At 44.4% G+C, this 72,089-nt stretch overlaps 2 protein-coding genes across 2 annotated transcripts; one reads left to right on the forward strand and one right to left on the reverse strand.

Moving 5' to 3' along the window:
- Positions 1-4,692: 4,692 nt before the first annotated feature.
- LOC122923788 (zinc finger protein 335-like) lies at positions 4,693-45,015 on the forward strand (the record flags this gene model as incomplete). Its single annotated transcript, XM_044274628.1, is given in 24 exon segments — positions 4,693-4,831; positions 4,960-5,088; positions 7,003-7,201; positions 9,643-9,820; positions 13,658-13,770; positions 18,931-18,949; positions 23,773-23,889; positions 23,978-24,054; positions 33,422-33,582; positions 33,667-33,911; positions 35,921-36,023; positions 36,128-36,219; positions 36,336-36,595; positions 36,684-36,783; positions 37,887-37,950; positions 37,953-38,062; positions 38,174-38,316; positions 38,519-38,598; positions 39,298-39,368; positions 39,458-39,535; positions 40,604-40,687; positions 43,447-43,512; positions 43,722-43,803; positions 43,878-45,015. Coding segments are annotated over 24 exon segments (2,811 nt in total), but the record flags the coding sequence as incomplete, so codon positions are not given.
- A 19,948-nt stretch (positions 45,016-64,963) lies between these two features.
- On the reverse strand, positions 64,964-65,869 carry LOC122923789 (E3 ubiquitin-protein ligase RNF182-like). Its single transcript, XM_044274629.1, has one exon. It carries the CDS (start codon positions 65,828-65,830, stop codon positions 65,129-65,131), a length of 702 nt encoding a protein of 233 aa, XP_044130564.1. The 5' UTR covers positions 65,831-65,869; the 3' UTR covers positions 64,964-65,128.
- Positions 65,870-72,089: the final 6,220 nt, after the last annotated feature.

Raw genomic sequence — 72,089 nt, forward strand, 5'->3', positions numbered from 1 at the left:
TTTCCTTTTAAAACAGTTTAAAATTATTTTAGGTGTAAAACTATTCTATCAGAACTTGTGTAGATGCCCCCATAAAAATGACTGTATTGTTGGCCAATGGTCTATATGTATGGGGAGCTCTCAACATAATGTCGGAGTAGAGAAGGATGAACATTTTTTTTTTTTTTTTTTTGCCCAATCCTTTCATCCTGCCAGGTAATTGGCAACGACTTTCTCCTCTCTCCCCATTGAAAACACATACATGCTTAGGGTATGGCTATGGGGAAGTTGAGAGAAAGCTGTCATTGGGCTGACATCTATTGAATATGTGCGGCCACTTTGACTTTCTGATGTGTACATAGTAAAAATGAGGCTTTCAGGTGCGGATCTAGCAGCTGCATGTCCACACGAACAGGCTGTTCTCAGATGTCATATATACAATACATGAAAACATCACTCACTAGAACAGACGAAGCAGAAATATTTATATGAAGGAGCGCCCTAACAAATCAGAGCAAAGTTTTTGTGTTTTGATATTAATGACTTATAATCAGGATAGGTTATCAGTATTAGATCAGCAGGGGTCTGACACCCCTCACCCCGCCGATCAGCTGTTTGAAGCGGCCACAGCACTCCGGTGTGCGCTACTGCCTCCTCACAGCACAGCACGCCCATGGCATAGTGGCTGTGCTTGGTATTGCAGCCCAGCCCTACACTTGAATGGGACCGAGTTGAACCTAGGTTATGAGACCAATGAGCGTGACGTCACTGGCCTGCGAAGTGGCCGCAGTCTCTACAAACCGCTGATCGGTGGGGGGAAGTGCCCAGAGAAGAAGCCCCACCAATTAGATATTGATGACCTATCCTGAGGATAGGTCATCCGTTTTAAACAACTGAAAAACTCCTTTAATTTGTGTAACCAAGCCTTAAGACGGTCATGTCATGTCACCGAAGACCATATGAACAGACACCAGACTTGATACGGTGATGACAAATTGTGTGATTATCAATTTGCCTATTTGTCAAATATGTGTACAGTAAACCAGATGAATTCTACGTTCTAGGCTGCATTGTTACCAGCACCGAAGGCAGAAATTCTGAGATTACCCAGTACCTGATCCTGCAGGAACCCCAGGGTGGTAAGAAAAATATGCTCTTTGTGGTACATTAAGGTGAAGCTCTACATTTCATAACTTTGGATATATAGGTAACACATGTAAAGTCTTTCACCTGGGACTCACGGAGACAGCCAAGTGCTCAGCTATGTCAGTCAGTCCCATCGGCATTGAATGGATCAGCAGGGCACGTGCATGACGCCTGCTCAATCCAATGTGTCCAGTTATAGTTTCATAGGGGGTCCCGTGATCGTACTATTTTCACTGTCATTGGGGTGGTAAGTGTTTGTTGGGGGATAGCCCCTTTAATTGGGCTGTATGAGTACTCTTGTCTGTAGTTGCTAATCAGCTTGTTGATGGTTTCCAGATAGCAGCAGGAGGTCATGGGGTCTCCTATGAGACTGGAGAGGAGGTTCCCACATGACCACCACTTAATTCATTTCTATGGGACTGCTGAGCACAGAATCAACGCTACCTCCAGTAGTCCAATAGAAGTGAATGGAGCGATGATGTCCTGTTAGTGCGAAAAACCCTGTTGATGTTAGGTGGCACAGTGTTTGAACGTGTGAATGGTATCTTCTTCTGTGCGCAACATCTTGATTTATTATTTTTTACAGCCCCTACTAGTTATCCCATTGACGATGAGTCCTGTTGCTGTTGGAGAGATCCCCATCACGCTCATCTGGTGCTCCTGAATTAGTGTCTGACTTGGAAGCTCTAGAAGGGATGATGGAAGTAGTGGTGGTTCAGCAGTACAAGTGCAAGATGTGCCAATACAAGAGTAGGTCCAAGTCAACTCTCCTCCGCCATGTGAAAGAACGCCATAATCCCTTCAGGTAAGGCATTCTGAGGAACATTAAAGGGTAACTGTCTTGTTTTCATCAAAAAATCTATTTTAGGCATATGTTACTGCTACAGCAGCATTATGCATAAAGCAATCTTTAGTTTCCTTCACATACCACTGTTTTCCTTGAGTTTTTTTAATCTCCTACAATATGAGGACCTTCTCAAGATGGCTCCTCTTCGGTTCTCTGAAGCCAAAACTGCTCTCCCGCACTTCCCATACACTTTTAATGTAGCCAGCAGCTCCTTGCCAGCCAATCAGATTGGATTACTGAGAGACACCCTCCTCACTTTGAAGCCTACTGCAGGCATGCAGTGTGAAGGACCGCCCCTTTGTCTTCTGTTTACATTAAGTTGGGAGACAGACAATCCTTAGTAACGGTGTTTTAAGGGAGAAGTGGAAAGGGACAGGAGACATTAATCAAAGCTGTTATTATAAATTAATTGCAGATCTTTTCACAATCATTGACAGACTAACTCAGGTATACATGCCTAGCTCTAATAAACTGCAAATAAAAAAATGGGACAGTTACCCTTTAAGAACTTCTAGAAGCTCACACTTGATGGCATCTTCAGGTTTACAAATTGCTCCCATGCACTTCTTATGTAATCTGTTGCTGGACAGAGCTGAACGGCTTTCACAGTGAACTTTAGGCCATTACAGCAGCACGTATGCTTCCCGTACAAGGTATAGACACATAGTAAAGTAAAGGTGCCCATACACATTCAGTAGTTGTCAGCTGAACTGTTCAGCTATCTTTCCCAAGTCCCCCATACAGTTCTGTCAAGCTTGTATATGTTGTCATTGGTAAGAACGGAGAGAAAAACAACAAATTGGGTAAACATTCAGTTCTTCCCAACATAATCTGTGGGGAAGAGTTGGGAGCACCCCATACACATTAGATTGTTGGCAGAACCCCTCGTTCTTGCCAGGTTCAGACGACAATACATTGTGTATGGAGGTCTTAAAGTGTACCTTACTTTTAAACAACTTTCGATAGGTCATAGCGACTTTTGAAAGGTTTTGATTGGTAGATGTCCAAATGCTGAGTCCCCTATTTGTTGCTAAAATGAGGAGATGGAGGCACTCGCACAAAGCATTGTCTCTCATCACTGCTGAGGACAAGTCTGTGAGCCCATCTCCAGCAACGAGGTGACCCTGTGCTCTGTCTTCTCATTGTAGAGATCTAGGAGGGTCTCTGCACCTGGACCCTGATCGGTCAAAACCTTTGATATGTCATTATGACATCAAAAGTTGTTTTTTAAAAGTACAGCTATGCTTTAAAGGCTCTTATTCACATTTTTTGTTAGGAGCCTCCATCATATATGACAGAAAGAATAGGGAAGCACGTGGCGCTATCCTTCCTGGCAAATTAACAGACATATAATGGTGTCTGTCACGTTCCACCTCTAAGTCAGTGGGGTCTATTGGTATAGATATCGCTAGATTGTGAGGTCTTGTTGTCCTAGGGGAGGAATTGATTTGTAAATGTAACTAGAGGAGCAATCTGCCCTCCTTATGGGACAGCCTCCCTCTGATAGGCTACTAAAACATAACTTTTATTTACTCATATTAAAAACATATAGTTGGGTCTAAAATGGTGAATTGAGAGCAGTATTAAAGGGGTTGTCCCATATTCTAACGTTTTCAAGCCAGCACCTGAGCCTGAATTATTTTGTAATTTGCATGTAATTTAAAATTTAGCATAGCCACTCAGTTATTAAATAACATGTATTTGTGTAGCGCCACCTGCTATTTCTTTTTCTTATTTCTTTGTCCGGCTCACTGAGATGGCCGCACATGCTCAGTTTCATCCTTCAGCTGCCTCCTGAGCTGTGATAGGGAGAGCATGGACACGCCCCCTGAGCTGTGATAGGGAGAGCATGGACACGCCCCCTGAGCTGTGATAGGGAGAGCATGGACACGCCCCCTGAGCTGTGATAGGGAGAGCATGGACACGCCCCCTGAGCTGTGATAGGGAGAGCATGGACACGCTTCCTGAGCTGTGATAGGGAGAGCATGGACACGCTTCCTGAGCTGTTATAGGGAGAACATGGACAAGTCCCCTGAACTGCAGCAGAAAAGACACTCCCCTTGAGCGGTCAGCTGGATATAAATCTAGCAGAGCAATGAATGGGGAGATCTCTGGATCCATGTGAGGTACAGGGCTGGTTCTAGCTTTATTAGGATGAGGTTGTCATGTACTATATGGTGTTGGCATTGTGTACATATATCTTTTAAATCGGTGTCTGAGGACAGTTTTGGATTCCAGCACTATGATGCCATTCCCTACATAATTAAGAGACAAATGTATCCATTCGTGCTCCCCCCTATATGTTTCACTGCGTAAGCAGGATCATCAGATGTCAGGAGCAATGATGTAAGCAGCCAGGAAAAAACTTGACAGAAGTGTGAACAGAGCCTGATACAGGGAAGTGTTACATTAAGAGTCATGTTGCATTTAGATGAGTCTGCCCATCTCCTCCAGAACACTGCATGCAGGCAGGTACAGGGCAGTGTGTCCTGGAGACCTATTACTAGATAAGCTCTTCTGCATTTTGTGTTAAAAATGCAGAAGAAAGCAGATCTCCACTTTCTGCCGTTTGAACATTCTTGTCTCGGTTCTTTAAACCTTACGTTGCACTGCTACATAACCTGGTAGCACTTTATTCTTGGCTGTCATCCGAGAGCATTAATCATCTCTCGGTGATGAATGTGGTGCTCCGCTGATGATCCTCCACCACTTAATTTTAGTCTAGGTACGTTCCATCACTCTTTTGTCTTTTAGTCAATAAAGATGAAAAAGCGTTCCGCAAAGTGGTACGCCCTAGAGAAGAGGAGGAAGAAGAGGAAGATGATATTATGGATGCTGGAGCCATAGATGATCCTGATGGTAAGAAGTCTGTTCTGCTTTAAGGTTTCCTACATGAAATGATTTCACTGAAACAGTAACCGTTAGGACAATACCTTTTGAGCTTTAACTTTCTCTTTGTGGTAAAGTGTCCTTCCTCCCGTTTATAGATGATAGTGACTATAGTCCAGGAGAGGATGCTACTCACAATCACCAGAATGAATCCACGATGGGTGCTTTGGCAAAAGAAAGGCCGCGCAGACGGCCGGGGCGTCCACGCAAGATTCCTCGCATGCAAGGTACTGTGAATCTAGCCTCCACTATAGTTGAATCTATACTTTGTTAGAGTAATATGTTTCAAGTTAAAGGGGTTGGCCACTTTCTGTTTACTGTTGACCAATGTGTTTGTAATATGATTATATGGCACTTAGGCTATTTTCACGTTTGCGGCAGTGTGATCCGGCGGGCAGTTCCACCGATCTGGATGTGACTGAAAGCATTTGTGAGACGCATCTGGATGTGGATCCGTCTCACAAATGCATTGCAAGAACGGATCCGTCTGTCCACTTGTCATGCAGACAGACGGATCCGTCTTGTATATTTTTTCACATTTTTACCGGTCTGCGCATGCGCAGACTGGAAGGACGGATCCGGCATTCTGGTATTTTGAATGCCGGCACTAATACATTCCTATGGGGAAAATGCTGAATCCGGCATTCAGGCAAGTCTTCAGTTTTTTTCGCCGGAGATAAGGGCTCTTTCACACCTGCGTTCTTGTCTTCCGGCATAGAGTTCCGTCGTCGGGGCTCTATGCCGGAAGAATCCTGATCAGGATTATCCCCATGCATTCTGAATGGAGTGAAATCCGTTCAGGATGCATCAGGATGTCTTCAGTTCCGGAACGGAACGTTTTTTGGCCGGAGAAAATACCACCGCATGCTGCGCTTTTTGCTCCGGCCAAAAATCCTGAACACTTGCCGCAAGGCCGGATCCGGAATGAATGCCCATTGAAAGGCATTGATCTGGATCTGGCCTTAAGCTAAACGTCTTTTCGGCGCATTGCCGGATCCGACGTTTAGCTTTTTCTGAATGGTTACCATGGCTGCCAGGACGCTAAAGTCCTGGCAGCCATGGTAAAGTGTAGCGGGGAAGCAGCATACTTGCCGTCCGTGCGGCTTCCGGGGCGCTCCAGAGTGACGTCAGGGTGCCCCACGCACATGGATGACGTGATCTCATGGCACGTCATCCATGCGTATGGGGCGCTCTGACGTCATTCTGGAGCGCCCCGGGAGCCTCCCCACTACTACTATGGCAACCAGGACTTTAATAGCGTCCTGGCTGCCATAGTAACACTGAAAGCATTTTGAAGACGGATCCGTCTTCAAATGCTTTCAGTACACTTGCGTTTTTCCAGATCCGGCGTGTAATTCTGGCAAGTGGAGTACACGCCGGATCCGGACAACGCAAGTGTGAAAGAGGCCTAAAACCGTAGCATGCTGCGGTTTTATATTTTGCCTGATCAGTCAAAAAGACTGAACTGAAGACATCCTGATGCATCCTGAACGGATAACTCTCCATTCAGAATGCATGGGGATATGCCTGATCAGTTCTTTTCCGGTATAGATCCCCTACGCCGGAACTCTATGCCGGAAAACAAAAACGCTAGTGTGAAAATACCCTTACTAATATACCCTTTGTTGCAATTCTGCACCATTTTATATATTTCATAAGGTATGCCCCCTTGTTTGCCAGGTCCACACAGAGGTCCTGTCCATAAAATGGCTGCTGATGGAGGGTCATGTGATCCAGCAATTGATCTCTCCTCCATTCAAACATTTTATGGACAGGACCTCTGTGTGGACCTAGCAAACAAGGGGGCATACCTTATGAAATATATAAAATGGTGCAGAATTGCAACAAAGGGTATATTAGTGAGTGCCATATAATCAACAGTAACCAGAAAGTGGCCAACCCTCACCGTTTAATCATTTTGGTGCGTTTTTGTCTGTGTTAAAGCAAGAAAATGAAATCTACCCCTGCTACGAGTACTATTTTCAGAGGAGTGCAAATTCTCAAATTAGAACATAAATGCAGCGCTCAACATAATTTTGCACGTTTTTAATGCCACAAAACTGCTGCAAACAAGCAATTCCCCCCCGAAATGTTTTGTATTATAACTTATAACCAGAACCACTATTTTCTTCTATTCCTAGCTCCTGTATTGGACGCTGGTCCTCCACAATTGTCTACAGTGAATGAACCAGTGGAAATTAATGTCATCCTCTCTGACTTTGAAAACAAGGATCCTGCCTCTTGCACTCCCCAAGAGGAGCAGAAACCAACCTGTCGGCCACGCGGTCGTCCCCCAAAACACTTCAGAGGTCGAAAGTATCATCGATATAGAAGCCGAAGGTGAATGCATGATATATATCTATGATAACTGTTATATTTGTATTGTTTTAATTTACAGAGGGATACCGAGCCAACCATATACAATGCAATGTGTCTCCACCTTTCAGTGAGACTTCTGCTCGTCTGTAGGCTTCTGCCCCTTGTGCAATAGGAATTTATTGCTACCTTTCAGTTCCCTCTTAGGAAAGGGGCATCTGCCCAATGGACTTCATTAACCAGGTGGCCTTGGTAAGAGGAGATGCTGCATTTTTTGTTCTGTAAGACGTTTGTGCCCATAAGATGCACCTAGGTTTTAGAAGAGGGAAATAAGAAAAATATATTTTTCATCAGTCCTCAGCTCAGAACCCCAATGTTAATAGGACCCTCAATCAGACCCCACATTAGACCCCCAATGTTAAAGGGGTCGTCTCACGTCTACAAGTAGCATTTATTATGTAGAGAAAGTTAATACAAGACACTTACTAATGTATTGTTATCTATATTGCTTCCTTTACTGGCTGGATTTATTTTTCCATCACATTATACACTGCTCGTTTCCATGGTTATGACTAGGGATGAACGACGCGACTTCGGATGAAACATCCGAAGTCGATTCGCATAAAACTTTGTTCGTTCTAATACTGTACGGAGCAGGAGCTCCGTCCAGTATTCAAATGTATTGGCTCCGATGAGCCGAAGTTATTGCTTCGCGAAGTCTCGCAAGACTTCGGGTAAAAACTTCATAAATTAATTTGTACTGTAAAAAAACATTTTCTGAACTCGGGAAATGTTTTTTTACAGTACAAATTAATTTATGAAGTTGTTGCCCGAAGTCTTGCGAGACGTCACAAAGCAATAACTTTGGCTCATCGGCAGGGGCGTACATAGAAATCACTGGGCCCCATAGCAAGCATCTAAATTGGGCCCCCTAACCCCGCCCACTAACCACCCCTGGCCCATCCCACCTCCTGTCCTGGCTCCTCCCATGCCACACCCCCATTAAAGAATCCCTAATGCCCCCCAAGGAGTAGGAGAGCACACTGTCCACTATGAGCCCCCCAAACCCTTAATGCCCCCCAAAATGCTCAGGGCAGTGTGCTTTCCTTCTACTCTTCCCCCCCTGGGCATTTTGGGGTAATGGGGGCATAAGGGGGGCTCATAGAGGATTCAGGGGGGGAGGCTCATACAGGACAGAGTAGGAGGAAAGCAGACTGTCCTTTATGAGCCCCCGAAACCCTTAATGCCCCCGAAAATGCTCAGGACAGTGTGCTTTCCTTCTACTCCTCTCCCCCCTGGCATTTTCGGGGGCATTAGGGGTTGAGGGGCTCATAGAGGACTCAGGTGGGGGGGAGGCTCATAGAGGACAGTGTGCTTTCCTCCTACTCCTCCCCCCTGGACATTTTGGGGTAATGGGGGCATTAGGGGGCTCATAGAGGATTCGGGGGGGGGGGCTCATACAGGACAGAGTAGGAGGAAAGCAGACTGTCCTCTATGGGCCCCCCTCCCTATAAGTTCTCTTGCTGCCTGGCAATGCTGCAGCCTGCATTAACCTATCTATCTAACCCTGGGGACCCTTCCCAATATAACAAACCACCGGCACCAACCGTGTCTGGTCAGGAGCTGGCAAGCAGTCCTTCAGTCTGGGGCTGAGAAGGGATCGATGCAGGGTGCAGGCTGCCTACTTCACTCGAGTCGCGGCTCAGCTCAGGTCAGACAGACTCAGAGAATGAATGTGTAATGACCGGCGGTCCGGCGCCCGCCCCTGCTGCCCGCAAACACTGGCCAATCAGCAGCTGCCTCTTTGTGCTGCTGACTTGCGCTGATTGGCCAGTGTCTGTGAAACTAGAACACACCTGCAGGCTGGCCGGGCGGGAGAATCAAGTTGAAGCAGTGAGGCAGCATGAGCAAGTTAATACAAGGGGGGAGGGGGCCGGGCGCCGATCAAAGGCAAGTGCCGCGGGCCCGCACTGTGCCTGCGCCGCCCACAGTGTGTGTTAGTACTAGTATTGCCTGGCTAAAATAAATGGAGGGGGCAGGGCCTTCCGTGCACTCCGGGCCCCCCTGCGCTGCGGGCCCCATAGCAACGGCGTGGTCTGCCTATATTGGCGGTACGCCACTGCTCATCGGAGCCAATACATTCGAATACTGCTCCGTACATTATTGGAAAAAAGTTTTATTCGAATCGACTTTGGATGTTTCATCCGAAGTAGATTTGCTCATCCCTAGTTATGACCACTGTGGAATCCATCAGTGGTGATCGTGCTTGCACACTATAGGAAAAAGCACCGGCCTCTCTGGTGGCCAGGACCATGGAACTGCACATAGGCTGGTGCTTTATCCTATAGTGTGAAAGCATGACCACCTCTGCTGGACTGCAGGATGGTCATAACCATGGAAATGAGCGGATCACACTGACATGATTATTATTATTTTTTTTGTGCTTGGTTTTTCCATGTACCCAGGTATTATAAACAGCCGAACAAGCCTCTGCTCAGACCTTTCATCTGCCGCGTTTGTGGCTCCAGGTTCCTCACGCAAGAAGATTATTCCTTCCATGTAAACGCCCATGACAGCAATGATCCTCAAATGTTTAGGTGCCAGCAGTGTAATTATCAGTGCCGGAGATGGTCTTCTCTGAAGGTGAGAATTTTTTCCCCCCATGTTTATTTGGTTCAGTTTAATAAGAAAATCTTCTGTTTTATATGAATAGTGATAGATATTAAATCATTGCTGCAGGATCTCTAAATCCTTTCCAGTATCATTGCTGCCAGTCAAGAAACAATCTAAAATGGGTGTGTAACATCTATGAATGTATTTATTTCTCCAGTACCAACACTCTGCTCCGTGCTGGAGGCATATAATAACTCGCATTAGTCACTGGTGTACGAGAAACCCGTACAAGTGTGGGCAGATGGTGCCCTGGCCCGAATCCTAGTCCTCCACTACCTGGGTATTCCTGTATACAAAATTTGCTGATGACACAAAAGTGTGTAATAGGGTTGATACTGTGTCTCCAACGTTACAGGTTACATGGAAATGGTAGTTCAGTGTTTCCAAATGCAAAGTAACGCACTTGGGGAGAGGGAATTATCTGAGTATTGTAAGGGCAGTTCCGTGTTAGCCAGGACTTCAGAAGAAGGAGTTAGGCCTGTGATGGCTAACCTCCGGCACCCCAGCTGTGGTAAAACTATGACTCCTAAGATGTGCACTTCTCAGAACACCATAGAAATTAAGAAAGAGGGAGATTAGGATCCTGCTGTACCAAGCTCTCATAAGGCTACACCAGGAGTACGGTGTTCAGTTCTGTAGACCTCAGCTACAAAAAAGCATTTATAAAATCAAACAGGTCCAAAGGTGTGCTACTGTATTCTACCATTTGATTATAATTCCTTCTTGAAGTTGTGAATAAATTATTAGCAGTTTGCAATGAAAGTGGTGTTACCAGCTCGGGGTGTGTCCCTGCACAGTCTGACACTGGCAACAATGATTGGATAGTGTTCCGACACACTTTCAACTGGTAACACCCATCTGGACCGTCATTGCAAACTGCTAGCTATTCATTTATAACTTCTAGAAGGAATTATTCTGAAATGGTGCATCATACAGTCCTAAGAACATATGATCCAGGCATGGGGGGTGCAAGTATGTACTAGAACAAACATGTCAGGAGAGATCATTTTGCCTAATGCATATAGAGTAGAGTAGGGAGGCTCCTGCTGCAGCCAGTTGTCTTTCAGCCAGACACAGCATTGTGAGGCGGAGGATAGGAACATGGCTGATCTTCCAGTAAAGATATTGAAGATTTTTTTTAAATATATTTTGTAAATTATCATTGTAATACGAGACTAAATAGAGCAGAGCTTTTTTTTATCAGGAGTCATGTAAATGTGAAATTTTATTCTGCCATATCCTGCTCTGCAAGTGCCCAGGAGCCGGAGCTTCACTGTTAAGTGCTCTCTGCATTGAGCTGCTTTACAATCCCTCCGCTTTGAATGGCAGCTGTAGCTGTAGGGGATGTGAAGCTGCTCAATGCAGAGAGCATTTCACAATGAGGCGCCCCCTCGGTAACACTTGCAGAAGCAGTGCCTCTTAGAATAAAAGTTCATATTCACACTACTCCTGATAATAAAAGCTCTGCAAAAGGTGCGTTTGTACTGCTCTCCACAGCTTCTGTCTATAGCTGTCTGCACTCCAGCTGTGGTGAAACTACGACTCCCAGCATGCTCTATTCATTTCTGTGGAGAGCTGAGAACAGCCAAGCAAGTGTGCATCTTGGGAGTTGTAGTTTTACCACAGCTGGAGTGCCAGAGGTTAGCCATCACTGGTCTATAGCATCTATAGTAATAAATGCCCATTAAATACCACAAATTGGACCAAATTTATGAACAAAATTTTTAAACAGAGTAAAAATGTTCTTTATCTGATGTTTTTGGCAATGTTTACACTTCACTTTAAAATCCAACCTGGACATTTGTCGCAGCAGATCCACACTGAGGATTAGCCCCAATGTGGCTAATCCTCAGTGATTCTGTTCAAAATAATAAGCATGCGCAGGCTCATGTATGGAAAGCAGATGGTGGCAGCCTTCATGTGGATTTCAGCACAGCGTCTGCACTGAAATCCATGTGAAATTTAGTAGTATGCATGCAGTGTTCCCTCTAAGCCTTGGCAGCTGCTGAGCGGGGTCGGCTCAGAGCTGGGCACAGCGCCATCAAAGGTGGGCGCTAGGAAAACCTAAGATAAGTGTCACATCAAAGAGCATACAGTGTAACCTCTGCACCATGCCGTACAATACAGTGTAACCTCTGCACCATGCCGTACAATACAGTGTAACCGCTGCACCATGCCGTACAATACAGTGTAACCGCTGCACCATGCCGTACAATATATAGTATAGTTCATACACAGTGCCGTACAATATACAGTATAGTTCATGCACCATGCTGTACAATATACAATATAACCCCAAAACCATGCAATATGATGTACGTTATAATCCATACACCATGCCGTACAATATACAGTATAGTTCATGAAGAAAAGAGAGAAAATCCAGCTCTTGATAGCAGGGAATACTTTATTCACAGCGGTATTAAAACTTCCACATACGCAGGGCAGTCAAATCTATGCATTTCGGACATTTACATGCTGGTCCTTAATCATGATAATGAACAGTATAGTTCATACACCGTGCTGCACAATATAATCCATACACCATGACGTATAATATACATTATAATTCATACACCATGCCGTACAATATACACAATAATCCCCCAGTGTAGGTGGTATACTGTATATTGTACGGCATGGTATCTGAACTATACTGTATATTGTACGGCACGGTGTATGAACTATACTGTATATTGTACGGCACAGTGTATGAACTATACTGTATATTGAACGGCATGGTATCTGAACTATACTGTATATTGTACGGCACGGTGTATGAACTATACTGTATATTGTACGGCACGGTGTATGAACTATACTGTATATTGTACGGCACGGTGTATGAACTATACTGTATATTGTACGGCACAGTGTATGAACTATACTGTATATTGTACGGCACGGTGTATGAACTATACTGTATATTGTACGGCACAGTGTATGAACTATACTGTATATTGTACGGCACAGTGTATGAACTATACTGTATATTGTACGGCACAGTGTATGAACTATACTGTATATTGTACGGCACGGTGTATGAACTATACTGTATATTGTACGGCACGGTACAGGGATTATAATGTACAGTATACTGTACAGCAAATGACAATATAACCCCTGTGCCATGCTGTACAATAAACAGTATAACCCCTACACGGTGTCCCTACACTGCACCTCTCTGTATATATTTCATTATTTTGCCCCTCTCTCCATCTCTGTATATATTCCATGATAATGAAGGATTTGCTGCCAGTGGGCCTGCCCTCATATGGCCGGCGTGGGCTCCCTTTTCTGAATTCAAGTGCGGCGTGCCCCCCCCCCCCTCCCTATGAAGCCGGTGTGTGTGTGTGTGCATACATAAATAAATAAAAATACCTTCTCTGCTCCACTCATCTGTCAGGACAATCCCGTCATACCCTCTCCGGCGCCGCGCCATTCAGTCATCCCGCCATTTGGTCATCCCGCGTGATCCTGCGAGACCTGTGACCTCAGTGCCGAGTCTCGCACTGTCACAGCTGGTGGCGCAGGCGCAGCACCGAAGAGGGTATGGGTTACTTAATGTGCGCACTGGGCCGGTAGCGCAGCCGGCCAATCGCACTGTAGGCGTCATAAAAATAAATTGCACAGAGAGGCCCCGAGCCCCTTACATAAAGTCCGGGCAGCAGCAGTGAGCGGGCCAGCAGAGGTGCTGAGCGGAGGCATAAAGGAAGCTGCGCGGCCGCGCGCCCGCGCAGCTTACAGGGAACACTGTATGCATGTCTGTTGTATTTTAATTATTCTGTATATTCTCATTTCCATAAGGAGCACATGTTCAACCACCAGGGAAACAAACCGCACAAGTGTGATCAGTGTAACTACACAAGTGTGTACAAGAAAGATGTGATCAGACACTCCGCTGTGCACCAGCACGAACGGTAAGGGCTGAGCCACTGAGTTCTCCTGTTTCCAGGTTTCCAGGTTAATTGGGTGTTTTTTGATAGTAGGTCAAATAAAGTGGTGAAAACATTTTAGAATTTTAGGAGGATTTGGGGTATTGGTAAATGTCTGTCTTTAGCCCATTAGATTATACGACTGCTGTGTTTCTGACCAATTTACAGGTCATGTTCTATTGTGAGTATTAAAGAGGTTGTCCGGTCCCAAAATCAAAATTCTTTTTATGTGCTCCTAACACCCCTCACCATCCATTTATATGCCCCAAATACCTGTTTTTCATGTCTGAGTTTTCCTTTCCCCCCCCCCCCCCCCCGGAAGACATCACATTATCCTGGCAGATCTGTTTACTTTCTCCCCTTCTTGTTTTGTTGAATACATAACTTTATTGGTACACCAGCCTGGCTGCACTGCACAGTGATGAGTCACAGGCTGGCCACGCCCCCACACTGATCTGTCTGCAGCAGCTACTCCATCTATAACTCCTTTGTCCATCATTCTGCACACAGACATGAATCTACTTCTCACCCAGTGTCTAAATCCCATCACTGACCGTCCAGACTCCACAGGCTCTGCCCTCACATGTGTATCTAATCTTATCCTGTGTGATACAGCCTGCTGAGCTGTGTATCTAATCCCCATCACTGACCGTCCACAGGCTCTGCCCTCACATGTGTATCTAATCCTATCCTGTGTGATACAGCCTGCTGAGCTCTGTATCTAATCCCCATCACTGACCGTCTGCAGGCTCTGCCCTCACATGTGTATCTAATCCTATCCTGTGTGATACAGCCTGCTGGGCTCTGTATCTAATCCCCATCACTGACCGTCTGCAGGCTCTTCCCTCACTATCTCCAGAGTGTGAAAAACAGCTTGAATCAGCAAGAGTATCCAATCACATCTGTATCTAATCCTAACATGTATGTGTGCCTGAGACACATCCTGTTGTGTGTGATACTGCCTGCTGAACTGTGTATCTAATCCCATCTTGTACGATACTGCCTGCTGAACTGTGTATCTAATCCCATCTTGTACGATACTGCCTGCTCAACTGTGTATCCAATCCCATCTTGTATGATCCTGCCTGCTGAGCTGTTTATCTAAACCCTTATGCACACGACCGTATCCATTTTGCGATCCGCATTTTTTGCAGTCCCACTGAGTTCTATGGATTTGAGGTCCTCATTTTGAAGACCAGAATAGGACATGTTCTGTCTTTACTGGAACTGACATACGGATGTAGAAAACACACTGATGACATCCCTGTGCTTTCCACATCCATATGTCAGTTCTGCGAAAGATGGAACATGTCCTATTCTGGTCCCCATAATGCAGATCTCAATGGGACTGCAAAAAAATGTGAATCGCACACGAACAGTAACCTTATTTACTGGATCCTCAACTTGCAGACCGCAAAACAGGTACGGTTTTGTGCACGAGCCCTATCGCTTATACTCAGCGCCCATAACAGTGACATCCACATAGTGACATCCACAGTGCCCCCATAACAGTGACATCCACAGTGTCCCCACTATGCCGTGCAATACCCCTGTGTGCCATCAATTGCCCCCCTGTGTGCCATCAATTGCCCCCCTGTGTGCCATCCAGTGGCCCTGTTTTTGCCATGCATTGCCTCCTTGTGCCGTCCAGTTACCCCCTTGTTTGCCGTCCAGTTACCCCCTTGTTTGCCGTCCAGTTACCCCCTTGTTTGCCGTCCAGTTACCCCCTTGTTTGCCGTCCAGTTACCCCCTTGTTTGCCGTCCAGTTACCCCCTTGTTTGCCTTCCGTTGCCCCCTGTGCCATTCATTACCCCCATTGTGCCATGCAATGCCCGCTTGTTTGCCTTTGCCATCCAGTGCCCCTGTTTGCCATCCTGTGCCTCCTTGGGCATCCAGTACCTCTGTGTGCCATCAATTGAGCCCCTTGTGCCGTCCAGTTCCCCTATTGTGCCATTCATTGCCCCCATTGTGCCATTCATTACCCCCTTGGGCCATCCAGTGACTTCTGTCTGCCATCCAGTGCCCCCTTGTTTGCCATCCAAAGTGCCCCCTGTGACATGCACAGCATAGCGATCAGCCTCTGTGGCTGATCGCTATGCTGTCACTCCTGCACAGCGCTTACATCGCGCTGTGCAGGAGTCAGTACAGGCTTCACATGCCGACTAGCATTCAGCCTAGTGCGCTGTGAAGACTGCCGGCTGGCGCTTTCTCCAGCAGGAGGCGGTGACGTCACTCGTGACTATCTGTCTCCTGCTGGAGAAATGAAGAGAAGACAGGAAGATAAGAAGACCGACTTCGGCCGGAAGATAGAAAATCCATCATGAGGGACGACGTGACAGGGAGGTGGATCTCCAAACTGGCTGCACTGTGGAAGGTAAGTATAAGGCCTCTAACCTTCCCTTCACAGGTTAGATTTAGCCAGTAATTATTAGGTTTGGACCGGAGAACCCCTTTAAGTATTTGAGAATTCAGTGTTTCCGGGTACAGTACAGCAGTACAGACCAAAAGTTTGGACACACCTTCTCATTCAAAGAGTTTTCTTTATTTTCATGACTATGAAAATTGTAGATTCACACTGAAGGCATCAAAACTATGAATTAACACATGTGGAATTATATACATAACAAAAAAGTGTGAAACAGAAAATGTCATATTCTAGGTTCTTCAAAGTAGCCACCTTTTGCTTTGATTACTGCTTTGCACACTCTTGGCATTCTCTTGATGAGCTTCAAGAGGTAGACCATCTCGATTGGGTTCAGGTCCAGTGACTGTGGAGGCCAGGTCATCTGGCGCAGCACCCCATCACTCTTCTTCATGGTCAAATAGCCCTTACACAGCCTGGAGGTGTGTTTGGGGTCATTGTCCTGTTGAAAAATAAATGATGGTCCAACTAAACGCAAACCGGATGATATAGCATGCTGCTGCAAGATGCTGTGGTAGCCATGCTGGTTCAGTATGCCTTCAATTTTGAATAAATCCCCAACCGTGTCACCAGCAAAGCACCCCCACACCATCACACCTCCTCCTCCATGCTTCACGGTGGGAACAAGGCATGTAGAGTCCATCCGTTCACCTTTTCTGCGTTGCACAAAGACACGGTGGTTGGAACCAAAGATCTCAAATTTGGACTCATCAGACCAAAGCACAGATTTCCACTGGTCTAATGTCCATTCCTTGTGTTCTTTAGCCCAAACAAGTCTCTTCTGCTTGTTGCCTGTCCTTAGCAGTGGTTTCCTAGCAGATATTCTACCATGAAGGCCTGATTCACACAGTCTCCTCTTAACAGTTGTTCTAGAGATGTGTCTGTTGCTAGAACTCTGTGTGGCATTGACCTGGTCTCTAATCTGAGCTGCTGTTAACCTGCGATTTCTGAGGCTGGTTACTCGGATGAACTTATCCTCCGCAGCAGAGGTGACTCTTGGTCTTCCTTTCCTGGGGCGGTCCGCATGTGAGCCAGTTTCTTTGTAGCGCTTGATGGTTTTTGTGACTGCACTTGGGGACACTTTCAAAGTTTTCCCAATTTTTTGGACTGACTGACCTTCATTTTTTTTAAAGTAATGATGGCCACTCATTTTTCTTTACTTGGCTGCTTTTTTCTTGCCATAATACAAATTCTAACAGTCTATTCAGTAGGACTATCAGCTGTGTATCCACCTGACTTCTCCACAACGCAACTGATGGTCCCAACCCCATTTATAAGGCAAGAAATCCCACTTATTAAACCTGACAGGGCACACCTGTGAAGTGAAAACCATTTCAGGTGACTACCTCTTGAAGCTCATCAAGAGAATGCCAAGAGTGTGCAAAGCAGTAATCAAAGCAAAAGGATCAAAGCAAAGGATCAAAGAAGGTGTGTCCAAACTTTTGGTCTGTACTGTATGTCTATTTTTACAGAATATCAGAAGTTAAAGGGGATTTCTGGGTGTATGATGCTGCTGACCTATCCTCATAGCACACCAAGCACATCACCATTCATTGTATGCACCTAGGCCATGTGACCTATGAACATGATGTCACCGGCCTATTGGGAGGTACGTGCTGCTGCCTCTTAAAACTGCTGGTCAGTGGGAGTGCCGGGAGTCATAACCCCACCTATCAAATACTTATGACCTATCCTGAGCACAGGACATCAGTACTCTGGTCCTGGAAAACTCCTTTGAAATATGGAATAGATGTCCCATATATGGCAAGGATACATTTAGTTAAAAGGGTTATGCCATGATTGATGTAAAAAATGAAAATCAGACATCATATAGAACATGACAATCTCTATCAAAGCTAGAACCAGCCCTGTACCTCACATGGGTCCAGAGATATCCCATTCAGTGCTCCAATCACTCTGATAGAATGTCTTCAGGATGGCAGCTCAGGGGGGTGTCCTTTTTAAAGCAGCTGCAAAGACTTCCAAAAGTAGATCCGATTGGTGGCATTTGAAGGATGGAACTGAGCATGTGCGACCATGCTCATCCAGCTCAGTATTTGGATGTGCACATTACTATGCAGAATAAATGAGAATTCGTTAAGTGTTGGCACAACCCCTTTAAGATGATTGTACTTCCTCAGGACCTTTATATCTTAACTAACACACTAACATGGTTGATTTTACTTTTAGGACCCTGGAAGCTGTGGTCAGTGATTTTTATATAGCGGGTTATATGGGTTAGGCAGGAGCAAAGCTACCTGCAGCATCTAATAGATAAAGAAGGGGTAGGATTACCTGATTTTGGAATACACTTTGTGGTCGCTCAACGACAGCACTTACTGAAAGAGAAGCATTTTGAATTTCACTCTAACTCTGCCATTTTTCACCCACTTTTGGGGGGGAATAAAAGTACGTCTTATAAAGCAAAAAATATAGTCGCCACACTGTTTCAATAACTCCCAAGTCAGTGAACCCGTTTCCGTAGCTCCCGTTCACTGCAATGGGCCACTCAGATATTCCCGTAATTCCTGATGGCGCTTACATGGGTTATTCCCATCTCCGCTATGAAAGGCTGAGATAAGACTGCCTCTTTAAGATAGGTTTACCATTGCATCAGACAGAAATAAAATGTATAACTGGCTATGGAAGTGCAGTTATTTTACACCTTAGTCCTTGAAGAACGGCTATTCCTTTATAACAATAATTTTTATTTTATTTTTCAGAAAAAAGAAATGTTTAATGGTAAGAAAATAAAAGTTCCTATTATGTGTTTTATTGCTTTTTTTATTTATTATTTTTTGCCTTGTCCTAACACCCTTCATGCACCCCAAGGCCACCTCTTCCAAAACCCGAACAATTCAGGTATTAAAGCAATGTTTTGACATAACTGTTGGAGCACGTTGTCCATTCTGCGGCAGTTGCAGTTCCAGAGATTGACTTTTCTGGTCGGATAAACTTTCAGTTCTTCATGCCATTTTGCAGCAGTGTGCACAAGCATTTTCTGGCCATTTATCAGGGTTTTTTTTTTTCACTTGTATCCTTCGGGGACACAGAAGACCAGGGGTATAGCTGCTGCCATTAGGAGGCGACAGTAAGCTGAAGAGTGTTATACCCCTCCTGCAGACACTGAGGTAATTAGTTTTAGCTTAGTGTCCGTAGGAGGCAGACATGTTTGTTGTTTTACGTTTTTACTCTTTAGGTATGGGAAACTGAGACGCCTCACCTGTCTGTTTTCCCGGGGATTACCGGAAGAGGAAGGCTGTGTGTGAATCCTGTCACATTACCCCACTTCCATAGGTGGAGTAATTGCACTACCACTGAATACCATACATCCTGTCACATTACCCCCTTTCCATAGGTGGAGTAATTGCACTACCACTGAATACAATACATCCTGTCACATTACCCCCTTCCATAGGTGGAGTAATTGCACTACCACTGAATACAATACATCCTGTCACATTACCCCCTTCCATAGGTGGAGTAATTGCACTACCACTGAATACAATACATCCTGTCACATTACCCCCTTCCATAGGTGGAGTAATTGCACTACCACTGGATACCATACATCCTGTCACATTACCCCCTTCCATAGGTGGAGTAATTGCACTACCACTGGATACCATACATCCTGTCACATTACCTCCTTCCATAGGTGGAGTAATTGCACTACCACTGAATACCATACATCCTGTCACATTACCCCCTTTCCATAGGTGGAGTAATTGCACTACCACTAGATACCATACATCCTGTCACATTACCCCTTTCCATAGGTGGAGTAATTCCACTACCACTGGATACCATACATCCTGTCACATTACCTCCTTCCATAGGTGGAGTAATTGCACTACCACTGAATACCATACATCCTGTCACATTACCCCCTTTCCATAGGTGGAGTAATTGCACTACCACTGGATACCATACATCCTGTCACATTACCTCCTTCCATAGGTGGAGTAATTGCACTACCACTGAATACCATACATCCTGTCACATTACCCCCCTTTCCATAGGTGGAGTAATTGCACTACCACTGAATACAATACATCCTGTCACATTACCCACTTCCATAGGTGGAGTAATTGCACTACCACTAGATACCATACATCCTGTCACATTACCCCTTTCCATAGGTGGAGTAATTGCACTACCACTGGATACCATACATCCTGTCACATTACCTCCTTCCATAGGTGGAGTAATTGCACTACCACTGAATACCATAGATCCTGTCACATTACTTCCTTCCATAGGTGGAGTAATTGCACTACCACTAGATACCATACATCCTGTCACATTACCCCCTTCCATAGGTGGAGTACTTGCACTACCACTGAATACCATACATCCTGTCACATTACCCCACTTCCATAGGTGGAGTACTTGCACTACCACTGGATACCATACATCCTGTCATTACTCGCCTTTCACGGGTGGAATATTGGCAAGAGACGGTACATACTATTGCCTTACTGTGACCACCACCACATTACTGCCTTTATCAGGTAGACCTTTTTTTTGTGTGGGTGTTGAGCGACGACGTGGCAGCCTCTGCCCCCCCAGGGAGTTGCCCCACGATATATCTTGCTTTGTACCTGGAGTCTTTTAGAGAAAAGCGCATTTTAATGTTGATCATTGTCTTTGGCGCCTTAAATAGATGGAGCATCAGCATTGGTTACTATCACATTAAACCTGTCAGCAGGTCGAGTATTGCACTGGCTCTGTATACTGTACTCACTACCAGCTCTCCTCCTTCTCAGGTGGAGTATTTGCACTAGCACTAGTTTGCATGGCTACTACTGTATGGCCTCCTTGTCAAGTGGAGTATTTTCGCTAGCCCTAGATACCGTGGCTACTATTGTATGGTGTCTTCGTCCGGTGGAGCATTTCTGCTAAGCCTAGATAACGTGGCTACTACAGTATTACCCCTTCTCAGGTGGAGTATTTTCGCTAGCCCTAGATACTGTGGCTACTACTGTATGACCCATTCTCAGGTCGAGTATTTGCATTCACCCTGAAAGCAGTGACAGCAACCGCTTTTCTTTCTTCCTCACATGACTCGTTTGCACCGTGCACCAGATCGGTGGTTTCTACCCCATTACCCTCTACTCCATACAGGGTATCGGCCCCGGCATTGCATGCTGTAAATGCTACCGCATTCCCCCTTCTATAGGTGGAGCCTTCCTGCTGGTATTAGGTGTGGTAACACTATCTACATTTTCTTTTTTCCTTCTCAGTAATCTGGCCTCTTACTAGGTCTCCTCTCTTCTATGCCTTCCGTAGTCACTCTGTTTGTTTCTGTCGACTGACTCGTCTTTGTGCTCATCTTTCTTGTGAATATTCTGTGCTGCCATCCACATCTTCTGAACTCTCCCGAACCCTTTGGCTTTCTTTTACTGGACTACTTTATTTTGGTCCTTTGTTCCCTCTACATGGTCCTGCTCTTGAACGTCCCATGGTCTCCTGTGTCCCCCAATGATACAAGCTTGTGCTTACCTGGGAAATCCTTTTTTTCGCCGAGTTCATTGAGGGACACAGCATCCACCCCGTAAGTACATTCCTGATGGGTTCCACCTGTTCTCAGTTCTGACCCATCTCCAGCTCTCTTTCTTACTGTTAGTTTCTCCTGGCTGCTCCTACTGTTTTTGTACAAACCTGGTTTAGCTCAGCGTCTGCAGGAGGGGTATGGCTGAGAGGATGAGCTAACACTTTTTTTGCCTAGTGTCGCCTCCTAGTGGCGGCAGCTCCTATACCTGTGGTCTCCTGTGTCCCCTAATGAATTCAACAATAAAAGGATTTTACAGGTAAGCGCAAAAATCCTATTTTCACAGCCATTAGACTGGTGCTCTTGTGTCTAAACAGCCGTTAAATACGGTCCCATTGAAAAAAACTGCCATGTGAATAGTCAGACTTTAACTGGTTCTAAAAACAGCAGTTTTTTACTGCCATGTGAATGAGGCCTATGCCATGTCCCTTTCTACTGAGTGACACCCCCTCGTCAAACTGGAGAAAAAAAACGGAAACGGGTGCAGTGGAATATTCTTTTCGGTGCATGTTGCTTCATAAATAGATCTACAATTTGAGGTGACACCATGTGCCAGATAATCACCAAATTTTGACGCATTTTATGACCAGGTTTAGGCGCAATCGCATCAAGTGATTAAGTTTGACCCATTTACTTTTATGGGAGAGTGTTCTGAGCATGCTCTGTCATGTTCAATAGCCATTGTGGCAAGTAAGCTTCATCTTTCAGCGTTAATGGTGGTATAATTTTTAGGGTTATCTGCTCCAAGTTTTATTTTAATAGGATAGGTCATCGATATCTGATCGGCGGAGGTCCGACACTGGCAACCCTTCGATCAGTTGTTTGAAGAGGAGTTGGCGCTCCATGCAAGCTCTACTACCTCTTCCTTACACTGCCCATCGTCTCGGAAGTGCTGTTTAATTACAACTACTCGCTCCGTTCATTTGACTGAGCAGTGCACTGTTCATTGCACTACACCGCCGCTGCAAGGGAGATGACGTGTAGTGTAATGAAGAGGAAGCAACACTCGCATGGAGGACCTCCTCCTCTTCAAAGAGCTCATCGGCGGTGGTGCCAGATGTTGGACCCCCGGCGATCGGAGATTGATGACCTATCCTGAGGACATGTCATCAATATAAAACCCCTGCACAACCCCTTTAAGCAAAAGGCATATTCTAATGACACATTCCCTTTAAGTACCCTTTAAGTACATTCACCCATCCCGTAACATGTCTTACAGGTGACCAGGATCAGGTCATTCACTAGTAGGGAAGGAGATAGACTGGCTGATAGTATAATATGGGAAGCGGCCAACTTTCCCCTGAAAGATGTCAAGGAGAGAACGAACGGCCTGGATGACTTTCAATGCCCAATCTTTTACTTCTCACAGAAGATAAGCCACCGCCAGAGGTGTCCTGCAATGGTTTTCTCCTCTCTCCCAATCGAAAACCCAGAGGGCCAGATTTATCATGACTCTGACAGCTCACTCCACTTTCACATATGGCTGAAGTCAGTTTTAGCCAAGTCAGATTTATGATCGGCCCTTTTAGACTGTAATAAATGTGGTTTGATGGTAGCAGTTTCTGTCAGTAAGCAGCTTTACGAAAAAGTCGCACGTCTTTACGAAAAAGTCGCATGTTCTATTAAAAAGTCTCATAAGATAAGCTTGGTCTTCACTGGAGTGAAATTGCGCATTTTTTTGCGACTTTTTAAATAGTCCCAATAGTAAATCTGTCTAGAGATTCATTTACATAGGAAAACACGCCCACTTTCAGAAAACTGGCAAGCATAGTGCAGAGCAGAAAAAAGTCGCAAATTTGTGCGCAGTTTTAGCGATTGCGCAAAAATTGGCGACTTTTTCACTCCATTATTCAGACTTGAGCTAATGATAAATCTGGCCCAGAGTGTATATTGGGAAGTCGGTAGAGAGAGCTGTCGGCCGAATGCAGTCATGATGGAATTTCCAGGATGTGGATGGAGAGATCTGTCTTCCTTTCAGATTACTCACCTGTTCTTATTTGTTCCCCTACAGATTTCCAAAACCACCACCTACCCCTGCCCTGTGTGCAACCGTGTATACATCATGCAGAAGCGGTTGACGCAGCACATGAAGACACACAGCACTGAGAAACCACACATGTGCGACAAAGTATGTTACCTATATATATTATTATTTTTTATTGTATATGTAACGTTTTTCTTTGCATTAATGACTTCTTTGTGCTGTCCGCTTGCAGTGTGGTAAAGCCTTTAAAAAGCGATACACATTTAAGAATCACCTGTTGACTCATCTGCACTGTGTGGAAGAAAACAGGTAACTTACAACTTACTGGATTCATGTAAAGGGGATCTGTCAGCTCCAAACCCCCCCCCCAACTAGACTAAGAGGTGTATGGTATAATTGATGTCAAGTCCAATTATGTAATCTTTATCTTCATGCTTACTTGCAATCCGACACTGTGCTTCCACAAACCAGCAGTAAAATGCATTGAGAGGACTCCTTTTCGAGTCCTCTCTATTATGTGCGTGATCTCAGGAGTCCTCACAATGCATTTTACTGCAGATTTGTGGGAGCACAGCGTCGGAATGCAAGCGGGTATGACCCATCACACTATACACAGATGACACTAGTTTGGGGGGTGTTTCAGAGCTGACAGATTCCCTTAAAAAAATTATATGAAAATATATGAAAAATTCCACGGCACACATTCTGTAAATTGTGAAAAAAATGTGTCTTTATTCACACATGTCACAGCAGCTACATTTCGTTTTCCTAATGGAACCTCTTTCAAGCCAAGTGAGAAAGATAAAGGTTCCGTGAGGGAACCGAAACGTAGCTGCTGCGACATGGTTCTCTGAATGTGTCATAAAGCAGCTGCAAAGCATAAACTACAGCTGGAGGGATGCAGGATGTCTAAAGACACTTGGTCTTATGAACAGCTTAATCTATCCACACTGCCTCATAATTCGTCTAAGGCTACCGGCACACGGTGAGGATGCAAGTATTTCCCGAGCGGATTCTCATGCGGAAAAATTGCTGTGTAATGCATTACCAGCAAAGTGTATGAAATCAGACAGATCTCAGCTACGCTTCGCTTTTTCTTCCATGTGGAAATTGTCCTGCCATATGGATTTAGAAATCCACAGCATGTCAATTATGTTTGTGATTTTTATTTATTTTTTGTCATCTGCATCAAATCCATACCAAAAACTGCAAGTAACACAGTAATCCCCTTTGAAATGTGTGTGTGCACTCGTGTGCAGGTAGCCTTAAAGGGGTTCTCTCACTTCAGCACGTGGCATTTATCATGTAGAGAAAGTTAATACAAGGCACTTACTAATGTATTGTGATTGTCCATATTGCTTCCTTTGCTGGCTGGATTAATTTTTCCATCACATTATACACTGCTTGTTTCCATGGTTACAATCACTCTGCAATCCATCATCTGTGGCTGTTCTTGCACTCCCACAGTCCTGACCACTAGAGAGGCCAGCGCTTTTTCCTAAAGTGTGCAATCACAGCCACTGCTGCAGGGTGGTCGTATCCATGGAAACAAGCAGTGTATAATGTGATGGAAAAATGAATCCAGCCAGTAAAGGAGACAATATGGACAATCGCAATACATTAGTAAGTGCCTTGTATTAAACTTTCTCTACATGATAAATGACACTCGCTGAAGTTAGACAACCCCTTTAAGGCTACCTGCACACGAGTGCACACACATTTCAAAGGGGATTACTTTGTTACTCGCAGTTTTTGGTATGGATTTGATGCAGTTTTGCTGCAGATGACAAAAAAAAAAAATCACAAACATAATTGACATGCTGTGGATTTTTAAATCCACATGGCAGGGCAATTGCCACATGGAAGAAAAAGCGAAGCGTATATGAGATTTGCCTGCTGCTCCTGCCCATACTCACAGCGCTGCTGCTGCCCATTGGTAAAATGTACTCTGTACACCGCTGAGCTGTAAGCGGTGTACAGAGAACTGAGTTTTACGCACACCAGGGAATGCATGTCAGCTCTCTTAGCTTAGCGGAGCAGGCAGAAGCAGGAGCCCGCTCCTCTCAGCTAATCCTGGCATAGTACATGGGTACAGGGTACCCATGTGCTATGCCAAGAGTTAGTAATCGTCCATGGAGCACGGGCAGGAGCAGCAATGTGCGCTCGTGCCCATACTCACGGCACTGCTGCTGGTCATTGATAAAATGAACAGAGTTTTAAGCGCACAGGAAATGGAGCGCTTTAGGTAGGAAAAAGTGTAGGAAAAATAGAAAATTCATTAATATAGTATATTAGAGAGAGTTTTATTAGGGAGACATATTAAAAGTTTAGATAAAGGTTTAGTTACTCTTTAACTCTAAATTTGTGCAATTACACATTAGTCCTCAAAATAAAAATGTTGGATAGAAGGTTTAAATATTTCTTCTTAACACTCCAAGTTGCTTCTCTTTATCAGGAGATCTGAAAAAAATACATATCTGTGTAATGAAGGAATTGTCCGGGTTTTATTTATTGATGACCTGGGATTAGAGATGAGCGAAGTTTTGAAAAGTTTAAATTGGCAACTTTACAAACGTTCGCCAAGAAGTTAATTTCTTTCCAAATTAAATCATCACAGATCGCTGTAAATCAGGTATACCCAGGACACTCTGCCTTGAGGATATGACCACATGGAGCAGCCGTGCTGCCAATTAGCCCGCAGCTTCCTTTCATCTAATAATGAAGACTGCACTGTATACTCGCTCTTCATTGTTAATGTTAATGCACCTTTAAACAGGGGCTGTTGCTGGTATGGGGTTTGGCTGGTTAGGTGGGGGGCGATATGCATATTATTGCTGTTCTTGCCTGCAATCTCCTGCAGGTTTGACAGTAAACACAGGATATTATTCGGATCTGTCATACCCACGTCTCCAACCCCAACACTCTCCTGCCCTACAGGTGGAAGCCCTTTTTCTGCCATCTGCTTTTCCACATCTTCTAATATCGATGATATGTCATCAGGAACATCCAGCTCTTCCTCTCTCTGCATCTTGCTGACATTTCTAGGACATGGAGACCAAGAAGAATGATTTGGAAGAAGTAAAGCCAGCAAAAGATGAGGATGGTCATCATTAAGACCTGGCTCTCCAAGGGGTGCAGACTGGATGGTATAGGTTGCCACACTGGCAGTAGAATAATAACGGCTTCCATCTTATTGGTATTGAATTACATATCTTAGGTTTACGGCTGATGTAGGAATAAATAAAACTGACGCAGCATAAATCTCTCTGCACTCTTCCTGTAGTCTCTGCACTCTTCCTGTAGTCTCTCTGCACTCTTCCTGTAGTCTCCCTGCACTCTCCCTGTAGTCTCCCTGCACTCTCCCTGTAGTCTCCCTGCACTCTCCCTGTAGTCTCCCTGCACTCTCCCTGTAGTCTCCCTGCACTCTCCCTGTAGTCTCCCTGCACTCTCACTGTAGTCTCCCTGCACTCTCACTGTAGTCTCCCTGCACTCTCACTGTAGTCTCCCTGCACTCTCACTGTAGTCTCCCTGCACTCTCCCTGTAGTCTCTCTGCACTCTCCCTGTAGTCTCTCTGCACTCTCCCTGTAGTCTCTCTGCTCGTTTCGAATCTAAAATTTCCTAAACTTCAGAACAAATTCCACTTCTAATGCTTTACTTCACTCAACACTACTTGGGATCAATTTTAAATTGGTGGCAGGAGTCCTGTCTTGCTGAACAGCAGAGTATAAGGGCAGTGGCCTTGCTGTGGCTACTACTGGTAGATGTTGCGTGCAAGAGCCTACCGAGACTACTTGAGACAGAGAGGATGCTATGACTAATGGTAAATCGTCTGGTGTGACCACTGGGAGATTGTGGGAGGTCACCTGCTGTGGGGAGAACTATTCATACTAATGAGGTGGTGGGATGGGCAACTGAATTGTGTGGGCCAAGCCCAGCAATGTGGTGTTGCTGGCTCCATACTTTTGAAGCAGACTCCTAGACCCTGCCAAGGTTCCCCAGTGCCATAACTGGCCGTTTTTTCCATATAGCCATTCTATTCATGAAACATTACATTTAAAGAATCCTTTCTTTGCAGCAATCATTGACGCAGGCGTTTGGCAATCTAGCTATCAATTTTTAATTATATAACATGTTATAATCCATCTTCCCTGACCTTGGTGTAAAGATCTCCTCACAAGAGGATTGAGATTCCTATTTTGCACCACCCGCGTCATCACAGACTGTGCTGCGGCTCCCTGTATCTTAGCTAAGAAGCTTTTGCATGGCTTAAAAGTATGCCTGAAATCGCGAGAGCCGCCGTCACTCTTCTATGCTATCCTCGATAAATGGCTTCTTTTACGCTGTGCTCACATTTTTTTCTCCTCTTTGATCCAAATACCTCACGCTTCCAGTTTGCCTTAAAGGAGTTTTCCAGGAGTAAAATATTGATGACTTATCCTTCAAATCAGAGGTGTCCAGGTTTTGGCTCACAATCACTGATTCAAATCACGGACCAAAACACTGACTTGTGAATGAGGCTGAAGACCAAGTCAAGGCAGTTTCATTGCTTTATTAAACAGGATAATATGTTTTAGCCATACTAAACCAGTTGCAAAAGGAAAGAGAAGGAGATTTGTACTCTACAGATCAAGGTGTGGAGAGGGTGGGAGTATCCAAGTCATCAGGGAGGGCAACTCAGACAGGTTGTGTGGTTAAGGACGAAAGCACAGACAAGGTGATCTGTAGGAAGGATGAGTGAATCACACAGGCTGATGATTTAGTGTAAAGAAAAAGGAGATCCCCCACAGCAGGTTCTAAAGAGGGGGAAGAAATCACACGTCCTTCTGCATCAGCACAAGGGAAAGGAGATCCCTCTTGAGCTGTATAAGGGGGACGCAGTACTGGAATGGAGATGTCCTAGTACATGAGAGCTAGGGAAGGCAGCAGCATCTTGGACACACAGATCCAGCATGTATTAACTGGCAGGGACACATCCACATGACATACAGGTCCTTCTAAAAAAATTAGCATATTGTGATAAAGTTCATTATTTTCTGTAATGTACTGATAAACATTAGACTTTCATATATTTTAGATTCATTACACACAACTGAAGTAGTTCAAGCCTTTTATTGTTTTAATATTGATGATTTTGGCATACAGCTCATGAAAACCCAAAATTCCTATCTAAAAAAATTAGCATATCATGAAAAGGTTCTCTAAACGAGCTATTAACCTAATCATCTGAATCAACTAATTAACTCTAAACACCTGCAAAAGATTCCTGAGGCTTTTAAAAACTCCCAGCCTGGTTCATTACTCAAAACCGCAATCATGGGTAAGACTGCCGACCTGACTGCTGTTTAGAAGGCCATCATTGACACCCTCAAGCAAGAGGGTAAGACACAGAAAGAAATTTCTGAACGAATAGGCTGTTCCCAGAGTGCTGTATCAAGGCACCTCAGTGGGAAGTCTGTGGGAAGGAAAAAGTGTGGCAGAAAACGCTGCACAACGAGAAGAGGTGACCGGACCCTGAGGAAGATTGTGGAGAAGGACCGATTCCAGACCTTGGGGGACCTGCGGAAGCAGTGGACTGAGTCTGGAGTAGAAACATCCAGAGCCACCGTGTACAGGTTACAGGTGCCGCATTCCCCAGGTCAAGCCACTTTTGAACCAGAAACAGCGGCAGAAGCGCCTGACCTGGGCTACAGAGAAGCAGCACTGGACTGTTGCTCAGTGGTCCAAAGTACTTTTTTCGGATGAAAGCAAATTTTGCATGTCATTCGGAAATCAAGGTGCCAGAGTCTGGAGGAAGACTGGGGAGAGGGAAATGCCAAAATGCCTGAAGTCCCGTGTCAAGTACCCACAGTCAGTGATGGTCTGGGGTGCCATGTCAGCTGCTGGTGTTGGTCCACTGTGTTTTATCAAGGGCAGGGTCAATGCAGCTAGCTATCAGGAGATTTTGGAGCACTTCATGCTTCCATCTGCTGAAAAGCTTTATGGAGATGAAGATTTCATTTTTCAGCACGACCTGGCACCTGCTCACAGTGCCAAAACCACTGGTAAATGGTTTACGGACCATGGTATTACTGTGCTCAATTGGCCTGCCAACTCTCCTGACCTGAACCCCATAGAGAATCTGTGGGATATTGGGAAGAGAAAGTTGAGAGACGCAAGACCCAACACTCTGTATGAGCTTAAGGCCGCTATCGGGCCTATCCTGGGCCTCCATAACACCTCAGCAGTGCCACAGGCTGATTGCCTCCATGCCACGCCGCATTGAAGCAGTCATTTCTGCAAAAGGATTCCCGACCAAGTATTGAGTGCAGAACTGAACATAATTATTTGAAGGTTGACTTTTTTTGTATTAAAAACACTTTTCTTTTATTGGTAGGATGAAATATGCAAATTTTTTTAGATAGGAAATTTGGGTTTTCATGAGCTGTATGCCAAAATCATCAATATTAAAACAATAAAAGGCTTGAACTACTTCAGTTGGTGTGTAATGAATCTAAAATATATGAAAGTCTAATGTTTATCAGTACATTACAGAAAATAATGAACTTTATCACAATATGCTAATTTTCTGAGAAGGACCTGTATGTCTGAACATAGGAGCAGTTTGAAGAGGGAGGTGGGGGGGTGTCTCAAAATGAAAGAAGCAATGAAGATTGCAGCCTGAAACTGCGCAACTTTGAATTCAAGCTAAACATTAACAAAAATATAAAAATATTTTCCTCCAATTTTCAAAGGTGTCAGTAGCATTTGAACATGATTAAAATATAGTTGTTCGGTCCAGGGGCTAATAACGTCACCGCTCGTAACATGAGCCTCATTAAAAAAAAAACTCACCTGTCCATGACCCCTCAATGTCTTCACCACTTCCCCATTCTTGGCGGGTTGTGGTCCTTATAGTCCCAGGAAGTCGCTTGCGGAGACCAGAAGTGGGTGGGAATGGGACAGTGGAGCAGGCACAGCACAACTGTGGACTTTTCATATATTTTTTTTTTATTGGACATACATTAGGAGAATTGGGGTTGTTAGCTCCTAAGGTGGAACCACCGTTAATGAGTAACGGCTGCTGCAAACATTAGTAACATCTGAAGTTTTTTTTAAAGTAATTTTCATAGTACCGTAATTTAAAAAAAATATCAGTGAATTCAAACTTTGCATCTTGGGTGGTTTTTGAAGACTTTGAAGGAACAGGAAGTGTTGGTGATGTGAAGATCACAGGTTACCACAGCCATGGCATAACTTTAAAGAGGTATTCTAATCTTATTCCCATCTTTGAATGATATTCAGAGGATAAGTCTCAAACGTATGTGTATGGCCGACTTTAGTTTAGATTAAAAAACCTCTTTTACTGTACGGACCCAATCAGGACCATAATAATGCAGGCAGTGCGCCCGCAGCTCTGTATATTTCCATTCATCTTGCCTCAGAAAGGCATAGAGGATTAGGTGAATTATACTGGTGCCCGCGTGTAGTACCCCCAGCAACCACTCCTCCGTTAGCTTTCACTGCTAGGCTTGCCTTTGATTGATGAAAGCTAATTAAGGCTTGATTGCCCTTTCTTAGTTAATAACCCTCCATTTTCTTCATTATTAGTTATTTGCTCTGGCATTGCTCATGCTGCTAGCCTTATGCACATCATTAACACTTACAATACCGCCGTTAGTAGTGGAAACTGGATTTTTGGACATCCTTTTTGCCTGTTTTATGGTTTTCTTTTTACCTCCTACCTATTACTCTGATTAGTCTGCACCCCCCCATACTGCTTTCTCATTTTTTCCCATTCAGTAGCGCACTATATCTGATTTCCCTCTATACTTTACAGCTGTAATTTGTTTGGCCCCCCCATTGGAAGCCTCATTATGATTCTTATTTGTTATTCGGTATGGTTTTTTTTATTATTTTTTTCGCCACAAGGTCACTTTTATTGATTTTGTGTTTTGTTATAGCTTATTTAATGTGATTTTTGAGATGTGGCCATTTCTTTAATGGATCATTAACTACTTTATAATGAAAAGGATCGGCCTTTTAATACTCCCTTATATTAAATGCATTGATTTCCTGTCTCCAGGCGCTATATTTTTCTGATTTTATTTAGAAATCTTCCTCATGTGCACATGACCTTGGATTCAGTTATTCTTAATATAGATTGACCATATTTGAGTGGCTGTTTATACATTCATTTTGTTTGTCATTAGCGTTGGATTGTATTGATCTTTCCGTTGTTTTTTGCTGTCCATGTCAGATCATCTTTGCGATTTTGATTTGGTAAATTCAGCGTTTCGCAGATCCCTGTTACTTCGTTCTCATAATAACCGTGGACCAGCTCTGTTATTTTTGTACACATGGGAGATCATGTATTAAACGGGAACTGGAAAATGGAATTACTTACTGAGATTATTAATTCATTAATGATTTTCTGGTCGTGCTGTCTGTTAACCCATTGGCGACTATCAGGTATTGGGTGGTTTTTTTTGTTTTTATTTTTCTTCTCCTGTTTTATGTTATTATTTATATATTTTTTTACTATGCATTTTACCTTTGCAAGTGAAAACCGCCACCAGTGGTGATATTATTCATGGGCAGAGCTGATCTTTGTCTGCCAATACCTGGCAGCTTTGCCATTGAGAAGGCACCTGGAGATCCCATGAAATTGTGAGGTATGTTGGATAGAAAGCCGCCCGACCTCTTATTACTAAGACATCTGTCGGACACACACAGTACTGAAAAGGCTCATAATAGTGCGTTACCAACGAGTAAACGCTAAATTTAAACCAATTTATCAAACACCCCTTCACATGGGTGAATGATCATTTGTCCACCTCCTGTAGCCAGCGGGCAATTTATAGGGATCCCATGGTTCATTTCCAAAAATCGCATGCTGTGTCAGCCCGTGTATAGGAGCATTATGTACGACAGTTGTCAGGGCAACCCTCCGACAACCCAGCGAGTATTGTGCTGAGGTCCATTAATTGGAATAGGACAAATGCACGATACTAGCTGGGTGCCTGATATCAGATCACACCAGAGAGTAAGAACGGACAACCCCTTTAGTATGCAGAAGGGGCGGAGAGCAGTGACTGTAGCACTGGCTGCACTCGCCGCTCCCTGGTCGGTACTGTGTCCTGACTGTACAGCATCAGGACATGTACATAAGTGTGCACTAGGACTTGACGCTGTGCGACATCAAGTCACAGTGCAGCGTGGCGCTGGAAGAAGACCAGGGAGTGGTGAGTGCAGGAAGAGCGCATGGTCTGGAGCAGGAGAGGTGAGTTCATTTATTTATTTTATGTCTAAATTGATGAGCATTGGGGAGTCTGATCAGAGGTCTGATACAGATTGGTAGTCTGATGGGGGGGGGGGGTCTGATCAGAGGTCTGATGAAGATTGGGAGTCCAATGAAGATTGGTGGTCTGATCTGAGGTCTAATAAAGATTAGGGGTCTGATTTGGGGGTCTAATGAAGATTGGTAGTCTGATCTGAGGTCTGATGAAAAAAAAAACATTTCTGATTTTCCACCTCTAAAACCTAGGTGTGTCTTATTGCCAAGCACATCTTATAAAGCGAAAAATACAGCACTTCCTGGCAATTGGATACAAAATACCTAGAAGCTTAATTTGTAATATTGTCTAAAAAATTGTCATTACCCAGCGACGTTTCCTAAATCTAATGTTTCTTTTGCAGGTATAAATGTGAGTTTTGTGATTACATGTGTGAAGACCGAAAGCAGCTCCTGAATCACCAGCTCACTCATATGAATGACAAGCCCTTTAAATGCAATCAGTGCACATACCATACTTTCCGGCAGGACTTCCTGCTCACTCACCAGGCAACCAAACATGCAGGTAAGCAGAGCAGTCTGTGTTAGAGACTATTCCATAGGATGAACGTATCATGAAAGGTGATGGTTTTCATTCATGTTCCCATAGCCGGAAAGCCTTTTGCCTGTGAGTATTGCCACTTCACCACAAAGCACAAGAAGAACCTGCGTCTGCACGTTAAATGTCGACATACACTACTGTACCAAGAGTGGCTGCAGCGGCACCCAGAAGAAGCGCCGTGCCGACGGCGGCCCTTTTTTTCTCCTCAACAGATTGAACAGCTCAAACAGCAGCATGAGCAACCAGCAGCCCATGCAGCCCATACAGATGAAGCAGAAGTCAATAAACTGCAGGTTATTATTCAATGTTTGTGTCTACATGACCTGGTGACGGGGGACAATATGATCTCCAAATGTGCAGCCTCACATCCAGAAAAAACTTCTGTGGCATCTACATTTACTTGGTCCATTTTGACCATATTGAGTGCCCAGAGCAGGGTGTGATTGAACGCTTAATGTAATTTTATGTGTTTGATGCTTGGCATCACTACGTTACAGTATTATGGCACTTAAACCAATCACATGTTTGAGAAAAGTGGTGTAAATGCAGATATAATAATAGCCTAATAACGCCAACAAATTCTGTAGCGCTGTACAATCATTGGCTACATATACAGCCGTCAGATACTACAGAATAACAAACTAATCAGCAATATAAAGAATAGGAGTGATGGTTAATCAAAAGCTGTGCTAGATTCTTTTCAGGCTGACAGCTCAGGGGGCATGTCCTTTCTCAGAGGGTGTGTCTTTTAGGGTCCATTCACACGTCCGTGTGTTTTGCGGATCCATGGATCCGCAAAACACGGTCACCGGTAATGTGCGTTCCGCAAGAATAGGACATGTTCTATTTTTTGGGGGAACAGAATTGCGGACCCGGAAGTGCGGATTCGCAATTCCGGATCCGGGCAGCACGATGGAAATGAATGGGTCCGCAATTCTGTTCCGCAAAATGCGTAACGAAATTGGGGGCGTGTGAATGGACCCTTGTGCTGCAGCTTTTTCCATGTAACTGTCACAGCTTATAACAGTAGATTTGGCTGGTGACATTTGAAGGATGGAACTGAGCATGTGGGGGGGGGGAAGATACTGTTGAATAAAGGAATCCGGTTCTGAGGAATATTGAAGAAGGGTTAGATTAAAGAGAAGAGTTAGATTATGAAGTGTATGATAGGCCTGTCAAAAATGTGTTTTTAGAGCACACATAAAGGGGATTTGTCACCAGGACCTCCACTGTTAAACCAAGTAAGGCTAGCTTAGCTATCTTTCACCTGGCAAGCTGATGCTTCATTCTGGAGAAAAGGTGCTTTTAATACATATGCAAATGAGTAGTTAAGTGCAATGAGGGAGGGCCCAAGTCACTGAGTGAGTGCATTCTTGTTCCTCCTGTTTCTTCTGCCGGCCTCTCCATCTCCTTTCCGATTGACAGAGCCAGGTTCCTACATAGTCATCTCGCCTGGCTTTGTCAGTCAAGAAGTAGAGGGAAGGCATAGGAGAGGAATCGGTAGTGGGCCGACCCTTGTTGCACTTAACTGCTCATTTGCATATGGATTAAAAGTACTTTTTTTCTACAGTGGATTTCTAAGTGAAAAGTACCATTGCTTTCAGCTGAGCTAGCCCTACAAGGCACTATGCCTTATCAGTGAATTTATTATTGAAAGATTGCCTTTAAAGCTGTGAATGTTGGGAATGAATCCTATTGTCTGGGGTAGCACATCCCAGAGAACTGCCACCGCAGCCAGAGAGGCGTTTTAGAGATGCAAGTGGGAAGTTCGGATTATGAAGGTTGTTGGTGGAAAGTCATTTGGCAGAAGGAAGAGCGCTTGTAGGGTGGTAGATGGAGATGTAGAGGGTGCAGCACTGCGGGAAGCTTTGTGGGTGAGAGATGAGTTTGAATTGTAATCTATGGTGGATGGTCAACCAGTGCCGTGGCCGGCAGAGGGCAGAAGCCTTAGTGTAGCAGTGGGGCAGAAAGATGAGCAGCATTCAGGATGGAAAGATCTGCATGGTGAAGGGGAGAAGCTTGAATGAGACCAGGTTTTGCACTGCTCCATTGAATCTATTAGTCAGTGTGTGTGTATTTGTCAATTTTGTTCAGTTGTCACTTCAAAAAGTCCATAGAACCAAATCTCCCCCATAAGGTTGATGCCTGTTAGGGGCCCTTTGAAGAAGAAAAGTTAACAGTATTGGGCAGTTATTGTTGCAGTGTAAATCTGGTAATGCAAAGAGATTTGATGGGGATAAAAGTCATGGTAGGACATCAAAAAGTAGTTTTCCTAATTGGGTATTTTCATATTGTCATAAAGAATCCTCCCAGAGAGCTTACCTATCATATGCTTCACCAACCCACCCAAGAAGGAGGGCAGACGCAGAACACACTAGAAGGTGCCACTATCATATATGAGCAAGGTGAGACGTATGTATTGTTTGTTTTCTTGCTGCATTGGTTAAAAATTAAAAGAATGGAGATGAGGCAGAAATCAAATCATTAATTGTTATTTTTTTTCTTGTAGGCGGAGAAGGTGATGAACTTGCAACTCAGGCAGCTCTAGATCTGCTTCTGAACATGAGCGCCCAAAGAGATGGTCCAGGAGGAGCATTACAAGTATGTTAACATACAGAGAAGGGGCAGCATTTTGGATGTAGTCCTCACATATAAGAAGGCTGGATAGTATAAGTAGTGTGACAGTTTTTATGAGGTCCTCTGTCTTATTTCTGTAGGTGGCTGTAGTAAAATCTGCACCGTGCATTGATGGTCAAGAATCTGAAACTTCATCTCAGGAGCCACACATGGCTCAGGTTCTTACTTTGCATATGGATGAGAGACAAGTGACAGAAGTGCAAGAGGCTGCTTATGAAGAGACTGGCATGCCTGAGGCAGGCTACGAGGGTACAGTACAGCAGATCACCATCAATACAGCCTTCACCACTGCAGAATACAGCCTTATAAATGCAGACAACATGCAGGCCCCATTGTGCAGGTATGCCAGAGGTTGAAGATGTGTCCTGTGGGAATATATTATGATATGAATGTAGGTGATGGTAACACACATTCTTCTTGGATTTTAGTGAAAATGATGTGCCTCCTAGATCTCCTCATACACTGTTGGCAGAGAGTGGGAAAGACAAGAACACTGTACAGATGCTAAACAAGGCACAACATCCACAAGTGAGACTCGATACTAAATCATTAAAGTACCATATTTTTTGTTTTATAAGACGCACAAAAGACATTAAAGGGGTTATCCCATCTTAGACAATCGCTAGGATATGTCCCCATTGTCTGATGGGTGCGGGTCCCACCTCTGGGAACCGCACCTACAAGGAGAAAGGAGCAGAGAAGCTTGAGGAGGGTGCACTGCGCATGCGCAGCCGCCCTCCATTCATTTCTATGGAACCGCCAGCGCTTGGCTACTTCCATCGGCCCCATAAAAATGAATGGGAGCGGTGGCCGCGCATGCGCGGTGCGCTCCCATTCACATCAGTGGGAGAGGCGGGGAGCTGCGCCTGGTGGTGGATGGACCCCGGGAAACCCAGGGTCCTCCAGCCACAACTCTCCCCGGCTCCGTTCTCCTTGTAGATGCGGGTTACAGAGGTGGGACTTGCACCGATCAGACAATGGGGGCATATCCTAGCAATATGCCCCCATTGTCTAAGATGGGATAACCCCTTGAAGACGCAACTAGGTTTTAGAGGAGGAAAATAAGAAAAAAAAATATAACATTTTTTATCAAGCCCCCAATCTTCAGACCCCAAAATCTGACCCCAACCTTCATCAGACGTCAGATCAAACCCTGAATCTTCATGAGACCTCAGGTCAGACCCCCCCTCCTCCCTCAATCTTCATGAGACCTCAGGTCAGACCCCCCCCCCCATCTTCATCAGACCAAAAATAAATAAAACAACTTCCCTTTCCTACTTCAGACGGTGCTGCTTCTTGGGAGATCCCGTGCACTCCTCCTGCAGCACTGCACTGAGACCTGATGTCGGACTGCACTACGTCCTGGCGCTGTATACAGTCAGGACGCAGTGCCTGAAGAAAAGCAGGGAGCAGTGAGTTATACCAGTGCTAGCAGTGCTACATTCACTGCGTTCCAGTCTTACAGTACTAATGAATGCTTTATAGTGGAAGCGCTCATTAGTATTAGCCCTATAGGATGCACTGACGCTCTCCCCCTACTTTTAGGGAAAAAAGTGCATCTTATAAAATGAAAAATATGGTACATCTTTTTTCAGTTATATTTCTCGTTATAAACATGTCTTTTTGATTAGGTTGCCTCCAGTCAGCCGATGCCTACCACAAAAAAATTTTCCTGTAAAATTTGTAATTCATCCTTCTGGGTCGTGCAGAAATGGAGAGCCACAAAAGAGCTCACGTTGAAGGCGGCAATGGATTTAAATGTCCAGACTGTGGGAATTTCTTTTCTGAAACATGGGCTGACGTCAGGGTAAGACATTCGGACCGTACTCCCCCCTCGTCCTGTCCTTTCTTCTTGTTCCATTTATATTTTCAGCTGGAAATTTGCTGACTTTCTTGGATTTGTTGGACTTCCTGCTAGGATCACATGACACTTCACTCTGATCTCCGGCCTCACCGCTGCAATCAATGCAGTTTTGCCTCCAGGAATAAGAAAGATCTAAGCAGACATGCAATGACACACACCAACCACAGGCCGCACTCATGTCACTTGTGTGGACAGAGGTAGGAATGGGAGCTTTGTCACATCCTCTCCTTGTAGTGTTTGTTTATGCACATTCCTTTCCCCCTTTTCCGCTCTATCCTCGTGTCACCGATGATGTGTGATTCCCGGTAAAGTTATGTCTTACAAGGGAGCCCTGTTGTTCATGTAATATACACCTGTTTGAATAAAGCTGGGGCATTCAATGTTTCCGATTTCTTTCAGATTTAATCGGAAAGGTCACCTAAAATTCCACATCGAAAGGCTTCACACTGGAGCAACCATAGAGCAGTCCCAGCGAACAGGTGAGTGTAAGGACAGAATCAAACCTTCGTAATGGACTTTTCTCACAAGGGATTTAAAGGGCAGGGAAGCAAGATTTTTGTTACAGAATTGGAGCCACTCTTGTCTGTGGGCTGTCACTGATATTACAGCTCATCCACATTCAAGTTAGTAGGACTGACCTACAAAACTAGACACAGCCATGGTCAAAGAAGAAATTAGACCCATTCTTCGAATCCTGGACATCTGTATAATGCACAATTAAGCAGCCTCTTAAAGTGGTTGTCCAGGTTCAGGCCTGAATCCAGACCCAACCCGATCTGCACTCCTTCACCATAAATGAATGGAGCATCTGAGCTTTTCACTTTCCGATTCTCCACCTTGCCCTGCCCTGAATCGTACAGGGCAAGAGAATTTTCTTGAGATCCGATAACATACCGGGCTCTGCCTGGGTAAGCTAGGCAGAGGCTTCCGCCTAGCAGTGAGCCCTGTGTCGTCATCGGCACTAATGGGCGGTCTTTAGCGCTGCCCTAGCTTGTTTTACAGGCTAGGGCAGCGCTGAAGACCATCCATCCTCTGCCTAGCAATGTCCAAAAGTAAAGAAACAGCAGGGCAAGGGGGAGCATAAGAGCATAAAAAGCTCAGTTGCTCCACTCATTTAATGAAAAAAATATTGGTATTGAAAGATTCAGATAGTTCGAGCTTTGTCACTTTTTCTGCAGAACTCACATCTGTCCCAGGCCTGGATGAGGAGCACATATTCCTGGCTCAGGAGGAAACTGTGAGCAACCAGGTTAGAGTATGCATAATGCTTTCATGTGTTTTCCTGGTTGTTTTCCTTGATACCAAGTCTTAAAATCATTATTATTTTTTTTTCTTAAGGAGGATACAGCTTACATTCAAGAAATTACAACTGCAGATGGACAGACCCTACAGCAACTGGTAACAGCGGATAATCAGGTAATTTCTTAACTTAGGTTTACTACAATATGGACGGTTTGAGATGACACTATGCTGCTGTGGAGCAGATCAGAATACTACTCGTCTGGATGTCTTATCCAGCACCTCTAGCAAACCACTGCTAGTTATACATTCAGATGGATGATAGTAATACAAGGGCATCAAGTTCTCCCAGTGGGGTGACTATAATTCATAGGGCCCCATAGCAAAATAAGGTGGGGCCTCATCGCTTAGTGCAGTGATGGCGAGCCTTTTACAGACTGAGTGCCAAAGTGTAACCGAAAACCCACATAATTATCGGCAATTTAACCTGAATACTAGTGCAGTATATCCTTCATGTACGTTAACATTTAGCTATAATAGCCTGCCTACATTAAATGTGCCGTTCATAGTGCGCCCTGCACTGATGAATGGCGGGAAAAGGCATATTGGTACGCCTTATACTTTTTCCAGGGCGTGGGTGCCCACAGAGAGGGCTCTGAGGGCCACCTCTGGCACCCGTGCCATAGGTTCACCACCACTGACCTAGTGTAACAAAATTAAAACAGCAGCATAAGTAGCAAAAAATAAAGGTATGCATGACCGCTCAAATATCGGAAAACCCACATTATAGCAAAAAGCCACCATATTGTTATTGGCCCCAAAAGGTACAATGTACTTTCATCTGATAGGGCCCTCCAAACCTCTAGGCCTCCTAGTAAATGCTATGGCTATAATTACAACCATGATTTTCTCACAATGAAAGCTGCACTTAGAGTTCATTCTGGGTCATAAATGAGGATTTCAAGCAGGGGACCCTGTCTGTGATATCCATATGTCCATACCACCTTCATAATCGGTCACAAACAGGGCCGGCCAATTGCTGTTAAGATAAAATGCTGAAGATGTAGAGCAGATTTGGGCCTCCCTTCCTTCCTCAGTGTACAGTACGGAGCTTTAGCATAAAAAATGAAGGGAATGCAATGAATACACAATTAAATATCCTATGATGTCAGAGTTTTCCATTGATCTGTATTTAACGTCATGAGGTCATCTCACAGACTTTGCTGCCGTTATTCCTCTCTGTAGGTACAATACATCATTTCTCAAGATGGAGTCCCGCACTTGATTCCCCAGGAATATGTTGTGCTCCCTGAAGGTCACCATATTCAGGTAAGTTTTGAAGCTGCTTAACATCTTGTGTTTTTTTTAATCACGGTATTATTGTGAATAATACCAGTGATATTTAGTGTGACAACAAAGCCCTGCATTGGTGGTGAATCCACCACAGTTATGTAGAGGCACCGGCCTTCACACAACTGCGGCAGATCCTCCGCCACTTCTAAATGTAACACAGCTGCCTAGCTGTCTAACGTTTAGACCATTTTCTACGCTTAAATGGTAAATGAGGAGGGCCAGCCGGTTCCTCCCCTTCCCCGCCCACTTTTTTAGTCCTGGCGTGAGCGGGGAAAAGGACCCAAAGGACCTTTGCACCGCAATCTGCGCCAGAAATACGCCTAATATAGGCGTATTTCTGTTTACTAAATGACCCGATGGTGTTTTCCATCCAACACTGCTTATTCAAGTAATTATCTACTTTTGACTACAGGGAATCTGTCGCTCATTTTATGGTGTCCTCTCTGAGGCAGCATATACTGGTGACACATACCCTTAGCAAATTGCTGGGTCACTTACTTTAATTGGCCTAATCATTATGCTAAAACCTGTATTGAGCAGCGAGCCGAGCACTGGAGTCCGCTCCATACACTGCAAGTGCTGGAGTCCCCTCATTCATGAGCTTTCCTCTCTTCCTGCCACTGACGGACAGCCCCCTTCCTATAACAATCAGTGGTGGGGGTCAGGGAACTCTTCAATATGAGGACTCCCTGGCCATGCTCTGTATTGTCTAGCACTCCGCTGGCTCGGCAGCTGTTCAATACAGATTTTAGCAAAACAACTGGGTGAATTCAAGGAAGTGACAAAGCATTGTGCTTATGGGATCTGTCGTCAGTTTATGCCTCCCTCAGAGCAGCAGAACCCTACTGAGAGATTTCCTTTAAAAAGACTGCTTTTACATTGTTTTTCAAAAATAAAATAAAAATTACAGTGCCACCGCAGGGTGTGTTTGGTATTGCAGCTCAGCTACATTCAGGTAAATGTAGCTGAGCTGTCATTTCAGATGAAGTCCATATGGTGCTGTTTCTGGGGGGGGCAAAAAAATAGCTTTCTCTAATCTCAAAAACTCCCTTAAGGAGGACCTTTCACCACTCCTGACATTCCTGTTTTAATAGCTCCATGCATCCCCATGTAATAACAATTCTGGAGCCTCTATTCTTATGTCTGTATGATGTGCTATTTCTCTGTTATTTATACTAGAAGGTATGAATGAATTGCTATTGGCCTTCAGTAAGGGGTACAGAGGGGAAGTAACCAGTTAGGGGTGTGTACCTGCACAGACTCACTCTATCCAATCAGTGCTGCCATTTTCAGACTGTGCAGGTACACGCCCCCAACTGGTTACCTCCCCTCTGTACTCTTACTGATGGCTAATCGCAATTTATTCAGAACTTCTAGTAGAAAAACTAGAGGAATGGCACATCATACAGACATAGGAATAGAGGCTCCAGAATTGTTATTACATGGGGAATGCATAGAGCTATTAAAATAGGCCTGTCAGGAGTGGTGCAAGGTCCTCTAAGTATCCTGTGTCATAGTTCTATACCAAAGCACAGGTTATACCTAAATGCATACCTTTTCACCAGGTTAGTCCTGACTATTAGGCTACTTTCACACTAGAGGCTGTTCTAGCAGAGGAACAGCTTGCCGGAGTTTATCGTATCTGGCATAGATGGATCCTGCCTTTGCCCTCTGGAGCCCTTTGACTATAATGGGACCCGGCAGAGATCCGGCCTGTTTCTGTCATTAGTGCCAGGATTCCACCACACGTAAACACCAGTTTTTGTTTGGCTGAATCCCAGCACTAATGCCAGAAACAGGCCGGATCCCTGCTGGGTCCTGTTATAGTCATTAACCACTTCAACCCCGCTAGCTGAAACCCCCTTAAAGGGAACCTGTCACCGGGATTTTGTGTATAGAGCTGAGGACATGGGTTGCTAGATGGCCGTTAGCACGTCCGCAATACCCAGTCCCCATAGCTCTGTGTGCTTTTATTGTGTCAAAAAATCGATTTGATACATATGCAAATTACGCTGAGATGAGTCCTGTACGTGACATGAGTCAGGGACAGGACTCATCTCAGGTTAATTTGCATATGTATCAAATCAGTTTTTTGACACAATAAAAGCACACAGAGCTATGGGGACTGGGTATTGCGGATGTGCTAGCAGCCATCTAGCATCCCATGTCCTCAGCTCTATACCCAAAATCCCGGTGAAACTAGCCTTTCAGTATTGTTCCAGTTCATCCCTTGATATGGTTACTGCCTTCTACTTTTTCCCAATATGGCTTGTTCACACACTGCGTTTTGCAATGTCCATTTGCTGTATGTGCTGGGAACGGGCCCCTGCCATGAATCTGAGACCAAGATCGCATCCTTTTGGCCTCTGTCCGGCTGGAATACCACATAGATCCTTTTTTATGCCGCATAGAACAGCTCAGTCCGCTGTGCTATTCCATACAGATGCATGCTGTAAATATATGTAACGCATGGTATATTGTTTTTTAACATGCAGGTCTTTGCATTATGGATGCCACTGTATATGCTGTGGCATCCATGACAGATGTACTGTATGGAAATGTCAGGAAATCTTTCGAACTTGCAATGGACATTGCAAAAGCAGCCTTATACTAAACTTTGCCATCCCGCTGGATCACCACCCTGTCGGTGGATTTAAAAAAAAAAATAATTTTTTCCCTAGATCCTTGGTACAAATAACGTTTTTAGCTGTCTATTTGCTGTGATCTTTTTCTAGGTTCAGGACGGGCAAATTACTCACATTCAGTATGAACCAGGAGGACCGTTCATTCAAGACCCCCAGGTGACTAAATGTCCTCTTGTGGTATCTCAGTATCTTTCCCATATACCGTCCTAGACCAGCGCTGTCCTACAAGACCTCCCATGTTATTAAAGTACTAATGGGTATTGTCTGGTTCATTGAGCCATATCTACTAATGAAGGTCACTGAGGGACAGGCAACAGGGCTCAGGGCAAAGTGTTAATTAATGATTGGATTTCTCTGCTCTGCAGATCCACTTTGTGCCCATGTCACCCACACAACAACTTCTGACTCAGGAACAACTTGAAGCTGCAGCCCACTCTGCTGTCACAGGTTAGCAGTGCTTGCAGTATGCCCAGACACGTATCACATATTACGCAGCCATAACCCGCTTTCTTGTCTCTCAGCCGTGGCAGATGCAGCAATGGCCCAGACGGTGTACACTTCAGAAACCGAGCCGGCCCTACAGCAGGAGATTCAGTACGACGTGATCACCCTGGCAGAATAGCGGCTCTGTGATTTATGTTGTTCGGTGATGTCATCAGCCCGCACACTTATTTATATTGTAGACCATATCAGACCCTGTGAAGTTGATGAATGAGCCCATTGTCCATGCCGTACTGAACATGGATCTTACAAAATAGTGCTTTGACATTCGGTGTCATTCATTCCTCGGCTTCCCTGAGCGTGCCAGCAGTTGTTAGCTTTGCTCTGTGCGTGTTCAGCACAGCCCTTGACAGTTGCTGAGGAAACGTCTTGCGCGGCCTCCGCTGCCCTGGGCTCGTTCATCGCTAAGATTTTCAGCAAAAGCATTTGTTTTCTTCAACACGAACACAGATCTGGTAATGAGCAATCATCTGGGCTGATCGAAATACATTTACACTACTCTTTCACCTCATCTGGTGCAGAGACTGGTGTCTGATCTGTGATTTTACTCCCTCTTCTCTTATCAGATTAAAGGGATTAGGGCAGATTTCGGTACTTAATCCCCCGAGTACAAGGATAATCGTGAAATCGGGTAATCCTCTTCCTCCCGTTTTCCTCTTCAATAAACACTTGTCCACGGCATCTGGCTACACATTAGCCATTGAAGCTGACCTCCAGCCATTGCAGATAACAAAACCCAGTTTGCGAGCAGCCCCTTATGTTTTCTCTCACACGTGGCCTTTGTGGCGGGAGGGGTGCGAGGAGACATTCTCTCCCGACGCCCTGCGCTGCAGCGTCTCTATTGATTTGTCAAGTGGCACTGTCCTCTATTTGGGAAAGGTGTGCCAAATGAGAATCTTCTTTCTGCACCTGATCCCTAATGGAAGTCAGCAGAGTTCTGTCAGAAGCATCCTTCGCCCTTCATCAGAGTCTGGACTACTTCTCCAAAAGCGGCCGCGCTCAGCCAGTCAGGAGGGAGCCCTTTCTTACTCTGTTGACTGTAAGCCAAGTGGTTTATGAACTACAATGAATAGAAATGCTGAAACGTCCAGGATTGTGCAAAGCTTTTGACCTGCACAGATTTGTTTTTCCGCTGGAATACAAGGACCTGGATATTTGTGGCTTAAAAAAAATGGAGAAAAATCTGTAAGAAAAGAATACAGTTCTCTCCACATTGCTGAACATGTTGCCTGATATCACTACCAGGGAATTCTACGGGTTTAAATACATTAGGAAAAACGATATAGGAAATGACATAAGTAAAAACTGAATGTTAAAAGGTGCTATCCAAGACTATTAAATTCCCCCAAACGCCTGGGCCCCTCACAATGAATATACTTGCCTCGCTCCCCACGCCGCTTCCGGTCCCCGCACCACTGCTGTTGCTTCTCCCTATGCATGGATGAAAACATCCGGTGTTGGGGGGGAGCAGCCAATGGCAGGTGGGGATGAGCCTCCCTAGCATTGTGGGTGACGCTAGGGAGGCTTGTCCCTGTCCCCGCCTGCCGTTGGCTGTTCCACCCTGACACCGGATGTTTTCATCCATGCATAGGGAGAAGTGGATGTGCGGGGACCAGGAGCGTCGTGGGAAGCGAGGTAAGTATATTAATTGTGAGGGGCCTGGGCATATGGGGGGAATTTAATAGTCTTGGATAACCCCTTTAAATCCAACCTGTCGGCTTGGAAATGCTGTGAAATCTATGGGCAGCCTATTATACAGCAGGAGGTGCTGAGCAGATTTACATATGGTTTGGTGGGAAAATAATTAGTAGAAGTTTTTATTTTTTTTGTTCAAATCTCTGCTTTTTCTATGCTTTGGAGTTCAGTGGGCGTTTGTATCAGTGATTGACAGTTTTCCCTGTATAGCTTTGCACACAGAGATAGATGTCAATCAGTAAGTAGCACATACAAAGAGCATAGATCTAAATGACTATAAAGGGGTTATCCCATGACTAATGTAAAAAAAATGAGGCACCATATAGGACATGGCAATCTCTGACAAATCTAGAACCAGCCCTGTACCTCACATGGATCCAGAAATCTCCCCAGTCATTGCTCTGCTAGATTTATATCAAGCTGACAGCTCAAGGGGAGTGTCTTTTCTGCTGCAGCTCAGGGGGCGTGTCCATGCTCTCTCTATCACAGCTCAGGGGGCGTGTCCATGCTCTCTCTATCACAGCTCAGGGGGCGTGTCCATGCTCTCTCTATCACAGCTCAGGGGGCGTGCCCATGCTCTCCCTATCACAGCTCTGGAGGCAGTTGAAGGATGAAACTGAGCATGTGCGGCCATCTCAGTGAGCAGGACAAAGAAATAAGAAAAAAACAGCAGTTGGCGCTATACAGATACATTTTATTGAATAACTCAGTGGCTATGCAAAATTTTTAATTAAATGCAATTACAAAAGTATTTAGATCCAGGTGCTGGTTTAAAAACTGTAGAATATATTTAATGTGACAAACCCTTTAAATGCAAGTTATACTGAAATGTTTCCCGCTAAGCTATATGTCAGTTTGCTCAGCTCTGTAACATGTTTCCTGCAAATCAGATTGCGTATTCAGTGTGACAAGGCTCCCTTTTAACTCTTTCACCACCAGGAAATTTTTCACACTTTTCCAAACACGAATAAAACCTCATTTATAAAATGCATCATATTACTCCACCATGTATTTTCCAAAAATAGACACCTGCAAGCTTGTGAAAGATGCCACCCTGCACCCACCGATGGGCGCCATGATTGCAGTTTTGTGATAATTGCATAAAAATGAATCAAACAAGCAGAGCCTGCGATGCACCAGCCCTCAAGTTAATAGTCCAAGACGTGCAGAGTTCATGCATCTTACTGGTGCTTATTTCTACAAATCAGTACAACTAAATAGAAATAGACTAAATAGGGCCCCCCCCCCCCCCCCCCCCCCCAAGACCAGGAAGTAAAACTTTCTATGTTGTGCCCTGAGTATTGCACCTAGAACACAGAGCCTGGTATCCTCTGAAAACTGTGATCCTGGGATTTAGCAGGATACGAGATATATTTGCAATAACAGGGTTATAGGAACACTAAACCTAAAAATGAAAGGGGGTTATACAGGAGTAGAAAAGCATTGCTACTTTTTTCAAAAACCGCAGCACACCAGCAATATTACCCACAACCTGCAGACAGATGTAGCACTGATTTTGGAAGGAATCAGCCATGTTTTTTCAATCCTGTAAAACCCCTTTAATAATGAAGGACACTTGTCCACAGGATATGTTGGTGTGCACCTTCTTGCAGAACAGAGATGAGTGCAATCAAGGGGTGTCAATTACCATTTCTTGTTTCCTGTTGCAGAAAATTCTCCCCGGCCAGTTTTTCGAGTCTTCGTAGATAGGCGTAGAAAATGATAGATGATACAGGCCCATGCCGAGCCCCCCTCCCCCCCCCCTTTTTTTTTAAGATCTGCAGTGAGCTGGGTAAAGTCAGATTGTGGCACAAATAACCTTTGTACCGCAATCAGCAACAGGTCTATGCCAGAAAACTGGCATTTATCACTTAGTAAATGACCCTCTTTATTTATTAAAACCAGAATAACCCGTTCATTTCTTGATAGAAAGTGTTGCCAGAAATAAATGGCTGTGGAAGTAAATGGGCTTAAAAACATGGCTGGATTCTACTGGGAATAGCCATGCCCTTGCCCATGGGCTGCGGCTGGTATTGCAGCATTGCCCTATTCACGTCAATAGAGCTGATCTGCAGTTTCAGATTTCTAGATTCAAGCAACCATTCTTGCTAACGTATCTGATATTTTAACTGTGTAAGGTGACTGAAAAGTTGTTGACTAAAGGTGGCTTTAGATGCACCAATAATCATCCAGCGAACGGTCGTTCCTGATCATCTGGCCGTCTAAATGAGCCGTGAAACGCTCGTTCATCGGTTGATCCTTTCATGCAGGCGCCACCGGTCATGGCTTCTGGGCAGCAGATCGTGTGGCGTAAACTGCCATCTGCTGCGATTTCCCCCGTCCTCGTACAGTGAAGGAGATCGCTACATATAAATGCTGACTGTCAGGAAGGAACACTTCCTTCCCGACAATCAGCCGCTCAGTTGGCCCATCTAAATCCACATTAACACATGGATAATGATGTGTCCTTTCTCCATTCTACAGCCATTGTGTGCATTTAAAGTCCATTCTAAATCACAGTACCACCTCCACTTCAAAAACTCAGCTCATACCAAGCGGCATATATTCCCATATACTAACTGCCACATAACTAATGTGCTCACAGTATACGTATTATCTACCTCATATTCATGTATATTCTGCTGTTATTGCAATTACGAAATAATACAGAAGTACTTTGTACAAAGGAAAAGTAAAACATCACAGGACTCGTGCACATGACCATAGTTTTGGTTCGCAAAAAATGCTGATTGAATGCGCAACCAGTCACTTCATGCGGCCCCGAAAAAAAATAAAAAATAAATAGAACATGTCCTTTTCTTGTCCATTTTGCAGACAAGAGTAGACAGTTCTAATAGAGGGTGGGACGTACTGTTCTGCAAAATGCAGAACACACTCGATGCCTAAGGCTGTGTTCACATCAGGTTTTTGTGACGTTTAAGGTATACACATGATGTATCCCTTAAACATGCCTCTGACGAATGTCCTACAGTGGCATCCGTCACCATAGAATTCTATTATAAGACAAAGTATACGTTAAGGTATACGTTTTTTTGCTAGACTTTTTTCCCCCCAAAAAACATAGGACAAAAACCGGATGTGAACAGTTCCTAACAAATACCACCAATAACGATATACTCCATAGTGACAGCCCTGAAAATGATGGAAAATTCTGACCTGTTAATTCCGTTACACCATTGGAAAATTATGATCTACAGAGTGACTTTATCTTCCTAGAAAGATGAAAAAACCTGCTAAAAAGGTTCCTTCATGGACATGGCATAACTCTAACCATAGGCTTCTTTGGGGCTGTACTGATTTCATACAGTTTCTGATTCTGTACAGATCTGATATGAAAAGAAAAAGTGATCAGATGCCATATTAAGGCCTCATACACACGACCATGGTTTTGGTTCTCATCTGATACAGATTTTTCGAGGATCGTTCCTCAGTACCGCAAAAATTTGAACACGTCCTATTCTTAAAGAATAGGCAGCTCTTACAGAGGGCAGGAGGTAGCGATCTGCAAAATGTCGAACGCAAACGGCTGACATCCATGTTTTGCCAATCCACAATTTGCAAACCGCAAAAACGGCTATGGTCTGTAGGAAGGCGCAAGAGACCGTCGTTGACGGAAGGTATGTGTCACTGAGTTTCCTGGCCTCGGTAGAGTAACAGCCAGTTTTCATGTGTCAGCAGCAGTTGCTGTTTGACACCTTGCTATTTTGTATAGCTGTAATAGCTGATCCGGGACGGCTCTTACTGGGAGTAGTCAAAGTGCTGGGTGGGTGACTACTCCCCACGTTCCATGCCAGGTCTTGACTGCCTATATAAAAAACCCAGCCAGCAGTGTCAGCTTGTGGTAATTACCTCTCTCTCTGACAGAGGAGCTCTGGCAATCGCTGGATTGGGATCTGAGCTGTGTGCTAGACTGGAGGCCTGAATTTGGGCAGTCTGCTCTGTCCTGAGTAATGCCGATCGAGTGTGAACTAACACCTAGGATAACAGGTGACTCTTGCTTTATGAACTGTCTAGGTATGAACAAACACCAACACTGCAAATGGACTGTTACACTGTTTTGTTGCCATAAGTGTGAATAAAACACTGACGTTTTTGCGTTACAAACTAGTCTTTGCCTCTATACTGCGTCCGCTTGTCCGGTCTACCAGAGCGAATCCCCACAGGTCGTATGCGTGAAGCCTAAGGCGGTATTCTTCCTTAGGGCTCATGCACACAACAGTATTTTGCGTTTCAGTATACTGGCCATTTAATTAGTTCAGTATGCGGTACATATACTGAACCATTCATTTCAATGGTTCAACAAAAAAAAACTGAAGTGTCTCCGTGTGCATTCCGTTTCAGTATTTCCGTACCGTGAAAAGATAGAACATGTCCTATTCTTGTCCGCAAATCACGGTCCGTGGCTCCATTCAAGTCAATGGGTCCACAAAAAAAATGGAACACATACGGAAATGCATCCGTATGTCATCCGTATCAGTTTCGTTTTTGCTGAACCATCTATTGGAAATGTTATGCCCAGCCCAATTTTTTTAATGTAATTAATGTATACTGTACATGGCATACGGAAAAACGGAAAGGAAACAAAAAATATAACAACGGATCCGTAAAAAACGGACAGCAAAACACTGAAAAAGCCATACTGTCGTGTGCATGAGCCCTTAGTCCTTAGATGCAGTATTTCTATAGGAGAGTATGAACTCACATGCTGTGAAATTGCTTTGTTTTTTCCTGCGGAAATTTGCAGTACAAACCTTATGCCCATGTAGCGGAATTTATGGGAATGTTGTCATCAGACAATGACCTATTGTTTAAATTATGTTTGTATGTTAAACATATTTTTTAATAATTTTTGGTGGTGTTATTTAGAATTTTCCATGTCTAAATATATATACAATTCAGCAATTTTTGCACTGGCCACTAAGCCTAATAGGCTCCACTTCTCGGTCGGTACACATTACTGCCGTTATCTGCTTATCACATGCAGGATTAGAATACCAGATATCACCTCTGTGTATAGATAACACAGGATCCACCATTCACAATAGGTCATGGTCACAGCTCTGCATGGTTCACAGAGTATGGCTAGAAAAATCTCCCATAGAAGTCAATGAGTCAGTTCCTCTCCATTGTATCTATGGTCCATGGTGGCTGCTGTAAAGCGTATGTCTAAATGCTGTTAAGAACAGCTCAGGCAAGATGTCTGCCTCCATAATCATGTTAAGGAAATGGAATAAAAATTTAAAAAAATAATCTACAATCATAAAATAAAAACAGATTGAGAAAAAGGACGTGTATTGCTGTCTGGTTTTAAAGAGGAACTTTCATGGGTCCAGACATTATAAACAAAGTATCAGGGTATGTTGGGCATACAGCAGGGATCTAATAGCGCTTACTATTTTTTCTGGGTGCCGCTCGGTTCGCCCGCTGTGGCCCCCTTTTAATTCTCCCGCCCTGTATGCTAATTATCGCATCGGAACAGAGACTGCCCTGTTTCTCAATGGGCGTCTTTCTCCCTGGCTGTAGCGCAGTCCAGTCTCAGTGGAAAGCGTCACAGCCAGGGAGAAAAAAAAACTCTCCTACCTCCTAGTTGTGACGCTCTCAGCTGTGATTGGACAGCGCTACAGCCAGGGAGAAGGAGAAGCCCATTGAGAAACCCTGGCGTTTCCCCCTCACTGTACTGATGCAGGGCAGGAGAATACAACAGGGGCCACAGCGGGCGAACGGCGTGCCGCCCAGAAAAATAGTAAGCGCTATTAGATCCCCGCCATATGCCCTACATATCCTAATACTTTAGTTTATAAAGTCTGGACCCATGAAAGGTCCTCTTTAACTGACAAAAAAAAAAAAAAAAAATTGGTCACACATTCCCTTTAAGGGCGGGATGCGGCTTTTCTAATTCGCAGTATGTCAATTTTGTTGCAGGTTTTATCATTCATTTGCAATGCATAGGGTGAAATCCGCGACAAGCTGCTTGAAGTGTAATTTTATCATGGCCTTGGTGTACACAGTATTCACATGCATGCTTACGCATTGCATACATTCTGCTGTTTTTTTATTTTTATTGTATATGTGTATATTTGTATATTTTATGCGGCTACATGGGAAACAAGGACCCTTCCATTTGTGAAAAGCAAGATGGTCACATATTGAAGACCTAGAGAGCGTCCAAAACGTATGGCCTCTGTACAGTACAACCACAGTAAAATGATTCATGAAGTATGAAGCACTTGTCCAGTGTCTTTTTATATGGCTTTTGTATGGTGACTGCTGTGTGTGAAGGTATATATGCTTTTAATTGCGCATAAAAAAAAAAATCACTTGTGATTGTGAGAAGAGTATGTATAGTGGGGCAGATTTACTAATCCTTTCAAATATATAGACAGTAAACTTTGACCATGTTGTCTAATGATGAGCCTGATGTATCCCAGTGGCTAACACTATATGATAAATTTAGAATTTGTTAGAAAAGTTAGATGCTTTTGTTTAACTTCACGTCCCCTATTGGTTGGTTTGCTTTGCACTAAAGTTTGGCACAATTTTGGAGCATGTTGACGCATTTTGAGCCAGGTTCCTTACCGTTAAGCCATGCCCTTTTCTCTAAGCCACACACCCTTGTCTAGCGAGGCACAAAAAGTTCCGTTACCACGGACCATAATGCAAATGCCTCTAAATTGAAGTCTATGGGCTGCAAAATGGATCGGTCCTGTTTCCTTTATGCAGGAAAGGAGTCCCCTGTATAATGGAAACGGGATGGATTTGTTTTGCAGCCCATAGACTTCTATTATGACGGAATGCCTCTAAAGGCATTCCGTTATGCATTCCTTCATAGAATTGCGTTATGGTCCGTGGTAACTGAATCCATAACGCAATTCAGCTTATACCAGTAAACGAATTTCAAAATATGAAATTCGCTCATCTCTAATTATGATCATGAACACACTTTAATATGATCTTCAGCTGAATCTCTGTAGAAATGGAGTTCATGAGGAGACGAGAAGTACAGAGAGGATGGACAGGACAGACTGGGATAATGGAGACTGCATACAAGTGCTGCTGCTCATCACCCCCTCTCTGTCCTTCATGTCTCCTCATGAACTCCTTCCCCACAGAGATTTCACTTATAATATTATTAGACTGTATTCAGGATCATAGAGGAGGCTGAGGCAGCTATTGAGCTCAGTGTTCTGACGTAACGTTTCCTCCTGTGTGATTAGGACAGGTGTGTGTACTAATAGGACAGAGGGCAATTTATTTTCCCTGATTGCTCCCCAGACAAAACTAGCCATTTTAACTAATGAAAGGTATTTGGGAATATATTTACAATAAAGTAATACTGACAGTAAATATTTTAATTTTTTTCATTCCCAGAGAACCCCTTTAAAGGCTATGTACACCTTTGGGGGAATTTCATTATATATTTATATGGAGCTATTTTTACCCACGGTCTTTCTACAGTCTTGAGTTTTTCTAGTAGCAGGGTCTGAATTTTCACTCTGTTCCATCAGGCAGCTCAGCTGATGGACCTTATAAACATTCATTATAGCTCAATTCTTTGCTTACTGATATTATTGTGGCTTAAATAAATGTTTAGGACCTTTTAGTAATTTAGAGATAAGTGAAAGTAAAATTTATGATTCACACAGCTAGAAAAACAGTTAATCCTTTGTGACAGAATGGCTCAATATTTTTAATAAAGACCAAATGAAAAAAATATTTTTATCCCAAAATGAGTAAAGTGCAATCATAAAAAAATTACCCCCGAAGGTGTACATAGCCTTTTTAAATTTGGCCCTCATTCATGACCTCCAATTATCTGGAGTTAAAGAGGACCTTTCACTACTCTACAAACGAAAAACTAACTATACCTGTGGGCAGAGCGGCGCCCAGGGGTCCCCCTGCACTTACTAGTAAGTCTGGGCGCCGCTCCGTTCGCCCGGTATAGGCTCCGGTGTCTGCGCTCCCTCTGACTGTTTTCTTGTAGGAGGCGTGTCCCTTGCTGCACTGCTGGCCAATCGCAGCGCACAGCTCATAGCCAAGGTCCTCTTTAAGTGCAGCTATAAAGAGTATCACACTTTGTAGGACTTGGAATGTCCATATTTTCTAAAGACAGTCGGCTGATTTTAACAGGGACCATGTTATACTTCATGCTTCATCTCCTCAGTGGTGGCGCTGTAGGCAATTTCAGCCTTGCTGCCAGATTAGGCTGCATATAACAGCTGATCATTGGGGTCCAAGCTATAGTTTATTGGGAATGTACAGGGCCTCTCTGAGGGCAGTATAGTGTAGTGACAGACATTTGTCACCTTAGGAGTTAGCATTAAGTAGTGGTTCTGAGAACATTTCTTGAAATTCAATTTGTCCAAATTGGTTGATGAGATTCGATTTGGGTCTTAATAAACTCAATTCAAATTGAAAGTGCATCATAGTTGCTCTGAAGAGGTGTGAATGACACTATGAGGTCAGTAGTTATTATCATTATCAGCATAGGCAGAATTACATGCATCGCCTGCTGTCGTCCTTTACTCACTGCGCCAGCACCTAATACTAAAATGGACGGCGCAGGATTTGCGGGCCATGGAGGAGACAGAGGATGTCAATCACCTTTACAAGGGAGTGCCAAACGGTGAGAGGACGGAGCCTCTAGGTGCTGCAGCAACGCCGCACTATCACCTAGAGCAGGGCTGGCCAACCTGCGGCTCTCCAGCTGTTGTAAAACTACAATTCCCACCATGCCCTGCTGTAGGCAGTCTTTGCATGCTAGGAGTTGTCGTTTTTTAACAGCTGGAGAGCCGCAGGTTGGCCATCCCTGACCTAGAGGCTAATTTGCATATTATAAAAGTCCTTATTTAGCGCGAACGGCGGCAGGCAGGCAGATATGTCACACAGTTATGTTCTGCTGACATTAGCACATTGCTAATGTCAGCCAGCTACATAACGATTTTTCTTAATACTGAAAAAAATAACTTTGAAAAAAATTTTTTTTTCTTTTCATGGCCATATTTCTACCCCCATAACTTTTCCTATAGCTACCTCTATGGAACTGTGTGAGACCTAATTTTTTGCATGACAATCTGCAGTTTTTATTGATACCATTTTCACATGTGTATGACTTTTTGATCACTTTTTATTCTTTTTTTTTTGACAAGGGGGTGAGGTGAAGAGATGAAAAATACACTGTTTGCTGTATCAGATAAATATCTATATATTTTAATAGTATGGACATTTTCAGATGCGGCTATGCCTATGATGTTTATTTTTTTTATTGTTTTATATATTTATAGTTTAAATTTGGGAAAAAGTAAATGATTTGAATTTTTTTAATTTTATTTTTTCCTTTTTTAATGTCACCCTAATTCAGTATATTCCAAAGCAGTGCTGCTACCTTCAGGCCTTGAATAGAACATTCCTGTGGTAGGTTTGAGCCTGCTGGAGACTCCCTTGCCTATCATTGCAAGTTAAAAGCTCCACCGATCTCAGCAAGGGAAAGCTGTCACTGGTGCAGGTTCTGCATTTTCACCACTTATCTGAGGGGTTAAATGTCTGCGATCGGCGTAATTGCCGATCGCAGACATTAGCCCTTGGCTTTCTGCTCTGTGGTGCCTGCTGAGTTAGGCTACCTTCACACTAGCGTTCGATCGGATCCGTTCTGAACGGATCCGATCATATTAATGCAGACGGAGGCTCCGTTCAGTACGGATCCGTCTGCGTTAATAACTTAGAAAAAATTCTAACGCTGGGTTCACACCTAGGCGTTTCTCAAACGCGCGTTTCTATGCGCGTTTTTGTCGCGCGTTTTATGCACGTTTTTTTTAATAGTGAATGCGCGTTTGGGTGATTGACAGCAGTGTAGTCCAAAGAGTCTATGGCCCAAACGCGCGTCAAACGCGCCAAAAAAAGCTCCTGTACTTGTTTGAGCGTCGGGCGTTTTACAGCTCGATCGTACGCGCTGTAAAACGCCCAGGTGTGAACCCTTCCCATAGGGAATCATTGGTTCTTGCCTGTTGTGCGTTTTACAGCGCGTAGGAACGCGCTGTAAAACGCTCAGGTGTGAACCCAGCGTAAGTGTGAAAGTAGCCTGAGCGGATCCGTTCAGACTTTCAATGTAAAGTCAATGGGGGACGGATCCGCTTGAAGATTGAGCCATATGGTGACATCTTCAAGCGGATCCGTTCCCATTGACTTACATTGTAAGTCTGAACGGATCCGCTCGCCTCCGCACGGCCAGGCGGACAGCTGAACGCTGCAAGCAGCGTTCAGCTGTCCGCCTGTCCGTGCGGAGGCGAGCTGAGCGGAGGCTGAACGCCGCCAGACTGATGCAGTCTGAGCGGATCCGCTCCATTCAGACTGCATCAGGGCTGGACGGAGGCGTTCGGGTCCGCTCGTGAGCTCCTTCAAACGGAGCTCACGAGCGGACCGACGAACGCTAGTGTGAAAGTAGCCTTAGGGAGCGGGCGCCATATTTAAAGTGCTGACTGCGGAGGTCGTCTAAGAGTTAAGTGGTGCAGGATTTTATTAGTTCATACGTACAGTCTTTTGGTCCCAGATTGATATAATGAAGAAATGTGGGACATGTTCTCTGTTTTCCTCCATCATTTCTTTTATAAGCAGCTTTATACAAGGATTCGGTGGCTAGTCGTTCCATGGTTAGTGGAAAAGCATATTGCCCTCATCTGGCTTGAGTGTGGAGATAACAATGTGCACTATATCATCAGAACTACAGGAAGCTTCTTCTAACGTGTTCAGGTAACACTTTTATGTACCTCAGCCATTATGCAGAATGTACCAAGATGTTCTGACTTTTTCTTGTGCTTAATGTGAATGTCCTATGCTCAAGGGGATTTATTTATAGCTTACACTTCAGCCGCTATGCTGCTCTCCTTTTACATAATATTAACTATACTTCTCATCTTTGAATAGATCTTGATATATTTATCATGTTCCCAGTGTCCTTGGAATCTAATATAGACTGAATGCCAGGGAGCAATATGTGCAAAGGTTTCAAAGGCTGGCTGTTCAGTGCATCTTTAATTTAATAATAGAATCCATTTTTGATGTGCCAGCCTGTACCCTGCTTAAAGGGCTTCTGTCACCCCACAAAAGTCTTTTTTTTTTTTGGTATAGTTACATTACTTATATCGCGATATAGGAGAATATAATTTTGTCACTTACTTTGATGCGGCCGTTTCTTTAGAAAACGAAGTTTTATAATATGTAAATCCGGTCTCTACCAGCAAGTAGGGCGTCTACGGAACGGAACAGGCAGCCCATTGTAGAAATGCCTATTCTTGTCCGCAAAACGGACAAGAATAGGACATGTTATATTTTTTTTTGCGGGCCCATGGAACGGATCAACGGATGCGGACAGCACACGGAGTGCTGTCTGCATCTTTTGCGGCCCTATTGAAGTGAATGGGTCTGCACCCGAGCCGAAAAACTGCGGCTCGGATGCGGACCAGAACAACGGACGTGTGCATGAGGCCTTAGGCTACATGCACACGACCATATGTCTTTTGCGGTCCGCAAAAAAAAACAAAAAACACATGACATCCGTATGCCATCCATTTTTTTTGTGGATCCATTGTAACAATGTCTAATACTGACAAGAATAGGACATGTTCTATTTGTTTTGCGGGGCTATGGAACGGACATACTGATGCAGAGAGTACACAGTGTGCTGTCCGCATTTTTGGCGGACCTATTGAAATGAATGGGTCCGCATCCTATTCTCAAAAAAACAAACAACGTTTGTGTGCATGTAGCCTTATGGCAACAAAACAGTACGACAGTCCATTTGCAGTTTTGGTGTTCGCTCACACCTAGACAGTTCATACAGCAAAAACAGTCACCTTTTATTCTGGGTGTTAATCCACACCTGGTCAGCATAGCATAGGACAGAGCAGTCCTCCCAGATTCAGGCCTCCATCCTGGCACAAAGCTCAGATTCCATAGAGATTGTCAGAGATCATCACCACCACCTGACACTGCTGGCTGTTTTTTTTATAGGCCTCTCAAAACCTGGCCTGGAACATGGGGGGTAGTCACCCACCCAGCACTTTGGCTACTCCCAGTAAGAGCCGTCCCGGATCAGCTGTTACAGCTATACTAAATAGCAAGGTGTCAAACAGCAACTGCTGCTGACACAGGAAAACCGTCTCTTACTCCACCGAGGCTAGGAACCTCGGTGACATATACCTTCCGTCAACGACGGTCCCTTGTGCCTTCCTACAGCACATTAAGCAAACATCCACAGTGCAAGGAGAAAAAAAATATCTATGAACCCAGAATTTAATATCCTGTACAAGAAAAAGAAAAGTAAGTTCCCCCTGAATTTAACATCCTGTGAATCTCCCTTTAGCTGCAGTCACCTTTGCCAAACATTTCCTGTAGCTTCAAATAAGAGTTACACAACATTGAGGAGGAATTTTGGGCCATTCTTCCTTACAAATAAGTTTCAGTTCATCAATATTTCCGAGATGTCTTGATGACACAGGCCTCGTCGGGTCACACGACTGCAGACTTGAATGGAACCCATGGGGGATGTTACGGAAGGTGAACCCTATGGCCACCAGCTGATGCCAGGGCAGCTTCAGTCTCACCGGAGGTTGTCCAGATGGGACAATCCCCTTAAGCCCAGGTAGGTATGATAATTTGTTTTTAACAAACTAAAATGCTCATGAATATAAGGGAGTAATATCAATGCCAATTTAATACCACTGCACAGAGACTCAAAAAAACTGCTGTATAGTGCATAAATTATATTTACCTTGAGGATACGAGCCAACTACTGCATAAACCTTTCAGGGACTGACCATCTCCAGCTTGTGTAGGAGCACATCTAATGTGAAATATGTCTTGTGCTTCTGGATCACTTTCTGTGAATATGCAGCCCTCAAGACTGTGTTTTTAGCATAATGTGGGCTCTGAAGCATACACTGTGTACGGTAACAGTCTGCAGAGGCTGTATGCTTGCATACAGTTATCTGGAAGCACAATGCACACTTCACCTCCTTCACACAGACCCTCCTAATACCTCCCTTAAAGACTAACTGCACATTCTAAAAACTTTAGATTATTCATAGTAATATCAAAAGTATTGATTGGTGGGGGTCCGAGTGCTGAGACCCCTGTGAATCCCTAAAAAAAAAAAAAACGCTTGGCTGAACGCCTTTGTTTCCTCGCTTCTGCAGATGGGCTCATAGACTCAGACTCAGTTGAGTGTTTTTACCGCCTCAATGTAGCAATCAGTAGGGGGTCTCAGCACTTAGACCCCAACCAATCAAAACCATTGATATTCAGAAGTGTACCTTGGCTTCTTTCCCATCTGTGTTACCGGTCTCCGGCAGACTGTTTCGGCAGAGAACAGCCTGCCAGAAATCTCTGGATCCGGTATAGCCGGATGTTACTACAAGGCCAGCCTCATTGACTATATAATATGGGTAGTGGCAGCATGGCTGGCGGGCATTGTGGTAACATCCAACTATGCTGGATCCAGGGAGATCCAGCAGGCTGTTCTGCCAGTGTGAAACTAGCCTTAGTGCAGTGAGCCAGACCAAAAGGGGAATTATATGTGAGGTCACGATGTGAGCATTAGATGGGCCAAGGTAAATACAGTTCTGGTTACTCATGGTTATGTCGTCCCTGGGCAGGCCTGCACAAGTCATAAGGAGAACGGCACAAGAATTCTCTGGGGCACACTCTGGTGTAAGGGACACTGGCCAGATGGTGGTTCGAGGTGCCCTTGATGGTCTGTATTAATGTGCCTATGGCAAGGTCCCTTGTAGTCGTGACGCCAGTACCTTTTATGGTGGTACAACCATTTACTGTAGTGTTAACTGAGGAATTGGAGACTGAGACAAGGATGATGCAATCCAGCTTATAACTTTTACTGAACGTTGCTTCTGATAACTATTACATCCAAGTATAAAACAGTCTCCAGATATGAAATACAGTCTCTTTAAGAGGGACAGAGGTAAAGCTGCAAGAGATCCACTGCTCACAGGTGTAATGTCTGTCTTAGGCTATTAATGATATAGATTTTATGCTTACTGGTAGAGGATTTCTACACTGGTCCCTATTATCCCAGTGCAGGTTAGTGAGGCTGGTGAATCCTTCACTTTTACCTCCAAAGGTCCTAAGGCGTGTAGAGAGATGGCCGTAACCCTGTTTCTTTAGTGCTTTCTGGATTAATATCCCTTTCTGAAGCTAAACTAGCTGATGTCCACTAACTCTTACCAGAGTTCTGAGCAGGATGTGGACCACTTCAGCTCAGGGCTGATGACTGAAGACAAAAAACATTGCCTAACTAGGCCTGGGCTGGGCTATGTATGGGATGTGTTGTCTCCCCCTAGTGGTAGGCTCAATGTAATGGAATCTAACACACCTGTAGGCAGGGATTATGCATAAAGATGCACTGCAGCATAAAACAGGTTATATATAAAGCGTACAAAGCATAACACTACAACTTTGCAGTACCCACGTGGGTAGTGGGACACTGCATGAGGCCGCTTTCAGACAAGCGAGTTGTACACTCTGGACTCGGAGCGTAAGTATAAGAGCGCTCCCGTCTTGACCTCCCAGCACTGCAGGGGTCTCATAGCATTATATTGATTTATGATGCTATGTAACCCTTAGAGGTGTGGAATGTATTGGACAGCACTGACAGCATTATGTCAGTGTTATCCAATACATTCCAGTACTGTAAGGGTTACATAGCATCATTAATCAGTATAATGCTATACCACCCTGGGAGTTCTGGACGGGAGCTGTCTTATACTCACACTCCGAGTCCGGAGTTTACAACTTGCTCGTCTGAAAGCGGCCTTACTCTTTAAATGTTTTTTCCAGGATTTTTATATTGATGGCCTGTCCTCAGGGTAGGCCATTGTCATCTGATCGGTAGAGTTCTGGCACCCCACACCCCTGCTGTTTCTGAGTAGCTCTGGAAACTACATGGCTCTGTCCATTGGAGCTGGAGCACCTAAATGAATGGGAGCAGAGCTGCAGTAACAAGCTCTGTCTATGGATGGAGCTGTATAATTCCAAATCCAGAGTAACTTGGAAATAGCTGATTGGTGGGGGTGTGTGGTGTCTGACCCTGCCAATTAGATATTGATGGCCTATTCTGGATAGACCCTTAATATAAAGATCCTGGAAAACCCATTTAAGCTCAATTATGATTGAATAAAACTTTGATCATAATTGAGCTTAGATCAGCATTCAGGTAATCGCAGGAGCCGCTGGAGATTGAGCTGTTCAGATTTTACAGTGAATGGTATTCTTCAGTCTGCTACGTATTGGCTTACATGCAGGCTGCAGAACTGAAACAGTTCAGAATTCGTAAATAAAAAATGCCCCACAGGGGGCTGTAGGATATGGCATTTAAGGCCTCATGCACCCAATTGTATGTACTTTCTGGTCCACAGAATACGGATACTTTGGTGACTATTTGACTTCACTTGGTCAGTGGTCTGCATTTTGCATCCAGGTATAGGAAATTTTATATCACTTCGTAGAACGGAAATACAGATGCAGAAATCTGTCCGTAACCAGATGTCTGTTCCACAAAAAGATATAATATGTCTACACAATGCAGACCACGAACCCATTGAAGTCAAAGGGTCAGCAAATAAAATACAGATGGCACACGGACCGTGATTTGCGAACAGCAAAACAGACACGGTCATGTGCATGAGGCCTAATTCATGACCTGTAGGTTACTTGAGGACTAAAGATGAGTGCTGACCTTGTACTTAGCAAGGACGTTTCAGTAATAATCCTTGTGCTGTGGTTAATCCCTTCAGAAAATGAATGGTGCATGTAGAAAATCTAGGATATTCGGATCTGTACTGATTCTGAGACATCTTTTCTCTTCTTCAAACTGAAAATAAGAATTCTCTTGGTTGCTTCTGGCAATCTAACATCAGTCTAAGCCAGGGGTCAGCAACCTGCGGCACTCCAGCTCTTGTGAAACTACAAATCCCAGTATGCGCCATTCATTTCTATGGGAGTTCTTAGAAGTGCAGAGCAAGTATGCATGCCGGGAGTTGTAGTTTCGAAACAGCTGGAGTGCTGGAGGTTGCTGACCCCTGGTCTAAGCAATCTGTTGAATCTGTCAGACACACAATGTAACGGCACTCATCTGAGAGAGTTAGGGCCCTTGCACACGACCATATGCCCTCCGAGACATTCGGTCCGTGAGCGGGCCATATCTCCCGGAAGGCATGTATCGTGTGCACGGGAGTACACAGCATCATAGATTACAATGATGCTGTGCACGTTGGGCCACCCGCGGGGCTATTGTCCTGCACTTATAAGATCATATGAGTGGGGGACAATAGTCCCGCGGGCGGCCCGACGTGCACAACATCATTGTTATCTATGATGCTGTGCGCTTCCGTGCACACGATACATGTCGTTCCGGGAGATATGGCCCGCTCACCGACCGTATGTCTCGGAGGGCATACGGTCGTGTGCAAGGGCCCTAACTTTGGGAGTGAATGGAGAATAATAGATCTTTGATCTCAAAGGGCTCTTTTACATGAAGGAGGTTTTCCGTCTGGATGCGATGCGTGTAGTCAAGACATATCATCCAGACTGAATCCTGACCATTAATTTCAGTGGGTCTGTGCACATGAGCTTGGTTTTTCACGCATCATCTCTGCGTTCGGGAAAAATCTCAGCATGTTCTTTATCTAGCAGACTGGTTCCAGAGAAGTGAATGGGGCTTGAGTAAAAAACGGAAGGCATCCGGATGCAATGCGTTTTTCACTAATGGTTGCTAGGAGATGTAGTTTGTAATTCTTCCGTTATTTTCTTCACGCGTGTGAAAAATACACATACCGCACTTAATCGTGTAAAAAACTGATTTAATTTGCATGCAAAACCACCCGTAGCAGGTTGTGACGGGGACGAGCCTCCCTAGCATTGAGGGTTACCCCCCTCCTCCCTTCCCCATCCACACGATGGGGAGATGCAGCAGGGGCCATGTTGGCATGAGAAGGGGAAGCAGGTAAGTACAGCCTCTGTGAGGTGCCCGGACACGGACATGTGGGGGGGCCATTATAGATCTTAGATAACCCGTTGTCTCACTTCAGCAAATGGCATTTATCAAGTAGAGAAAGTTAATACAAGGCACTTACTAATGTATTGTGATTGTCCATATTGCCTCCTTTGCTGGCTGGATTCATTTTTCGATCACATTATACACTGCTTGTTTCCATGGTTGCAGACCACCCTCCAATCCATCAGTGGTGGTCGTGCTTGCACAATATAGGAAAAAGTACTAGCCTATGTGTGTTGCCGTGGTCCCGGCCACCAGAGAGGCTGACAATTTTCCCTCTAGTGTGCAAAAACGACCACCACTGATGGATTTGAGGGTGGTCTGTAACCATGGAAACAAGCAGTGTATAATGCGATAGAAAAATTAATCCAGCCAACAAAGGAGGCAATATGGACAATCACAATACATTAGTAAGTGCCTTGTATTAACTTTGTCTACATGATGAATAACACTTGAAGTGAGACTACCCCTTTAAGCCTTTTCCATATTGTACTTGCAGTGCTCATTTGTGGCAGAAAAACTCCTTGTGCATATGTCAAATTGATCCATAGGTCACTCTTAACCCAATGGAGGCCAAAATATCTTGCTTTCAGCCTCCATCTGACCGTCCTCTGTTTTCTGCTGTACGGGATAGCACAGCACTGCCATGATTGTTCATCCATTGTGTCTTTTGTGGTTGTAAGAAGAAATATAATAAATGCGCATGGACATTAAAACAACACACCAGCAATGGAGATGACCTTCATAAGAAATACACGTACACAATAGAAAATAAACTCACTTTATCTGCAACATCATTTTGCTAGCATGGATAATAAAATATACCAGTGTACATAGAAATGTGAGAAGCCATAGCCCTTGCCTGTTCAATATGCCATAAGAAGAACTAGCAAAACCACATCCTGGATGATCACACTCTGGAAAGCGCAATTCTATGCCATAGTTTACACAATAATTTGCATTCTCTATAGATATATATCACTATAAGACTTTTTTTTTTTTTTTGCATATTATAACTTTATGCCAAATTTTGGTACAAGTAATATGTATGCTAATCTCAGTCCTTTGCATGCATGACGATGTACATGTTTGACTGCTTCCTTAAAGGGGTTGTTCAAATTCAAAGTATGTGTGAGACCTGTTGACGTCTTTACCTGCTCCCCTCTGCCCAGTTCTGGCTTCACCACTGGTTTCACTGTGCTTCGGTCTCTGCGTGTAAACTTCTGGTACAAACAGGCAGGGTTGGACTAGGGGTTCCTTGGGCCCACCAGAGAAAACTATTCTTGGGGACCAACCCCCATATTATCAATAAAGTCTAATAGGTTTTGATTCAAAGAAATACACCCTAGTAAAGTGATGGCTAACCTCCAGCACTCCAGCTGTGGTGACACTACGACTCCCAGCATGCTCTATTCATTTCTATGGAGTTGTGAGACCAGCCAAGCAAGTGTACATCTTGGGAGTTGTAGTTTTACCACAGCTGGAGTGCCAGGGGTTAGCCATCACAGGTAGAAAGTGATTGGCTTTAAATGTTTTTTTTTAATTTATTTATCCTTGACCTTCGAGGCCTACTATCAGTGCCTGGGCTCACCTGAAGATCCTCTGGTTTTCTGGTGGGCCAGTCCAACACTGCAGATGGGGGTCATGTGGGCCACAGTGTAGTGTCCTCTAAGCTACACGTGACCACTTGTGGACATGTTACCGAAGCACAGTAAAGACAGCGATGGACTCACAGTGCTGGAAACGAGCAGGTAATTATGGTTCCCTCAACAGATGTCTCTGTGTAGGACAACCCCTTTAATGTAACACATTTGTCTCTATGGTTTAAGCTTGAGACTGTCCTCTGAGTTGGTTTGTTATTGCCTTTGTTAGTAGAAATGATGAAATTCTTGATGAATTTGAACTTTACACAATTTTATGAAACAACTAGGCCAAGACCAAGTCAAAGTTCTGTACTATGCTCTGTTACAGATACCATGATAATTCTCCTGGTGACTTGTATATTGCCACAGCCAACATTAAGCATTCAATGTACAGGTCTTCGAATATCAACCTCCCCTTGTAGGTCCTGTCATCTAGCATGCCTGCGGCTATCAAAATGGCAGCTATTTCACATGAACCTTGAGGGGGGGGGGGATTGTAATAGTACTGCAGCACCTGGATAAACATGAACATCTGCTGCTTCATTCGGAGAATTATATGGAAAGTAACACAAAAGTTGTGGTTGCCCAAAATCTGATGAAATATGAACATATAAATGATGTGATATTAGTTGAAGTAAAGCGGATGGCAAGATCATACTTCCAATATGCACAGATGGTTGTGGTTTAATTGATGATGCGGGTTATAATGCCGAACACAAATGGAATAGAAATAGGGCATGGGCTTGGCACATCAAAGTGCATTAGAGGCATAGGCTTGGCACTGTCAGTGAAGGTGAAGGAGATGCTGGTGACACAGTTTTTACACAATCTGTGTTGGATGCACAGGATTGTGTCAGTCAGAAAGGCAGGCAGTTAACTCATGGCAGAAGCAATAGCATAAGAGACTGAGAATTAGGGTGCACGGGACTAAACTAACCAGGATAATGCCTAGTAGATGCCCAGTCATCATGAGATAAACACCAAGAGGCAGTGAACTAATGTACACGAGGCACAGGAAACCTAGCAGGATTCGTGGCACAGGCCTGCAAGGACCACAGCAGTGAGGAACACAGGATTCAGGTAGCCATGCTAGGCTTGATGATATCTTCACTCTTAGGATATCTAGCACTGGCGTTTGCTCACCGGGCTCCGGTGCCTCATCTGAGACCTCCATGATAGTGATGACTAGACATTCAGAGGAATTAGGGCACAAATCTCCAGGACTCAAAAGCACCTCAGGGGCCACCGAGCAACCACGTCTGTGGATCCATTCATGACAACCGAGTTTGGACAGCAGGCCACTGTCATCAGGTAGAAGGTGTAGGTCATCAGGCAGTGGAGTTTCTTGACGGCAGAAGGGGCAGCATATTGTAGCCGGTGGACTTTGACCCCAATTTGAAGCCATCTTCTTGAGGCAGCGGGCGCACATACGGTGATCACAACCCAGAACTTTAGGTCGATGTTGCCTGGTATCAAAACCATTGTAACATATCTTGCACTCCAGCTCTAGGGGACCAAGTAGTGGCTCCAAAGAATCCCCATCACTGCTGGTCATTTTGGCAAAGTCTATAGAGTAGCACAGGCTGGTGGTGAAGAACAGGCCCTGGGGATAAAGAACATAAAAATAAATTATAATCTATTCAAGGCGATGATGGGGGCTGATGATCTGCTTTAATTAGTATATGGACAGCAAAGGTTAAAGTAGCCTTCTGCACATGAAATTAGAACCTGAGGCATGACATGCACTCCCACATCCAGACAGCCACCTCATGCATGCTCTTCTGTAACCCTGATCCACCTACACCAGATGATCGAGTGAGGATTTTAGTGAGGGAGGGAGATGCCACCTACCTCCTGAGCTCTCAGCGGTAATCCGTTTTCATAGAGGGAGAGAATCAGAGGGAGATGAAGTCAGGAATTAGGTATAGTGAAACCAGAATGGTAAGAAGACAGTGATAAAAAAGTGGGCTGGAGCGAGAGTAATAGGTATTGAGGGAGGATGGAGAGTGTTACGTAGAACGATGCAGCTCAGCTCTGTATCAAGCCAACATGGAATAAGCCCAGTGGTCGTCATGGAAACAGAGAGACGAGACCTAGCCATCTCATCATACTGCAGTATCTGCGGCCAGAAGCCAGGGAGGACATATACAGTGACCTATATTCACCACTCTATATGTCTCTATATCCCCCCCCCCCCTTTACATACAGGTAACACAGTGCCAGGCTTTAACCTTCACAATATTTGTACCATAAATACAATATTGTGTGATTCATTCTCAAAGTGCGCAGAACTACATGAGACATCCAAACAAAATCTACTCGCTCCATAAGCTCAAAGTTTTGGCATCTTTCCAGGACACAAAATCTTAAGCAGCTGCTGAATATGTGGCATTTTAAATTGCAAATATCTGAGCTCTTAAAGGGGTTATGCCAGGATTATTGTAAAAACATGAAAATCAGACATCATATAGGGCATGGCTATACCCTTCTAACAAAGCTGGAACCAGCCCTGTACCTCAAATGGAATCAACGATCTCCATTCACTGTTCCAATTGTTCTGCTAGATTTAATTTAGGCTGGCAGCTCTGGGGGCATGTTCTTCCTGTCTTTAGCTCTTTCCCTGTAACTGAGTTGTTGATGCTCATCAGGCTGGAAAAGGTTACAAAACATCTCTAAAGAGTTCAGACTTCATGAATACGGTCAGGCAGATTGGGTACAAATGGAGGAAATTTAAGATGATCATTACCTGCCCCAATAGTGGTCGATCAACAAAGATCACACAAGAGCAAGGAGTGTAAAAGTCTGTGAGGTCACAAACGTGTCCCTCATCAGGGGGACACTTAACAATGGTGTGCATTGCAGGATTGCAATGAGAAAGCACCGCTTTCTAAAAGGAACATTGCTGCCCATCTGTAGTTTGCATCACCTAGGAAAGCCACAGGAAGTTTTATGGATGGATAAGACCACAATACAACTTTTTGGTTTGAATGAGAAGCGTTATGTTTGGAGAAAGGAAAACACTGCATTCCAACATAAAACCGATTCCCATCTGTGAAACACAGTGGTCGTAGTATCTTGGTTTGGGCCGATTTTGCTGCATCTGGGCCAGGACAGCTTGCCATCATTAATGGAAGAATAAATTTTTAATGCAGGCAAATGTCAGGATATCTGTCACGGCGGACAAGCACTCAGACACACAGAAAAACCAACAACCAGGCTCTGAGCGAGAAGCAGGGGAAGGGTCACCTCCTAGCTAATCCCTGACCTCTCTCCCTGCACTGCTCAGCCCACAGGCAGACCTTAGTGGTAGGAATGCTGTGTCCTCGTGGCTAGGCTAATACACCCTAACTTCCCTGAGATGGTGAAAAGGGGAAATAGGAGCAGCCTGCTCGCACAGAACCTGGATGGGAGAGAAGATATCAACACAACTAAAACGGCAAACAACAAGAACAGAAACCACACTTATCTTAACAGAGCTGGACAGAAAACCTCCAACATCCAATAGACATGTTGTGAAAGGACCTAAAGTGAGCAGTTCATAGGAGGAAGCCAACCAGGTTGAAGTTGTTCTCTTCTTCATGGGCATGTCTAAGCAGCAATAGGAGAGTGTCTATGTAACTAGCTGGGTGGGAGGAGCTATACACTAGCTGGGTGTTGTTCGAGGTGGTGCCACAGCTGTGGCAGAGAAAGGAGAAGTGCATAATGGGTTTGATTGGATTTGGCAATAGAAGTGCTACATACAAGATGGAAGCAAACCAGAGTAATTGGTTTCCATGGTGAAAACAGGTCAGGAGGGTCCATCTTGTAAAGAAAAAAAGCATGAGGAAGATGTACATGAGATAAGCAATTACATGAGTATATCTGTTAAAAACCATAGTAGTCCAGGAAATCCCCTTGAAGCTTTATTCACATTTGATAGAATGTATTTCAAAATGATTTGGGTTCTTTGCTCACGGTTTGGATTTCCCAATGTATGCCTTCATCTGAAGTCTCGGACGTATGGCAATTGTGGGGATTTGCTCTGGTAGACAGGCTAGCCGTTGCAGTATAGAGGCAACCACAAAGTCTTTAACTTAAGCAGTTCAGTGTTTTATTCACACATAAGGAAAAACAAAAAGTGACGTTTTGCAGTCTAGGTGTTTGTTCACAACATGAAAAGTCCACAGAATAAAAACCTACACCTGGTTTGCAGTTTCTCCACCTGTGCTCCACAGCAGGCTTTAGTGGCCTGTTTCTCAGCATGCGGCTCCCAGCCCTTTTGCACGGCACAAGTTTTCAGACCCCAAAACACACAGGGACTGACAGCGCTCCACTAGCAGAGAGGAATAATCCACACACAGCTGAGACTGCTGGCTGGGTTTGATATAGGCCAGTAAAGACCTGGCCTGTAGTGTGGGGAACAGCCACCCACCCAGCACTTTGGCTACTCCCAGTAAAAGCCGGCCCGGATCAGCTTACAGCCATACTAAAATAGCAACGTGTCGAAAATACCGGCTCTTACTTCACCGAGGCCAGGAACCTTGGTGACACATGCCTTCCGTCAATGATAGACCCTTGCACCTTCCTACACAATGTATAGCCATTTAGTTGCATATGTTGACATAACTCTCCCATGTTAATGGTGTGCCACATCATAATTTTTTAGCTGGATATCTCTGTATGAAATAACACAGTAGACTAAACAATTCTGTATGGCCCATCCAAAAGGACATTATCATTAATGGTGTTGAAGTGGCAGGGCTCCACAGCAACTCCCATAGGCTGTAATGGCAATTCACTGCAGTCCTTGTGACAAGCAATCTAACAATCGCTTGTTAAACACTTTAAATGTGTAAAAAATATATATATATATATATAAAAATGTGTTAAATACAAAAATTCAAATCACCTCCAGTTGGGGTACTTTCACACTTGCGGCAGAGGATTCCGGCAGGCAATCATTACTCCAGAGGAGAGAAGCTGAACAGATATTCACAACACCAAGAGCTGTGTTTGTGGAAGGCCTCTTTCAGACGGGCGTTGCGGGAAAATGTGCAGGTGCGTTGCGGGAACACTCGCGTGAGGAAAATCGCGCATGTTTGGTACCCAAACCCGAACTTCTTCACAGAAGTTCGGGTCTGAGATCGGTGTTTTGTAGATGGTATTATTTTCCCTTATAACATGGTTATAAGGGAAAATAATAGCATTCTGAATACAGAATGCATAGTAAAATAGCGCTGGAGGGGTTAAAAAAATAAAATAAAAATTTAACTCGCCTTAGTCCACTTGATGGTAAAAGATCATGTGATGACCGGAGTGACGTCACCACAGGTCCTGTTCAGCAAAGGAGACAGACGAGATGCCGGGCAGCGCGATCAAGTGGATTAAGGTGAGTGAAAAAAAATATATTTTTTTTAACCCCTCCAGCGCTATTGTATTATGCATTCTATATTCACCGCTCGTGTGCACAGCCCCATAGAAATGAATGGGTCGGTATTCAATGCGGGTGCAATGCGTTTAACTCACGCATCGCATCCGCACGGAATACTCGCCCCTGTGTGAAAGGGGCTGAAGCAGAGAGGCCAAAATAGTTCTACCAATTGCAAACTAAAAAGTTCACAATCCAAATTCAAATTCCATATTGCAATCTGTCACATATTGCATACAACTATACCAGATCATACTCTGATCAAACCAATCTGCAAATAGTTACTGCTAACTGCATACTGCAAATTGCGATCAAATTCAGCAAGTATACTATTGGTTAGACCTCAGATGTACCTCTCAGAGAGATCATAAAGTGCTTAACTTAAAGTGAGAGTACAGATTCTTAAGAGAGAAATATATCCACCATTTTATGTTGAATGACAAGATTGAACAGTTGAACAACCATCTTATGCATACCGCCATTTGTGATACTTTATTCAACACGTGTTTTGTACATGGACTATGTGCTGCGGAGGCGGCAGTGTTATATGAAGAAAAGTTGAAGTTAATAAAGAAGTTATTTCAAGCATTTGGTGTGCTCTTTAAAGGGAACCTGTCACCGGGATTTTGTGTATAGAGCTGAGGACATGGGTTGCTAGATGGCTGCTAGCACATCGGCAATATCCAGTCCCCATAGCTCTGTGTGCTTTTATTGTGTAAAAAAAATTTATTTGATACATATGCAAATTAACCTGGGGTGAGTCCTGTCCCTGACTCATCTCATGTTTATTTGCATATGTATCAAATCGTTTTTTTTACACAATAAAAGCACACAGAGCTATGGGGACTGGGTATTACGGATGTGCTAGCGGCCATCTAGCAGCCCATGTCCTCAGCTCTATACACAAAATCCAGGTGACAGGTTCCCTTTAAGCCTACTGTTTCCATAGAACGGCGCTAGAGGAATTACAGAGTAATAGACAGTCTGGTTAGACTAAAAAGTCAGAGATATCAGAATTCTTCTAATGCCACAGCGCAAAAGGCCAGGGGCGTAGCGTGGGGGGGGCCAGGGGGGCCATTGCCCCGGGCGCCAAACTGCAGGGGGGGGCGCTTCGGCGCCGGCTGAAAAGTTTTCATATTGTGCGTTTTTTTTCAGGACGCGCAACGGCTGGCCAGAGTCTGAGGCAGAGAGCTGTTTAGTGCGTGCGCCCGCCCGGCCCTGATGATTCATGTGTGCGGTCGTCGCGGCGGGCGCACTACTGTGTTGGTTAGTTAACTGTTAACAACTAGACAGTCTGACTAATTAACATACGAGACATGGTTGGCGCCGCCTCCTGCTCCTAGTGGCAATCATTAGGCTGGCCGCTGGCCTGGCTCCCTCCGGCTCCGCCCACTTTCCAGGCAGGAAACACAGTGCGGAGCGCGGGAGCCAGAGCCAGCAGAAGATTGCCAGGAGCAGGAGGCGGCGCCGCGGCAGAAGACAGACTGAGTCCACTAGTCAGTGTGCACTGTGTCAATTCAGACTCCAGACAGAGAACTGTTGAGTCAGAGACTGACCAGGCCCTGAGTCTGAGTGAGCCCCCCTGAGCCAGTGAGTCCAGAGTGACAGAGTCCAGTCCAGACTGTCCTGAGACTACTACAGAGCAGAGGTAGAAAGGGAGTTAGTGGCACTAGTAGTGTAGTGATTAAGTTGGGTGGCCATGTCAGATGTCACAATGATGACCTCCCTCCCTGTCCCTGAGTCTGTGTGTGGGGGGATGGTGGCTCAGCTAGTGGGTTTACAGTGTGCACCACTGTCTGAGCCAGACTGAGCAGCATGCAATAATAATGGTAATAAATCAATGAGTGAAGTGCCAGATCTCTGCCAGGCCAAATAGGTGGCGTGGCAGTCTGGCATTCATGGTTCTGATTCACGGCAGCCTATAGGTATACATTGGGGCCATAATATATAATAATTATTTAAGGGGGCCATCATTAATTATACAGAGGGGCCATTATATATTATAATTATACAGAGAGGCTATTAATAATGGGCCCTCTGTATAATTCTAATATATAATGGCCCCCCTGTATAATTATTACCGTAAATATTATGGCCCCACTGTATAACTATAATTTATAGTTATAATGTGGGGCCATAATATATAATAATTATACAAGGGGCCATTATATATTATACAGAGGGGCCATTATATATAATAATTATACAGGGGGGCCATTATATATAATAATTATACAGAGGGGCCATTATATATAATAATTATACAGGGGAGCCATTATACAGTATATTAGAATTATACAGAGGGCCCATTATCAATAGCCTCTCTGTATAATTATAATATATAATGGCCCCTATGTATAATATATAATGGCCCCTCTGTATAATATATAATGGCACCTTTGTATAA

The sequence above is a fragment of the Bufo gargarizans genome, unplaced genomic scaffold (assembly GCF_014858855.1).
Source record: "Bufo gargarizans isolate SCDJY-AF-19 unplaced genomic scaffold, ASM1485885v1 original_scaffold_1920_pilon, whole genome shotgun sequence".
NCBI lineage: Eukaryota > Metazoa > Chordata > Amphibia > Anura > Bufonidae > Bufo > Bufo gargarizans.

What these genes read in the sequence shown, in the direction of transcription:
- LOC122923789 (XM_044274629.1), bottom strand. Translation starts at nt 65,830, where the DNA reads ATGACCAGCAGTGATGGGGATTCTTTGGAGCCACTACTTGGTCCCCTA.